We start from the raw sequence: 60,948 nt of genomic DNA, 5'->3' as shown, positions 1-60,948 counted from the left end.
TGTATAAGTATAATATATTGAATATATATTTCACTTGGCACCCTATGAACATTATGTTAAATGGTGCATCTGGTAAAGGGCATAGTTCTAAATGTGGGGACGAGAGGGAGTTGCTCGGATGGTAAGCATCCCTCACTTTCAACCCGAAAGTTGCGAGTTTGAGTCACCAAGGGAGCAAAAGGCGTGAGAGCTCTAGGGATGGTTAAAAAAAAATTAAAAAAATAGTTCTAAATGTGAGTATTGAGGGTTTGAACCCCTTGGCAACACTATTTTTTTTATCCTTTGCTTGTGCGAAGGGCTTTCAGCTCTTCCTCTTTTTTTACCTCTCTTTTTTTGTCTTTGCTTCGATTTCTCGCCCCCTCAATTAGTTCCTTTATTTGCTACTCCTTATTTAATTGATACGAATGTTGTGTGATATTCTATATTAATTACAGATCAATATTAAATTTTGAACGTCACATAAATATTAATAAAAACATGTTTAAATATTTTTTAGTTTTTTTTAAAAAAAAAGTTCTTAAAATGATGAATATTATTATGTAAGCTTTTGAATTTAAAGGTTCTTTCAATATTTAACGTCACACTAAGTGGATATAACTGGATTGAAGCTATAATTTTATTTTTATTTTCTCAACTATGTGGTATTAGATGATGATATAAATTTGAATTTTTAAGGTGAAAATCTCTTGTTTTCTCAAGGTTATAGAGAATAACGTCTCTTATTCATTAAAAAAAATTTATTAAAAAATAAACTATTTAGATGTATATCTTTAATATTAGAATATTTAAAAGAAAAAAAAATACTAAATACGTATATTTGATCAATTTATTTATTGAAATAAAAAAACTAAATAAACCAAATCATAACCTAAAATTGAAGAAACCGATCCATGTACCTATTTAGATGATATGGCACCCCTAACCTTCGAATTTTGGATCCGTCTCTGAATGGACAACTCATGCTCGCATGCACCAGGACTATATTTGCTATTTTATACAATTATTACTATGTCAAGTCTAATAAGAACCAGTCACGTGTTATAACTAGGGGTGTGCATTCGATTTTTCGGTTTGGATTTTCGATTTTTGGTTTTGTAAAAATGTAACCCAATCCGATCCAAAATAAATTTGGTTTGGTTTGGTTTTCCTCTATTCGGTTCGGCTTTTTTCGATTTGGTTATTCGGTTATGTCAATAATTAATAACATATATAACCAAAGTAATAATATTTAATCCCTTAAATATACTTTCTAATATAAATCATAAGTAAAACTTAAAACACAATACTTATAAGTATACCTATATAGATGTAATTCAAACATAAAATATAAACGTAATCATCATGAAAGGCAATAACCAAAAAGGGACAAAAGTGGTTAACTCCAACTTAATTCTAAGCCTAAACATTATATATATATATATATATATATATATAAAATATAAATAATTCATTTTTTTTTTCGGTTTTTCGGTTTTTATTTTTAAAATCCAAAACCAAACCAAAAAATCAAACAAAGTAATTTATTAATCCAAAACCAATCCGAAAAACCAAAAAACCAAAAAACCAATCCAAATAAAAATTTGGTTTGATTTGGTTTGGTTATTCGGTTTAATCCGAATAGTGCACACCCCTAGTTGTAACTTAAGCTCTCTAAATTTCCTTTTAATTTATTGTGTACTTCGTCTTTGATATGTATTTCTTGAACCATTTTTCTCAATAAAGTATTGACCTCAATTTTTTTATTTTTAAAAGATTATAATATTCTTTTCATGTCACGAAGCAGAGATCTACAATTGCACATATATATCAGCCTAAATAAGTTCTTATATTCATCTTATAGCTCTTCTTCTGATCCCTAGTTGTATTAGTAGTTTTTCCATACAAGTTTAGCATACAAGCACATAGCAAGAAAAAGATAATTGATTGATTGACCCTCATTGCAACATAAAAGGCATTTTTTGTTTGCTAATATCATCCACTTGATCATTTTTTTTTTTAAATAAGTGTATTTTTAATAGCCTAATACAAAATGAAACATCATTTAAAAGCTCACAAATGGTTACACATGATCTTTCATATACTTTTTTTAATAGAGAAGCACTCTATTTGCAACATTACATCCTCATAATATCCAAATCATTCAAAATTTGTACATCTCAAAATTCTCTCTGAGTTATAAAATAGTTATGCATGCATTATACGCATAATTTATCATTTCTGTTACATAAATCTCACCATACTTTGACAATAATAGTCTTGTTTTAGATAGAAATATATTGAATAATCATTCCCTTAGTAGCCTTTTGTCACGTCCTTAGTCTTTTACTAAGCGTACGTGCGATACTTGACAATTTGTTCACGTTTTTGTACCATTTGCTCACGATCTTGTACCATTTACTCACAATCTTGCTATGCTAATTCAGCCTAAAAATCGCTAAGAGAATGGAAGAAAGACCACAAGAGGATTCTTAGGAAGAATTATGTAGAGAACTTGTATTCATTTTTGCTTGGAGAATTTACTAACGGATGCCCCTTTATTTATACTACTAACTAGGGGTTAAAGTGTAAATAATAATTGTTACATAAGTCCATAGATATTTGCAAAATAGTCTTCTCTCTAGAATCTTCTACAATGTTAGAAAATTCCAAGGACCTTCTATACAAATCCTAAAACGCTAGGAACTTCTATAGGAACTTCTATGGGCAAGCCTTTCTCATATGTAAGTCATTCACATGGACAACTTCGTGACATGTGGCGCTTATATGGCATGATAACATGACGGGTCATCACACTTTGATAAACAAAATTCATCCTAGAGTGTTTTTGGTATTTATCGTAGCTTTCCCTTAATTTGTTCCTTTTCTGAGCTAAACTCCTCTATCATGTTTCTATATGCCATTAAGAGAAATCACTTTGCACAATTCACAATCATAAAATCGATTCTGCACAAAAAAATATATCTATATTCACTTTTATTCAGCACAAACAGTAACTGAGTTACCGTGAGAGCCGATGCACTATTGGCCCATAGACACCTTCCGTACAAAAACACAATTTATTGGACCACTTTCTCGAATAAAATAAAGATTTGAGGCCAACGAATTTGGACAAATAATAGAACATACGAATTCAATTGAATTTTTTCGGCATTAAAAAAAGGAAAGATTACATAAATGCACAACTTAAGATATCATAATCTCTAAGATTCCTTATCATTTAAAAAAAAATACAAAAATTCCCTCTTGAATACATTCTTATCCCCTATCAGATACATCTATATCCCCTCTCGGATACATTTCTCCCATTAAGTAATGTATCAGACGACCAAGAAATATATCCCAGAGCAATGAAAGATTCAGAATTTTTGTAATTGAAGAAACTTTCGGGATAAGATGTAATTAACCCCCAAATGTATGGAATTTGTGTAAGTTTCTCTTATAAAAAACTTTGTTTTCCAAGAAACAACTTGTGCTAACATATATGACGAAAAACAAAATAATATGTCATGAGATCAATGGTGTGCATCGGTTGATCGGCTCGATTCAGTTTTATGTATTATCGGTTCGATTTATTAATTTTCAATTTTTAATTACATCAAATCTATAATTTATTTTATTGATTTATCAGTTTTTGGTCGTTAACGGTTCGATTTTCGATTTACCCAATAAGAAAATGTTCATAAAATAAATATATGACTTCTCACTTCTTTAACAATTTAACCCGATACAGTGAAACAAGAAAATCGACTGCAAATGCTTTGATATAGTGAAACAAGAAAGAAAATGAAAAATTGCATAAAAAATACCAGATGTAGTAGGAAGACTATAATTACATGTTACAACCAAAAGTCTGAAATAGAAGTATATGAAGTATGAAGTGTGTAGATAGTAGTGTAAAGTATGGATACAATGTTAAGTCATGTTAAATTAGGACTTTAGGAGTAATATTTAATATTTATGAAGGGTAAAATAGTAAATCACTATCATCTTAATAGGTTATCAGCTTCCTCAATAGTAAAAACCGAACTCAATATTTTATTTTATTTTACAAAATCATTAAAAGTTCGTCAATCTAATAACACTTTTTTTCAATTTAATTTATTAATCGATTTGATTTTTGCATAACTCTAGGTTGATTTGTCTAAAAGAAAGGAAGAGAGTAGCATCACTTAGCATTTCCCTTTTGAGCACCACACTAGCTGTGGTCCAGTACCAGTACCATGTGGTCGCATAATAATAATAATAAAAGAATTACGTGTCTGACCGTCTCATCATGTTATTCTCTATACCTTACCTATGTCACGATTACAACTTCACATTTATTTTTCAGATCGTCAAACGTTAGTAGTAACAACTCTGCCCATTGTTTCCACATGACCATGGCGGTGGTTGATTCCATGGTCTTCCTTTTCCTGTTACCGGTGGCTCTGTTCTTTAACTCGGCAGCTTCACAGTCAACCGGATATACAAACCATACTGTTGGTGGTTCAGCTGGTTGGTTCTTTGACGTCAACACTCAAAAGGCTTCTGCTGATTACTCTGCTTGGGCTGCTAAACAGACCTTTAATCTTGGTGACACTTTGGGTGAGTTCTTTTTTTGATATTTTTGAGCACCCTTTTGGGTGTTTCTTGATCGATGGGTTTAGTCATATCTAGAGTTGATTTCTCCATTAATAGTTATTATATCATAAAGTCACTATCTTTGTTGAAGAAAACTGAAATCAAGAAACTTTAATTAACTGAGTTTTTGAGCAATTTTAGGGAGAAAAAGGGAAAGAAGGGTGATTTTTGTTTATTGAATCTGCTTGTGCATTTTGGGGGAGATAAACTTGTTTAACGAACTTATAATGACAGCTATTAGTAAAACAGTGACTGATCTGTATTAATGTCAAAGAATGTACATATTTATGTTCCGTTTGTATCATTGTCCAGTGGTACATTGCATTCGATGACTCAAGTTCTTGGATCCATCTTTGTATCTAAGGCAAGTTGTATAGATCTTAGTGAAGACTGGAGAGTCTTGAGAGATTAGAAGTTTCTTAATTTGTGTGGTTCGTGCCAATTAATTTGAGGTGTTTGATAAGTTCTTGTAGTTTTTTATTAGGTCTTACGTTCCGTGATCCTGAAATCCTAATGGCTTCTAAGCTGAAGAATGCTAAGCATATCTGTTGCTACATCTCTTCACATATCTCATGTTATAGGCTTCTCTGTTTGGTAGAGTAGAGCAGATCAGTGGTACACAATCTTTGTTGATGATAGATCTTGTACTTTATTCCTTGCATTTTTTGATTTCTCAGATCTCGAAAATTAGTACATAAATTTAAGACCACTGGCCTGGGAAGTTACAATATGCGTTGGATCATAGGTTCTGATGGAAGGAGGATGCAGATTTAAGTCGGAGAAAGATATCTTCGTGGAGTAAAATGATGGTTGAGATGTTTTGCTAGATTGCTCTTTCTTTCTGCATGTGGTAATAACATAAACAGATTTGGGTATTGTAGAGACTATAGAGAGTTCAATGTTCCCTTGACCACAAATTGTTGCATTGCCCAATTCTACTGATGGGTATAGTTAAATGAGCAAGAATTTTCAGAATATCACATTGAACTAACTGATATTCTTAACTAGAAAAATGAAACTAACTAAATTTTATTAGTATCCCGCCAACGTTCTGCCACCATAATCCCTCAAACAAATGCTGATTAAAGAAAGTTCGAAGATTATATGCAACTTGAGAAAAATGGACTCCTGGCTTGTTTTTGTTGCTAGAATCTTCATTTGATATTTTAAGATGAAGTTAATTGTAATGGGGTGATTTCTTATTTCAGTCACGTCATCTGATCCACTATCTCCAAATATGCTGTGAAAGATTAGATTCAAAGTAAGATGAAATATAAGACGTAGTAGTGAGTTGAAATGAAATGGAGTTTGGTACATAGTTAATGATTTGCTCACAGTTACTGCTATTCTGATTTGTTTTGTATTTATGTGTTCAGTATTCAATACAAACACCAACCAGACAGTTATTCAAACTTACAATGCAACCACATATAGGAACTGCACCGCGGATTATGCTTCAGATGATGACACATTTCAGTATCAAGGAGGCAGCAATGAATTTGGTAAAGCGATGACAATCACTGTTTCATTGACCCTCGAGGGCCAACAATACTATTTCTCTGAAGCTGATGATGGGAGTCAGTGCCTGAATGGCATGGCATTCGATATCAAAGTGAGGCATGGCATGGGACTTCCTCCGAGCCTCAACCAACCACCTCCTCCACCCTATGTGGAACCGCCATCCACAGTCGAAGATGCTGAGTCACCACCTATCACCGTGGTAACCAGCAGCCCTAACGGTGGTGTGAGGAGCAGTGCTAGACTCTTCTTGGCAGTTTTTGTACTTGTGATGTTGGTGTTGCATTTGGTCTAAGGTGGAAAACTATACTTCCTAGTTCCAAGACAGATTTGAAAGTTGGAGCTATCCATATATTTATTGCTTAGAAATGAGAGAAAGAAAGGAGTTAATTCAAATTATTACAGGTTTTTGTATTGTAGTAACATATTTATCTATCACATTTTTCATTCAATTGTCCTGTATTTACCACAGGCTGTTACATGGAGAAATCTATTGAGATAATTTTTTATCCAATTTTTGATTGATTGAGAGATGCTTGTTAGCCCCAAACAAGGATCCAAAATCCAAGTGGTAGGGATATCATACATACCACTAGTAAGACAAATGAATCTTTCAATCATTGAGGAACATCACCTATGATAAGTATCAAGCATTCAATTTGGTGACCCCAAAATATAGGGGGTATGCCTACAAAACCCAAAAGTTTTATTCTCTTAATATTCAAAAATTAAGATAGGATTAATTTAATTTCTTTTATAAATATCGTAAAGTTTTAAAATTAAAATCTTCATTATAATTGATAGATAAAATATATTTTAATATTTTTGTGAGGCACGTAAAAGAGAAAGTGAATAAATAAAATTGATGGAGAAAGTAAAACGGACAAAGAAGAAGAAAATGAGAAGTCAAGACAAATCTAAAAATTGATTGCAGAGAGAGACAAAGCAAAGAAAGAGGAAAGAATGCCCTGAGTAATACGGGTAGGTAGTAAATGTAGTGCTTAAAACGTTAAATCTTCATTTTCATTAAAGTACACAATGAATTGAGTTTGATACTAATCTTTTTCTTCTTTAAACTGAAAGATTTTGTGGAGGAAAGGGATGCGAAGCAACACCATTTTAGTGGAGACCCACTTCTGAGAGTGAAACAAACAGTGATCGTTTTCTTGTCGGAGAAGCAAAAAGTTTCAGTTTTGGTGCATACCAAGATATTTTCTTGAGGTGGGGTTTGCTTGTTTTGGAACAACTTTTTGATTCTTGAAAACTTTGTTATTAACTTTATCTTCTTTCTTTGGGGTTTCTGTTAGTTTTTCTGTTTGGGGAGTTGGGATTTTTTTTCTTTCTTCTGATAATTGAGGTGTCAATGTTATTAGGGAAATTGGGTTGAAGTGATCTGAAGTAAAAATGGGGTTGATTACTGGGATTCTGACGGGGATGATCTGCGGGATAGGGTTAATGGCAGTTTGGAAGCATATGACGAGGTACAGGAGCAACAAGAGAATTGCTAAGGTATTCTCGCCATTCTCCAGATTTGAATGTTTTTCAAGTTTGTCATAACTACAATTATCCGTCAATCCTAACATTTTAACAAACTAGTTGGGGTTGGCTATTTGAATCCTCAGTATCTAGTCTACTCTGGCTGGATCCATTTCATTCCAATACTCAATAGTTTGTCTTTTAAGTCAATTTTTTAGGGTTCTGTAACTCTAAATTTTCTGGCAAATAATGGACTTATGGTAAGTATCAACCCGAGAATGGAAATTTTTCCTTTGAGGTTCTCTTTGACAATTTACTTATTATTTTCAAGTTGAAGTTTTTTGTTTTCAGGTTGTTTCTCTTTGCCCTGTAGTGTACTTCATTGCGATAAACGAGTGAGGCCATAAGAGCAATTTTGGAAAGCACACTGAAAATGGTGATAATTTTGTGTCTGTTAAGGCGACTAAGTTGTAGTTTCTACTAATGATATGTTTGTTAGTGTGTTACTTTAGAAGATGTATAGCTATATGCTTAATAGTGGAATGTTTGTTAGTTTCTGCTATTGATGTGGATAAGGTGCTTCATGGTTGCTTCCTAAGTGGTAGTATTTGGCTGCTTGATGCTCGACTTTGCTTAGATGAGGTGGTAGCTGATATTGCTCCCTGTGGTACTGCTATAAGTAGTATAAAAGCTGGGCAATGTTGTTGCTAGTGCCAAGATTTACATCCTCATCATCATGCTTGCAAACAACATTCAAATTTCTGATATGCATTTGTACTTTCTGAAGGACTGGTATTCATTTCCTTGTTATATTTTACATCTTTTTACAGGCAGTAGATGTAAAAGTAATGGGCTGCCTCTGCAGGGATGATCTAAAGAAAGTTTGTGGTGATAACTTTCCTGAATGGATATCATTCCCGGTTTATGAACAGGTTGAATGGCTTTACTTGTTTCAGTTTCGCCCTTTATTTTATTGAATCTTGTTCTTATGACACTTAGTTCATTATTTTTCCCTTTTATTGCATTGACTCTTGTACTTGTGTCACTTAGCTCATTTACTCAAGCTGAATTGTTCACTGAATTGTGAATAATCTTCTTAACATCTCCGGAAGAAAAGCTCAAAGAATTAATGCCCTCATATATATATTTTCAAACAGAAAAATCTTCCTGTCTTTGAAGAGATGCATTTTGTTCAACTGGCCTTGTTAGCTTATCGTTATGATAGGAACAAAGATTCACTTAATTCCTTCTTCTTAAAGCTAAAAGGCAACTTTCTTCACTGTGATCTAGTTACAACTAATGTTTTTTCTCAAGGAATGAAGACACTGAAGATCAGTTTTACTTGCAACAACAACATACCCAATTTAATCCTACAAGTGGAGTGTATGACTCATATAGGAGATGTGTTATATTTAGACTGTTTTTTAAAGTATATTACCCTCAAATATGGAGTAACAATACAATCTAACAAAGAAATGGGTAATTTACAGAAAAAAATATGACTATATTTACAAGAAAAGGGATCAAAAGTGTGTTGATAAACAGTAATCTCCATATCTTATCAATGTCAGTTGTGAATCTTAGTGGTTATGCATTTCTGGTGTTTTCGCAAACTTTTTCTCCATGCAATTGAAAGAAATAAACTGATACAGTAATCACGTCATTGATAATTTGTCTCATTTTATATGTCATGGCAGGTCAAATGGTTGAACAAACAGTTGAGCAAATTGTGGCCATTCATTGCTGAAGTAAGCTTTTTACCCGTCTTTAGCTATCCTGAGCAATTTTCTGCTTTGTAAACTAGTTTTGGTGTAACTTAGTATAATTGAACTTTGTTTTTTTGTTTTGGTAACTGATAAATCCCTGAGGGTTGGTGGTGTACGGTCCGAAACTTGGTGGAAAATGGAACCAATCCCCTCTACCATTCTCTACTTAAATACCAGATTTCTTTTGGTGGCAAGGTTCGAACTCGTGACATGCACCTAACCCATATATCACTTTCTAGGCACTTGCTACTAGACCAAAGCCCTCGGGGGTTTATAATCAATCTTTGCTTTCTGAGAGTGTTTAAAATCTTCCGGATATTTGGTTCACAACCAATTACAAAAGAGATTATAATACATGAATAATTATCACTGTATCACGAAATTTGTATATATGTTGTGGAATTAAAAACATGGATTTGAACTAGATTATTTTGTCAATACTGCTTAATTTAAGCATCATTCGTTAGTCACTTTGAAAAATTATGCTCGGATAGTAATCTTACTCAATAAAGGATATCGGAGTAAATAACATTTCAATTTTTATGTGGCAAATGTAACTAAATTATGTGATTTAGTTTTCTTTTAATATATCAAAACTTAAATTGTGTAACACCAAAACCAAGAATTAGCTCTCATAATCAGTAGTTCAGTACCAATGTAGAAATATTAGTATTTAAACTCAAAATTATTAGAAGTTCTTACTTTATAATTCGATCATGAGTTTTATTCCTACTATGAAAAGCTGAAAAGTAAACCCAAGAAAAATATGTTGACTCTATAAAATAAGGGTGCTTTACTTTAAGAGTAATTTTGTCATTTTAGGTGGTCTTATCGGTTTTTGCTATTAATACATTCTTCTACCCATATAAAATAATAAATAACTTAATAAATTATGTATGCATTAATTTGTGCAAGAAATGCAAATGGTAATGTTGTATCAAGAAATGCAAATGGTAATTTTCTCCTATACGAGAAACCAAAACCCCGAAATTTCTTTTTTCTTTCTAATAAATATTATTCAATGTTCTAAAAGGTTGGACGATATGTGGGGCCTAAGATCCTAGATTTTTAAAATTTTCTATTTTATATATAATAAAAGATAATAAAACAATGGATTATGAAAATACATTAGAAGTTTTAGGAATCTAAATTGATTTAAATGTTTTTGGAAATTTTAACATAAGTATCTAAGCATACTACTAAAAGTAAAAGAAAATATTTTTTATTACTGAGAAATCCTTGAGAGCCTGTACATGGTTTGAAACTCAGTGTACCTCTGCCTATCTCCACTTAAATATTCCCTCCATACTATTTTATATAATATTGTGTTTGATTGAACACAAAAGTAAGAGTTTTGAGACTTGTAGTTTAAAACAAACTATAAAAACATTTCTGTGGCTAGAAATCATTCCATTTAAGTGTAAAACAAGAAGTTTAAAGTTAAATTGTTTCTAAATATAAAATTCTGTCTGTTTTTCTGGCAAACTAAAAAGGAAGTACGTCACATTAAATGAGATAAAAGGAGTACCAAGCTTCTAGTTCGTCAGAGGGTCGAACTCGTGACATGCGCCTAACACACATATCACGTGTTGCACTCTTACCATTGAGATGAAGCCCCAGGGCATACAAAAGTATAAAATATCACAGATACAAATTAAGTACAATGTCTTACCAACCTGAACATCATACTGGAAAATCATCACAATTTACGAAAGAGATGTTATCAAGCTATACATGTACCTCCTAGTAAGTAAATAAATCATGAAAGTTCTTTGATACTACTTTTCAAAGATTATTCCTTTTAAAGTTAAATTTTAGCTTAAGGTGCTCAAATATCATATAAATTAAAAAATGACTGAAGTACAATTGGCATTCTGCTGTTCCAACAAGTAATTGCATCAAGAAACAATTATTAGTACTACGGGAAGTTAATGCAAGTTGATAGGTCCTCAATCATCGAGTACACAAGAGTAATGCTTGAAGAGTACTAGTCAGATATATTTACTCGTCAACACTTGGTAGTTGGTAGTCAAACAAACAGGTTCCATCACCCGTCAACACAAAAGGATAACATTGTCATCAGACGGAAGAGAACTTTTTTGATATTTGGTGAGAAAAAAAGATAGGGTGGGGTGATCTTGCCTTTGAACGTCAATTACTATAATTAGTCATTACTAATGCATATAATATTTTACCTATCTTATAGTGTATTATCATGAGCTTCTACTTACAGATTTGTCCCCACCAATTAAAGATAACTTATAATATGATATTTGGAATGCTCAAAGAGTAACATTTTTTCCTGATTAAGGAATCAAGTTAGATAATCAGGAAAAAACATAGAAGGCAGAACTCTGAACTAAGCCCAAAGGCTAGGTTCCTTCCCAGTCCAATATTCGAAGCATGTTAGCATTTAATTTTAACTGGAAAGAGAAAACCTAGTTTAAAGAAAGAGACTTGCTTCTCGAGACCAAGAACAAGTGATGACGTGAATACCAACTATCTATTGTGATTTGTGATAAAAGATACCGATGAGGTTTACCGGTAATAGGTTCTCAATCAGAGAATATACGAAATCTGGACTCCAATTTAGGACCCGTTTGGCCTTAGATTTCCCAAATAAAATTTGGGATTTTTTTTGGCAAATAGTGTTTGTCCATACATTTTGCTAATATTTGGCAATTTTTTTTGGCAATTTTTTTTGGCAAATAACCCAAATGCCCAAATACTAGAAAAAACTAGTATTTGGGACAGATCTCATTATTTGGGAGCTTTTAAAAATTGAAATTCTGCACTAAACTTTTATCTTTTACAAAAACACCCTTTGTAGTAGTTGCTTGCGCTGTATTCCATAATTTTTACGTGAACACCAAATGAGTGATGGAATATTCAGTGAATATGAAAGTGATGATATGGCGCTGTTGCGGCTCAGGGTAACAAAGTCATGTGCTTTGTCTACTTAATGATGCATGTTGCACTCACTCCGAACTACCACATTGCTCCAGTGTCATGGACACTACTTGTTATTTGTTGCAACGACAATCCAACTTACTTGTTGTGAAGTCATGAATCTTGCTATGTTGACGTTTCTATCTTGCTATGTAATACAAACTTATGATTAGTTTTTAAAACTTATGGGTATAGATTATATTTCTTAAAAAAATAAAATATGTTTCTCAAATACTATGGCCAAACACATGGTGAGATTTCACCTAAATCTTCACCCAAATAATATTTGCCAAAAATGTTTGGGAATCTATGACCAAATGCTAGTTTAGGGCCCGTTTGGCCATGCGATATGAAATCATGAGATGAAATTGAAATTTTGTTTGGACATGCGATATGAAATTTTTGTGTTTTATATTTTCTCATAAACATAAGAATCCAATAAGTTGTAAAACTATTAAAATAACCCCAATTGTTTATTCATTCTTACCAAATAAACAAAAAATTATAAAATTGCATAATAAATTATTACAAAGCTATTGGTTCTCTACTTAAGTAACTGTTTCATCCAACTTTAATTCAATTAAAAAAATTGAACATGAATTGTAGTGTACTAGTTTTTAATATATTCCCCTACATAGTACAAACAATCTCTTCAAGTTGAACTTGCATTAATCGATCATATGACCGAGAAGACGAACCAACATTGTTACTTTGAGTCATTTGTTGGTCAATATCATTCACAACTATATTTTCATGCTCATAGACCATAAATATTTCATCACTCCTTTGGTATTCTCGCAAATAATTATGCAACACTGCACAAGTTATGACAATTTTCACTTGTGTGTCAATATCATAATGGTTCATATCTTGTTTCACTTGTGTGCAATTACACATTTTTAGTGCATTAATATCGTACTAAAATCAAACATATTGGAAGTAGTGATTATCAAACATACATCACCAATTTTGTCCTTTTTCATATTAAATTGCTTTAAACATTTTCATATGTAGCCGAAAGAGAAGGTTTTTTTATTATGAAAAAACAAAAAAGTATTACTCCCTCCATTCTTATTTATATTCACCAAATCAATTCCTACTTTATCATTTATATTCATCAAATTTAAAGTAATAATAAAATTTATATTGATGAGAATAATAAATTTTAAAAAGTAATGATGTGATTATATATTTTATTTATATATGAAATAAATGGTTAGTAAATATAAATGTGGGGCTGTTTTAACAAAATATAAACTTATGGATCAATTTTTGTATTTAAAAATCCCAAATCATGATATGGAATTCTCATATCATGATTTTTGGAGAATATGGGATTCCATCTCATGATATGGAATCAACATGAAATCGCATGTCCAAATGTTGATTCCATATCGTGATATGGTATCGCATGGCCAAACGCCTACTTAGAGTTGCAAATGCTCAAATTTCATATTTAAGATTGAAAAAGAGTAAATGAGGAGTCAAAGATTAGCTTAGGAATTTTGATGGTGAAGGCTTATTAAGAAATCATTTTGAGCAGTTTTGTTACTCCCTTCATTTCGTTTTATGTCTTATTTTGACGAGGCACGAAATTTAAGAACACAAAAAAGTTGTTTGAATCTTGTGATCTTAAACTAAAGAGGTGTATAACATACCAAAATTACCTTTTGAATCTTCTAGTCTTAAACATGCCACCAAAATTCGTTCTGCCTAATTCATAACGAATTAAGGGTTCTTGCATGTACATGGACTTCTTACCAACATATAAATGCCTTTGAAGATTCTCCAATGCTCGGAAGCTTCTTTCTGAGTAACGATTCTGCCTTGAAGTTAAAATTCATTAGGAAGATAGATTTAGATCACAATGGAGACTGATGATCTCCTCCCCCTCCCCCCCCCCCCTCGAAATTTGATACGGCAGAACTTTTGCTTTCTATATAGCTCTTAACCCCACTGCTCTGTGCAATGGAATTTAGTTTATACTGTTATATTTCTCATCTTGCATGACAGTTATTTCGCACGGAGAATAGTATGATAATGGTCATACTTTTTTAATGGTTACACTTGCATATCAAAAGGAAAAATATCTCGTATCTCATTTGTTGTGTGTGAACCATGTTTCTTTTCCAGCCTCTGTATTGTGTTAGCCAAGACCCGATCTCTTGAATATGTCACTATGCAGGCAGGAGAGGCTATTATAAAAGAATCTGTTGAACCTCTTTTAGAAGATTATCGACCTCCTGGAATTACTTCATTGAAGTTCAGCAAATTATCATTGGGAACTGTGGCACCTAAAATAGAAGGTAGCAACATCTAAATATCATCCATGTTAAAGTAATTTATAATTCATTCCAATCAAGTCAATTATTTTAAGTTGTATAACTGTTGATCAGCAAAAAGAGTACTGAATTAGAACTCATGCTATCCAGCTTTCTTTTAATCAAGCTGCCTTTGGAAAGAAAAGGCAGTCTGCTTAGTAGGAGTTTCCACGCTGCTTCTGGTTCTCCTCATTGTGCTAATTTTCTACTCTTGAGATTCATCTGAATCTTCATATCTATCAACTTGAATTAAGTTATGGTTTTGAATCTTCTGTAGTTCATCAATGATTCAATATTCATGCCAAAAGGTTTTTGTTGAATTAAGCCATATAGGATTGAGGTTTCACGTGATAGTCACCATGGTCATTTGAGCTTTCTTGCTGGTGTCAGTTTTGTGGTTGTTTAAAAAGTCAAAAATGCAGTATCCACTCGGGTTCCGTTCGTTGTCTGAAAAGGCAGTGGAATAGTGATTTCTTTTTAGTCCTACAATATTGTGAATGCTTATTTATCAAAAGAAATACTCTGAATGCCTGAAAGGATAAAAACAATCCACTGGGTGCACTGAAGATCTAGTTAGTTGCATTTTTCCTAATATTGGTGCTATTGGGTTAACGTCTTCTCAAAGTTTGTTCTGTTTTTAGGGTATGCTGCTCTGTTTATATTGAAAACTGAAGTGAAAAGAAGTGGGACCAATTTCCCCCTTTTTTTTTTTGTAACTCCTAAACTTCTATATCATATGGCTAAGAAAATCTTCCTTCGGGGTGGCCTAGTGGTTTGAGCTTGGGACTTCCATATTGGAGGTCTCAAGTTCGAAAACCCTTGCCAACGAAAGCAAAGGGTTTCCCTTCTGGGTCGAGCTCGTCACACCAGGCTTGCCTAGTGCGGGTTACCTCTCCTATGTGGTTTGCAAGCTATTGCGTAGGAGCGGGGGTTTTACCCTGTGCGCACCCAAAGGGTAGCGGCTGCGGGTTTCCCTTGTTATCAAAAAAAAAAAAAAAAAAAAAAAATCTTCCTGGTACTACTTGCTTCATGTTGCAATTGATGGCAACAAAAAATCTGCCAAGAGCTTATCTTGTCATGGTTATTGTCACCTTCCTAGCAAGATTGCCGTGGTCGTTATATGTCTGATATTCTTTAAGAGAGTGTCCATGGTGTCACACAGCATGTTTGTTACTTAATCAATGCAGGTATTCGTGTACAGAGCCTTAAAAAAGGTCAAATCACTATGGATATAGACCTCCGATGGGGTGGTGATCCCAATATTGTCTTAGGTGTGGAAGCTGCAATGGTTGCTTCTATACCCATTCAGGTGTGTGCTAAATACTTTCACCAGTCTATTTTGCTTGGACAATTCAATGTTGACTACCTGGTTATATAGAAAGAGAGTTGCACTGACCATTGCCAAATTGGTTGCAGTTGAAAAATCTTCAAGTTTTCACTGTTATTCGTGTTATCTTCCAACTAACTGAGGAAATCCCTTGCATCTCGGCTGTTGTTGTAGCATTACTCTCTGAGGTATAGCTGAGTTCTATATGTCAATTTGCTTTCCTTTATTCTTTTGTTTCATTTCTCCTTTATGTTGTGGCCTTCTCCAATATTTTAGCTACTTTTGCTTCTTGTTATTCGTGTTATCTTCTAACTAACCGAGGAATTCCCTTGCATCCCGGCTGTTATTGTAGTGTTACTTTCTGAAGTATGGCTAAGTTCTATATGTCAGTTTGCTTTCCTATATTCTTTTGTTTCATTTCTCCCTTGTGTTGTGGCCTTCTCCAATATTTTAGCTTCCTTGGCCTCTTGTTTACTCTAGGCGGGTGGATCCTGGCATGACCCAGGAAACGCCAAACCATCTAAAGATATCCTCCCATAATCTTGTGGCTAATTTGCAATGTATCAAAATAAGGTCCATGTTTTCATCTCGCCTCCTGACAAAGGAAATATCAACTCAGGCAAACAACATTTCGTATCCTAAGATTCTTCATCGTAAAAATTACCCTTCTAGTAGCTAACCACGCGAAGAAGCACACCTTCCTCTGCACCTTAGGAATCCATGCCGAATCATGTGAAAAACCATCCTTTTTCCTTACCAGAAGTTTCTCATAGAAGGACTAATCTTTACTGATAACTAATTGTTATTCCCCAACTCCCAACTCAAAACATCGGGTTTGGTTCACATTACTTTTGAAGTAAACCTAGCAATCTTTAAAGCTCGGACATCTCCCAATCCTGGAAGTTCCTCCTAAACCTCAAATCCCAAGAAGTCCCATCCCCTTGTATCCCTCTAACTTGCTGAATAGATACTTCCCTTTGGCAAGAAACTCAGTACAAAACCGGGAATTCATCCTTAAGCACGAAACTTTGCACCACTTTTGCCCCCCAAAACTAACTCTACTCTCATGCCCAACCTCGAAAGCAATGTTATCATTAAAAACATTCCACCCCTTCATTGTGTTCCTCCATACACCACACCGAAAGGCATAGTGATCAACTTTATTCTCCACCCCCTTCCATTTCATTATATTTATCCACAATCACCCCTCTCCAAAAAGCTTCTCCTCATTAAAAGCTTCCATTTCACGATATTCATATATATATGGAACAATGTGTATTTGTTGATTGAGACAAATGATATGGAGTAAGAGTTGTGATATTTGTCATGGAAAATTGTTTTTCGTTCACTAGGAGAGAAGTAATTTTTCTCTTTTTGATGGAAAAAATCAACACACACGACATACCCAGTGTGACTGAAACTGAATACTGGAAATGAGGAAATCATTTTCTGAAGAAAAAAAATGTCTTCTATCACCTATCTATTTCGTGCTACTGAAGCACCCAACTCCTTAAAATGACTACCATGTTCTCACGGTCACTTTTAAATTTCCATGCCCAAAGTGCTCAATTCAAACTATTTGGTAAAAATAATATAGGGCTAACGTTACTGGTCCTTCCACTCTAGGTAAATATAGTACTCTTACCTTTTGCGCATAATCTCCTTTAAAATTTAGTTCTCAAGTGAACTCTTAAAAGCATTATTTTTCTTTAGAATTTGATTATTTATATTTAAATTGAAATATAAGGAAATATTTTTGCAAATATGCTCTCATGAGTTGGCCTCCATTTCTAAGTACTCCCTCCGTCCCAATTTATGTGGTACTTTTTGAATTTCAAGATTCAAAAAAATCAATCTTTGACCTTAAATTTTTTATATATGTTTTAATTATTTTGAATTGCCAATTATTATTGACTTGTAGTACTTTTTACGTAGTTTACACATATATAAATTTTATTTCAATAAATTTGAAGATTCCACGCTCAAATTTCCAATCAAACTTGAACTGTTTGACTCTCGAAAAACGAAAAGTGCCACATAAATTGGGACAAAGGGAGTATTGAACTGGATGCTAAATACTTGGCGTCTAAAGTTTAGACATGAACTGTGATAAGAGAATGTCTTGCTTCCAGGGTCACATGAACATGCAAAAACTTCAGTGTTATCAGGAGCATTTAAGTATAGTCATGCATGATAAATCATCTTGGCGCTGACTTATCTTGGTTTACTTCTATATTCTTGTTCAATATAGTTTAAATCCCCCCTTTTATTTATTTTTTATGTTACTCCCATCATATCTGATCATAGAATGGTTTTCTTTTGTTCATCGTTATCTGACGATGCCTATTCTGCCCTAAATTAGATTATTGATCTGAAGATGCTTATGTCCTGATAGATGTTAGAATGAATGATTCCGTTTTTGTTCAATCAGCCAAAACCTAGAATTGACTATGTCTTGAAGGCGGTCGGTGGAAGTTTAACAGCTCTTCCTGGACTTTCAGATATGATTGATGTGAGTGTCAACATCTTCTCTAACAGTACTCTTTCTTATTTCTAGTGTTCCCATTTTTGAATGACAATGCTGTTTTTTCTCATTGGAAGGACACTGTAAACACAATAGTGACGGATATGCTAGAATGGCCGCACAGAATTGTTGTTCCGATTGGAGGCATACCTGTGGATACTAGGTATCTTCATTTCTACGAATATTCTAGTGACCAAGCACTTCACTTATCAGTTCCTTATCTTCTTAATCCTTGTAATGTGCTAATGGGAAAAGTAGATTTTGGGTTGCTTCAGTTTGCTACTTATATACTTGCGAAAAAAACAGAAAACAAGATTGTGCATCTACTAAAGGAATGATCTGCTTGAAATCAATTCATACTGCTGTTCCTTTCCTGTCTCAATGTGAATTCAGGTGTTTCAGTTCAGAATTCAGATACATGTGAGGAAACAAAGATCAAGTGGCTTTTGGTAATTGAACACCAAAGTACTGTGGTTTGTGATCCAGTAAAACATGCATATCTTAAATTTTGAGACTGTTTTAGGTAAAAGGTCTTGCAGTGGCTTATGATCGTAGATTCACATGTTGCAATGTATTTATTTGCTTCTTCATTTTGGCCTACTGCTGTTATTTTTAATCTCTATTTCAAGCGCTTCAGCAAATTTGTTGTTGGATGGGGAATATGGACACGAGGTGACATGTCTGCAGATATAGTAGTAGTTCTTTATCTTCTCTTCATGCTTATTTTTCATCATTTGTAACCAGTATTTCCCTCCATGCAGTGATTTGGAACTTAAGCCACAAGGGAAGCTCACAGTAACTATTGTCAAGGCTAATGGCTTGAAGAACCACGAAATGATAGGAAAATCCGATCCATATGCTGTTGTACACATACGCCCACTTTTCAAGGTTAAGACAAAAACCATTGACAACAACCTAAATCCTGTCTGGGATCAGACGTTTGAATTAATTGCAGAAGACAAGGAGACCCAATCCCTATTCGTCGAGGTTTGATTTCAACAATCACATTAGTTCCTGTGCTCTGCTCTGTCTTGAATATCTACGGATGCTGTACATCCTGCTGTTTTTAGTGGATATGTGCGATAGTTGAGCTTCACGTCATTTTGAGCAGGTCTTTGATAAAGACAATATCGGGCAAGACGAGCGAATGGGTGTCGCAAAATTGCCTCTGAATGAGCTTGTAGCTGACGCTGCCAAAGAAATTGAATTAAGATTACTGCCAAAACTTGATATGCTCAAAGTCAAAGATAAGAAGGATCGGGGAACTATCACAATAAAGGTACATCAGTGATTCAGATTCATTTGTTGAGGTTTCATTGTTGCTATGCCACTATCAATCAATCAACCAAACCTGAATCCTAAACTAGTTGGGGCAGATTACATGCAATCCGATAAATCAGTAGTTTACAGCATGCATCATAGTTCAATTAGTTTTCAGTTTACTGCAACCTTAATCCTTTTTGAGGTTTGGAACCGACTATGCTATGCTTAACATTCTTTAACTGTGTATGAAATTTTCTTAACTTATTATCTCTCTTTTAACAACCAGGGTTATAGGATGGTGTGTTCGCTTGTAAAGCTTATTCATTGTGGTGCAGGTGTTGTATCATGAGTTCAACAAGGAAGAGCAGTTAGCTGCTCTGGAGGCAGAGAAGGCGATCCTAGAAGAAAGGAAGAAGCTGAAAGCAGAAGGGGTCATCGGCAGCACAATGGATGCAGTTGGTTCAGGTGTCGGTATGGTGGGAAGTGGCATTGGAGCAGGCGTGGGGTTCGTTGGAACGGGACTAGGTGCCGGTGTAGGCATAGTTGGAAGTGGCTTTGGAGCTGTTGGCAGTGGTCTAAGCAAAGCTGGAAAATTTATGGGAAGGACATTCACTGGCAGTTCAAAGAAGAATGGTTCCTCTACTCCAGTAAACTCTGTTCAAGAAAATGGTGGTGCAAAGCCACTCAAAAGTGAATAGCTATGTGAACTAGACCTCTGCCTTTTTTTCATTTTTTGAGAAACCGTTTGAATAATGAAAAATTAAGTTGGTGTTGATAGAATGGTGATAAATTATGCCAATTTGTGAAATATTTTATGGTGTTGGATTTTATGTACATCTCAAGTTGATGTAATTATTTTCATGAAAATTAAGTCAAGGTGTTATATTTATTTGTTTTCTTTGCTAGCATTGAAATAGGTATGTCAGAAAATTGTCAGCCAAAGGTTTCAGCTTTCTCGTGAACTCATTATTCTCGCCGTGACCTTACTATAAATGGAAGTGCTTTCTTGAGGTTGAGGAGGATAGAATATATGCAGATTTTGTTCCACTTTGTCCTACATAAGAGACTGTTTTCTCGATAGATCTTCAATTCACGTATTTTCAAAAAGTATGAAAATCACAGTAGTGAAGAAGCAATCTCCCATGAAAGCTTAAAAATCCGACTACTCATTTTATAGGAAGAAAGCTTGTTGAGAATTCAATTGACTAATAAAAGTGTGCTCTCTCTTATAGCTTCAGAGTAGGCAAAAGTCTTGAGATCAAATCTCATCGCCACCTATATCAAAAAAGATTTTTCATGTGATTATGAGATGGTCAAACACTACAAAGTTGATACAGTTATTTATACAAAGAATAAATAAATGGTTTTTAAAGAAAATACATAGAAAAATGGTGTACCTTTTTATAAAAAGACTTATTATGCGTCTCGAAAAAACCAAGTGGATTGTCTACATCAGACAAAGCGTGCTTAATGCTGATTACTCTATGATTTAAAAACGAGAATTACAATTTATAAGTTCGAATTATTTTAAATATTAATGTAATCTAATTTAACATTAAAAAAAATAATTATAATTTCTTCGTACTACCTTTCTTTTACTTATTGATTTTGATATGTCTCTATTGAATATAATCTTTCTACTTTTATTTTTGGTAGGATTGCACTCGTACCATTCTCTTTAGATTTCATTAAATATATTATTATCATTGTAGCTTAAAAATTGACAATTATTTTGAAACGGAAAGAGTAAAATATTAATATGGTAGAGTGACATGATTGAGAATAATAATGTAAAAAAGGACCAAAGACACCAATGGGCTATGGGGTTGTGTCAGTTCACTATAAAGTCAAAGACCACATTCATAGCTTTAGCTACCTTCCAACCACAAACACAAATATAGTATACAAAACAACAAACGATTTGCTTATGATTCCTTCCTATAATACTATAAGCTTTTTCTTGTAGGCCATATTGCACATTAATTGATGTTATTTCAAAATATTTTATGTTAAATTTAAAAAATATAAAAAATAAAGTTGTGCTTGGAATTTGGACATGAAAATTTCAAGAAGTTTCTAAAAATTATTTTTTCATACTTCCATTTTCATATTTCCATATGGTTGAAACTGAAATAATGTAAAGAAAAATACGTAAATATATCATGTTTGTAATGAATATTTTAATTACTAGCATATTTTCGATAATGTAAAATATTTAATATGTCAAATTGCAAGATAATATGTCTAAGTTAAAAAATAACACTAAAATATGAATGCAACATGTATTTGACCTTTATAAAAAAGTAGTACAGTAACTAATAAAGTACAACCTCCTTTTCATGCTTTGGTAAACTCTGCTAGTACCTTTTTCCCCTTTTGTTCTACACTATCTAATTAAAAAGCATTAAACAAACAAAAGAGAAAAAAAAAAAAGGAAAAGAAAAGAATCTTAATGCTAGTAAATTAATAATTTCTGGTATTTAATAATCTGATAGGGTACTTTAATTTTTAAAGAAGGAACAAATGATGCTTACACTTTGCTTACACAGCTAACCTGAATTTGGTTTTCAACTTGCTTTCTAGAGTGTGGCTCCTTCAGTTTTTGCTTTCCCTTTTTAATCGGTGGCAGCGCTAGAATTTTCGTCAAATGTGTTCATACTTTAGGGACAAATAAAAAAATAAGTTTAACTTAAAAAGTGAAACTTAACTGAACTTATATTCTATTTTTTAACTTTTAAAAACGGAACTTAATTTTTAAAAAATATAATGCTTAATTATGGGCTCAAACCCAAGCCTCCGAGGCGAATTTGAATAACTTTAACCATTTGACTATCTTTCTTTACTATGTTAAGGGTGTCCAACAGATAGTATATATCCAAAATTATCGATATTTAACATATATACTCACAAAAAATTTCGACAAAGATTGTTCATCTGACCACTCTTAGCTAGGTGTAGCTACGCCTTGCCTTTTTTGCCCTCTAATTAATTTCTTTTGGTTCTTTTATGTGGGCTACGGAGAAAATAACCTATAATTAAACTGACTAAGAGTCCGTTTGGATTGACTTAAAAAAATAGCTTTTAAGTAAAAAATAAAGTCAAATTGAAATGACTTTTAAGTCAAAAAATAAAAAAGTAGGGGAAAACCTACTTTTGATTTTTGACTTATTTTAAGTCATTCTAAACTTATTTTATGTCATTTTTTACTTTGCCAAACTATTCCTAACTTATTTTTAATTCATTATTGACTTATTTAAAGTTATTTTTATATTTATCAAACACTTCCAAAAGTCAAAAAACTGACTTTAGATTTGGCCAACTTTTAAGTCAATCTAAACACCCTTTAAAAATTAACTTATAAATGTCTTTGTTTTGTTGTTGTGTTAAAAAGGTAAGCATGAAATATGCTTATTTGAATATACATTATATATATATTCGCCATATAAATATTCTACAATTTTATATGATTACAGGTCATTGATGCATCAATTAGATAGCTCGAAAATCATAAATAGTTTCATAAGAAGGAATCAACAAGACAACTATATCTATTTGTTATTATGAGTTAATATCTCAGATAGTCAATCAACTTTGAATAATTCACTTAAAAATTCACCTAACTTTGAATAGTTCACTTAAAAAGTCACTCAACTTTGAATAGTTCACTTAAAAAGTCACTCAAACTTTGAGTTATTCACTTGGAAAGTCACGCAACTTTGTTTTATAACCCAAAAGTCACTCAGCTATTGATATTTCACTTAAAAAGTCACTCAACTATTGATATTTCACTTAGAAAGTCATCTAACAAATTTAAATAATTTATTCAATAAACTTTATTGAAATCTAATTTTTATTTTAAACTAATTTTTTAACAAATAATAAAATGTCTATTTTAATTATCTTATTGACTCACTCCAATTATTTAACTTACAATTTTTTTAAAAAAAACGTACATCAACATAGATGAAATTGTATGAAGAAAGTTACAAGAAAGAATTGAACTGCTAAGAAGAGAAGAGAAGAGAAGAGAGGAAGAAGAAGAAAATTTTAGAGTAAACAGAATCTTGATATTCTCATTCTTTTTCAATGCCTTAAAAGAGGCTTATGAGTACAGTTTAAATAGACTTCACAAACGGACTTAATTCTAACTAACTATATCAATTAACTAACTAACTTTCAAGAAGTTAGTTAACCCTGTAACTAACTTTTAACTACTCACACTATTCTTGAGTCTTTAAGTTATTCCTTCAATACTCCCCCTCAAATTAGGTACTCTAAAAATGTTTTGAATACCTAACTTGGAACTCAAAACTTCATGCTGCATTCTGGACAGACTCTTGGTTAACACATCTGCAGGTTGTTCATTTGTAGGAATGTAATTAGTAGAAATCACTCCTTGCATAATCTTTTCTCTAATGAAATGACAGTCTATCTCAATGTGTTTAGTTCTCTCATGATAGATTGAGTTTGCAACTATTTGTATGGCAGCCTTACTGTCACTATACACTTTAACTGAAAGAGTAACTTCTACACCTAGTTCCTTCATTAGTCCAATTATCCATACCAACTCAACCATTGTTGAAGCCAAGCTTCTGTATTCAATTTCTGTTGAACTCTTGAAGACAGTAGTTTGCTTCTTAGACTTCCAGATGATAGGAGAGTCTCCAAGCTTAACTACATATCCTGTCACTGACTTCCTAGAGTTAGGACATGCAGCCCAATCTGCATCACAATAAGTTGATATCGCAATATTCTCATTGCTAGACAGTAAGACTCCCTGCCCTGGTTCTTTTTTCAGATATTTAACTATTCTAATATTTGCTTCCATATGAGACTGTTTAAGAGCTTGTAAATATTGACTCAGAGTCAGTACAAAAAAAGAGATATCAGGTCTGGTCATAGTGATGTATAGAAGTTTACCTATGAGTTTCTGATAGGACCCTTGATCAGCCATAAGTTTTGCTTGAGTTTTGAATACATGATCATCATATTCCTTTGATGTTAACTTTATATTTGCATCCATAGGAGTCATAGCAGGCTTTGCAGCCCCTAAACCAACTTCAGAAATTAACTCTAATGCATACTTCCTTTGATGCATTATAATACCTTCATTTGATCTAGCAAACTCAATACCAAGGAAATATTTTAACTCTCCTAAGTCCTTCATCTTGAATGCATGTTGTAAATACCCTTTGGTCTCATTGATCAGTTTTAGACTATCACTTGTGATGAGCATATCATCCACCTATACAAGAATAATTGTAATGCCTTCTGTACTCATTTTAGTAAACAATGAGTGATCATATTGACTCTGTTGAAATTTGAACTTAAGAAGTGCTTCAGTTAACTTAGCATTCCATTGTCTAGGAGCTTGTTTCAACCCATACAAGGATTTCTTAAGTCTGCACACTGTCTCCCCCTGACTTTGGAAACCTTATGGTAAATCCATGTAAATCTCATCAAATAGATCACCCTGTAAAAAAGCATTAAACACATCCATTTGATGGATATGCCACTGTCTTGTTGCTACAATATCAAACACTGACCTAACAGTTTTCATCTTCACTACTGGAGAGAAAGTTTCTTGGTAATCAATCATTTCTTTCTGATTGTACCCCTTGGCTACCAATCTAGCTTTTAAACCTTTCCACTTCACCATTAGTTTTGTACTTTATTTTATAAATCCACCTACACCCAATGGGTTTCTTACCCTCAGGCAAAGACACTACCTCCCAAATGTTGTTTTGTTGTAATGCACTAACCTCTTCCTTCATAGCTTCCACCCACGTAGGATTTGTAATGGCCTGATAATAACTTCTAGGTTATATGGATGCAGAAATAACTGCAACATAGGCTTGGTATTTTAGTGCCAAATGAGCATAGGTAACATACTTGGACATAAGATAGTCTACGGTTTTGTTCACACTTAATGACACAAAATCTTTTAGCCAGATATGAGGGTTTCTATCCCTTGCAGATTTCCTAGTAACCCTATAAAGTGCCACAGAAACTTCCACTTGTATAGCCTCTTCTAGCTGTGTGATTACCTTCATGGGTTGTATCTCCATGTGTCACAATAACTTCATCCATATCATTCATATTCAACTCACTAGCATATGGAACAAACAGTTTGTTACTTGACCTACTAGTATTGTTTTTGAAAGGAAAGACATCCTCCTTAAATATAACATCCTTGCTAACAACTAACTTCCTTGTTTCTAGATAATAAAGTATACCCTTTCTAAGTCATTGAATATCACATATGTACTGTCATTTTAGACCTTGGCTTTAGCTTATCCAGCTCTTGTACTACCTTAGCATAGCAGAGACACCCAATGACTCTTAAATGTGAGATACAAGACTCTTGTGGTAGAACACCTCATAGGGAGACTTGTTTTGTAAAACTGAACTAGGTAGCTTGTTGATTATATGTAATGCATCTAACACACACAGACCCCACAAGCTAATAGGTATCTCAGCTTGGAACCTTAAATCCCTTGTTACTTCTAGTAGATGTCTGTGTTTTCTCTCAGCTATCCCATTCTGCTGAGGAGTATATGCACAACTAATCTGATGAAATATGCCAAAACTATTGAACAATTATTTGCACACTGAGTTGACAAACTCAGTTCCATTATCTGACCTTATGACCTTAACACACCTACCAAACTGAGTTTTAGCATACATAATGAATTGTTTAATGACCAGACATACATCAGACTTCAACTTTAACAAGTATACCCAAGTTAACCTTGAAAAATCATCCACTATAGTGAGAAAAAACATGTTACCATCAAATGTAGGAACTTTGTAAGGACTCCAAACATCCATGTGTACAAGATCAAAGTATGCTGAAGTTTGTATACTACTTGTAGGAAATGAGTTTCTAACTTGTTTTGCATAAGGACAGACAGTACAATTATTCAATGTATTGGCTATACTATCAGTTTTTACAAATATAAGCTGGTACAAGGTCATACTATCAATCTTTACAAATATAAGCTGGTTCAAGGACTTTGTAGATGCATGTCCAAGCCTTTTGTGCCACAATTCCACAGTTGTAGCCTTCTCATGAGCATGATTTTCTTTTACAACAAGAACACATCACTGTTTTGAGACTGCTGCAACTTTGTACTTCCAGTAAGAATATACAGTCCATTCTCCTCTCTACCAATCTCCCTCACCCTTCCATTTGAGAGATCCTGAAAGAGGCAAAAATTAGGAAAGAAACTCACTGAGCATCCTAACTCTTTTGTGAGCTTTGACACAGACATTAAATTGAACTTGAACTGTGGTATATGCAATACATTAGTCAAAGATGTCCTTGTAGTAACAATACTAGATCCAGCATGAGTAACTTTAACAACAACTCCATTAGGTAAATAAACTCCTCGAGACACTATAACAGGTTTATTTAACAAGTTGACATCTACTACCATATGATTGGTAGCTCCAGTGTCTATTATCCATTTCTGTATGTTGTTAACTGAATAAGCAAACTAATTAATACCTGCTAGATTGGCTGAAGAGACTGAATTTGCAGAAGTAATGTTGTCACTTATATTCTTCAATAAGTTTACAATTTGACTATATTACTCATTGGTAAATGGATACAATTCTAGTTCAGACTCTCTGTTCTGTGAAGAAGACTTAGTCTTTTATGTCATTCTTTTCCTTTGTAATATGCCTTACTTCCTTCAAATACATTCTCAAATGTATCTCCCATTATTTCACACTGCTCAGATTCTTGAAAATGATCATCATCGCATTATGGGCCCTTGCACTTGAGTGATAACTACTATATCCTGCATGTACTCCTTTCTTTTTGAACCTGTTATAATCTAATTGATATCCCACTAACTTGTAACACACTTCTTTGGTGTGTCCTTTCATTCTAAAAAACTCACACTGTACATTGTAATTCTTCTTGTATCTGGTAGCACCATTCCTTATAAACATAGCCATATCAAAATTACTGCCACTTGATGCAAGATTTGCACTTAAAATTCCAGAATTTGCACCTATAGACCTTTGTCCTTCATCACTAATTATCAATCCATAAGCCTGATTGATTGATGGCATATGACTCATAAGCAAGATCTGACTTCTTGCTTGGTTATAAGAGTCATTAAGCCCTATGAGGAATTGAAACAATTTTAACTTCTGCAAATGAACTACAAACCCTTTGGATTGTTCACAGTTACAACTGGGACTTGGAACAAGAGCTTCAAATTCTTCCCACAGATTTTTCAGTCTAGAGAAATATGTAGAAACTGTAGCAGTACCTTGACTTAATGTAGCAATTTCCTTGTGCAGATTGAAAGTTCTTGAACCATCAACCTTGTTAAACCTCTCATCCTATACTTCTTGAGCATGCGAGGCATACATTATACCTCATAGTAGATTTTTTTCTACTGAATTCATCAACCAAGACAATACCATAACATTCACTATTTCCCAATGATTCCCCATCTGTTTTGGAAACACTTATTTCTTACAGGAACCATCAACTATCCCCAATTTATTCCTTCCAAGCAAAGCTACTCTCATTGATCTGTACCAAATTGAGTAATTTTCAACCCATGTTAACTGAAACAAAATTATTTGCGTGCCACTTACATCAGCCGGAGAAAGAAACAAGGGATGATTATAGGCAATTCCTGTCTTCTGACCAGATTCAATTATTTGTGGCTGTGTAGACTATTCTCCAACCACCACCATTGAAACTATAGAGGATTTTCAATTTCTTCCACCTGAACTGAATGATTCTTGATCTGTCGATCTGACTTGTGGATCAATCTTTTCAACCAGTGTAACTAGTTGTTTAAGCTCTGATACCATGAAAATGTATGAAGAAAGTTACAAGAAAGAACTGAACTGCTAAGAAGAGAAGAGAATAGAAGAGAAGATTGGAAGAAGAAGCAGATTTTAGAGTAAACAAAATCTTGTTATTCTCATTCCTTTTCAATGTCTTAAAAGAGGCTTATGAGTACGATTTAAATAGACTTCACAAACAAACTTAATTCTAACTAACCATATCAATTAACTAACTAACTTTTAAGAAGTTAGTTAACCCTGTAACTAACTTTTAACTACTCACACTATTCTTGAGTCTTTAAGTTATTCCTTCAATAGAATTGAACGAAAGTAATTAAGGAGTAATTAAAAAAACGCACAGTAGCACATATCAATCTTTTATTATTTTTTAAGAAAATAGTTTTAAAAAAATTGTATTCAACAAAATTTAATAAAATAATCGAAATGAGCATCTTTCTATAAAAAAAAAACAATTTAAAACAAAATTGTATTTAACAAAATGTAATGAAAAAATTATTTAAATTAGTTGGGTGACTTTCTAAGTAAAATATCAATAGTTGAGTGACTTTCTAAGTGAAATGACAATAGTTGAGTGACTTTCTAAGTAAACTATTCAAAATTAAGTGAACTATTCAAAGTTGGGTGACCATCTGAGATATTATCTCTTGTTATCGTAAAAGTGAAAGTATTATTTTTTATCGATTATTATTGATATTAGAAATTAGAGTAATATTTTGACCTCCATAGATAACATGGATGATATATGGTTGACATTAGTAATCGTAATATTTTGACCTCCATAAATAAATATATGGTTGATATTAGTAATACATTGACCTCCATAAATAGCATGGATGATATGAATGCTTGTATTTTATAAACCAAAAACAACGAAATAAAAAGGTACAAACAATTCTAATACTCTTCTCGTTTCATATTAGTGGATCATTTTATTAAAAATAATTATTTCGTATTAATTGTCTACCTTACTAAATTAAGAAAACATTAATTAATTTTTTTCTATTTACCCTTACAATTAATTTTTTTTAAAGTGTTTACATTTGTTTTGTAAAATTCTCAAAAAGTTTTTAAAGGGGTGAATTACTAATAAAATTATCTTCTTATTTATAATTTTTTAATATATGTGTAAAAAATAAAAATGAACAACTAATATTAAACGGGGAAGTAATAAAAAGAAAAAGAGAAACGACAAGATGTAGCTTAGCTGTTTGGACCATTTCTATTGTTTGTATCTCTTCTTGTTTTCTTGGTTAACGGTCACGTTTAATTATGGGTAATGTCTCATCTTCATTAATAAGCTGTCATTATAAGACAAAGTTTTCTTTATTTTTTACGACACCAAATAGACTTTAGAACATGCAAATAATAGAAAATTACAGTACCTATTGACTAATATTGTTAGTTGACAATCAATTTAGTGGGGATTTTTTCTCCTCTCAATTTTAGACTATGCTTTCGTGGATTTTATACTTTAAAAATTACATCACCTCAAGTAATTTCGAATATATTTTTGGTAAGATGTATTTTGTGATATATTTTTGGAACGTATCAAGTAACTTTTTGAAAAATTTAAAAATAATTAAATGATGACACATCAAATAGAACAAAAGGAGTAAATATTACCTTTTTCATTTCAATATGATTGTCTAATTTTAATTTTTCTAAAGGTTATTGTTGGTAAGATAAAAAAAACACTTCAAGTTCATTGAGTGACACAACAAGTCAAAGGGTTTAAAATAATGTGGTTAAACAACTATAAATGTCTAGATGAAACCTAACAAAAGGATCGAGTTGATAGATTAGGAACATGTAAAAGGGTCATTCAAATTATTTTCAATAGACGAGATAGTAATAGATTCAACCATTACTATAAAAGCTATTGAACATCAATGGTATCGAAATGCGCCTCTTTTTGAGGGTGATTAAAGTGTAGTTGAATATAGTTCGCGAAGTATTTGACTTACCAATAATCTCTTATTCCTGTCATCGAGAGACTTTAATAACTTTAGTATGCCAAAAAAAGAGAGTTGCTCCTAACATAAGAACCTATGGTTCCATTTTGTTGTTGTTGGAGGTATACATCCTTTTTTGGCATGAAACGATATAAGAGAAATAAATGTCCGATGTAATTTTAGTTTTTGGTTTATAGAGAAGTGAGAAAAGGTGTAAAGGAGATTGAGGAACCCTGAGACTTACGTCAGGGTTCCCGTGACTTTAGTTTTTGACTCAGCCAAAAAGTAAAACAGATCTATTTTATTTTTTTTGGTGTAGCATACGTAGTAGACACAGAGATGAGAAGATAAAGACTACACACAGTCACACAGTACTCACATTACACTCTCTTGTTTGTTCCTTCTTCTCCCATTAGTCCTTTTCCTTAAAACAAATCTTTCTCCATCAACACACAAATCAGTCCCAATTTCTTGTTTTTGTTCCTTCTTCCTCTCAACATTTCCCAACTCCTTTTCATTCTTTGTAATAACATAACTAATCTCTCTGCAAATATGGATCTCTAACGTAATTCCAAGATCCCCCCTTTTCTGCTAATTAAAATATGCATCTTTACTACGCTTCCTGATCAAGAAAATGCACACACCATTCCCCATTCTTGTTATTTCATAAATATGTCTGCAAAATTGTATCTTTAACTCTTTCAACTGTCAGCCACAATACTGTTTATCACCATTCTTCTTCTTTTTCTTCCATTATAACACATCCAAGATTACCCCTTTCTTCCCTCAAGAGATGCATACAGTAGATTCCACAACCCCACCAGTCACATAGTGTACTCCACACTCACACCAGTCCTTTTTCTGCAAATATGCATGGTTAACTCTTCCAAGACTACATTTTTACTCAAGAAATGCCTCCAGAAAATCCATTTTCACCTCCCCTAACACCTCTTCCTGTTTTTCCCACCACCTACCTCATACCCCCACCCCCACCACCCTCCTCCAACCATCACCATTCTCATTCTCCTCTCATCCCACCATTCATAGCTGCTGCTTTTGCCTTAACTTTCTTCATTGTTGCTGCTATCATTTACCGGAAAGTGTCACGCAACAGGACTGTTCCTGCAGATCTGAAGTCACCTCCACCACCTCACAAGTTTACCTACTCTGTCCTCCGCCGTGCTACGGGGTCATTTACAGCTGCTAATCGTCTTGGACAAGGTGGATTTGGGTCTGTTTACAAAGGTGTTCTTCCATCTGGACAGGAGGTAGCCGTGAAGCTCATGGATGCTTCCGGCTCCCTCCAGGGCGAGAGAGAGTTTCACAATGAACTCACTCTCGCCTCGAGGATAGACACTACGTCTTGCCATTACGTAGTGCCTATCCTCGGATTCTCCTCCGATGAACATAGTTATAAACACCACTGTTCTAGTCGGCGGAGGAGAAGATTAGTTCTTGTTTATGAGTATATGCATAATGGGAGTCTGCAAGATGCTTTGTTAGATCGAAAGTGTCCTGAGTTAATGCAATGGAGAAAGAGATTTGATATTATAAGTTCCATTGCAAAGGGTGTTGAGTATCTTCATTACTCGTGTGATCCTCCTATAGTACATGGGGATATCAAGCCCTCTAATATATTGTTGGATTACCATTTTGATGCAAAAATAGCTGACTTTGGCCTAGCACAGTCTTTGATTAAAGATGATCAAGTTGTTGAGTCTTTCATTGAAGATGAGGAGAAAGTTGAAAAGGGGGCAAAAGGAGAAGTTTTTGAGAATGTGGAGGAAAATGGGTCGATTCTTGAAGGAAATGAGAGTGTGGTCACAGATGAGGTTGTGATCAATGTGGATCAGTTGCCGGAGAGTTGTTGTGTGAGGGTGTTGGATGGGGAAGTGGGAGGGGTGTCACCTGAGGTGGGAGTTCCATCAGAGGGGATCGAAAAGACTAGTGTTTCTGAGGGTTTTTTCGACGGGGTTAGTGTGGATAGTGGAGTTTTGAAAGGGATTGGGAGGGGAACTAGTCAATCAGGTAGAGATTGGTGGTGGAAACAGGACAATGTGAATGGTGGATCAGATTCTGGTAGGATTAAGGACTATGTGATGGAATGGATTGGTAGTGAGATCAGAAAAGAGAGGCCTAAGAAGGATTGGATCGCAACCACGAGTGCAGCAGAAGACATTGCCAAAGGGGGGCAACAGAAGCAAAGAAAGAAGCTTGAATGGTGGGCATCTTTGGATGAGGAGAGAACGAAGAGAGAAAAGAAGAATAGGAAGCCAAGAGAATGGTGGAAGGAAGAGTTCTGTGAGGAGTTAGCCAAGAAAAAGAAGAAAAGGGATCTCAAAAGTGGAGAAATGTGGTGGCAAAGGGATGAAGAGGTAGCACCAGAAAGAAAGAGGAGGAAAAGCAAGGGAAGTAGGAGCAGCATTGATTGGTGGGTTGATAGTTTCAGTGGCGAGTTTCGGATGGGAAGACGAAGTAGTCAAGATTTTCCCAGTGGAGATATTCCCAAGAGTGGAGGTGTGAGTAGCACCCCTAGTATGAGAGGAACAGTTTGTTACATCGCTCCAGAGTATGGCGGTGGAGGGCAGCTCTCAGAGAAATGCGACGTGTACAGTTTTGGCGTTTTGTTATTGGTTTTGGTCTCAGGGAGAAGGCCACTCCAAGTTACAGCTTCTCCTATGTCAGAATTTGAGAGGGCTAATCTGGTTTCCTGGGCTAGGCAGCTTGCTCATTCAGGCAAGCTTTTGGATCTTGTTGATCCCAATATTCAGTTACTTGATAGAGAACAAGCATTGCTTTGCATCACTATTGCACTACTCTGTTTACAGAGATCACCTAACAAGCGCCCAACAATGAAAGAGATTGTTGGGATGCTTTGTGGGGACTCTGAGCCACCCCATTTGCCGTTTGAGTTTTCCCCTTCACCACCCTCCAATTTCCCTTTCGAGTCACGGAAAAAGGCCCGGTGAGTTCACGAGTGCTCGATTTACCATTTCACTGTTCAATGTAATCTTCATGTATTATTGTGTAGAAATTGTTAGAAGAAAAGCAAAATGTCATAATTTTCCCATCAGCTTTTTCTTTTGCATAATCATCTCTATATTTCCTGCACTTTGCAATTCTTGTGTTATGATGATGGAGTACATTAGTTATCTTTGGCTTTTGCTCCCACAATTAGCTGAATTGAAGGAATCCCAGGCTAAAAGTATCTGATATGACTCTTTGCTTCCACTTTCTAAAAGGTGAGTCCACCAGTAATTATAAAATTCAGTGCCCTTGAACTATTAAGGAGCTTGCTTTATTGCTTTCATAACTTACTTTTTTGGGTCCCAGAAGATATTTGACTCCTCCTTGTCTGTTGCCTTAAAAAAGTAGGATGAGTTTGTTTATAGTTTACTTATATTTCATTACAGATTAAACCCCTCTCATCCCATTGTCCTAGGGGTACTTACAAAGGAACCCATGGAATGCGTTAAACCTTTATTAGTTGCTATGTTTTCTTCAGTGTCATTTTTTCTTTTCATACCTACTTTGATTTGTTGTACTTGAGCTGAGGGTCTTCCCAAAGCAGCCTCTCTACCCCATTGAGGTAGGAGTAAGGTTTGCGTACACTCTACCCTCCCTAAAACCCCACTTGTCGGATTTCACTAGGTATGTTGTTGTATTCACTAATAATGTATTATCTAAGTAATTCTGTGACCATATACAATGTTACTAGTAAAATATATACTTATAACTGTTCATACTGCAAAATAAATGATATGCTTGGCAACAAGAATATATTGTGTTTCGTGAGAAAACAAAAGCAACAAGACGAGAGGTTAACAATGGCAAATGCCTGTTTGATGTTACAATAGTTGATATAATATATGACTGATGTTCTATTTTATGTGTTTACAGCTTATTGTTCATAGGAGTTCAGAGAACATGGATGGATACCTATATAATATAGCTGTTTAACATATAAGATCATCAACGTTTAAGAAACAAAAATGATAGACACCAAATTGGTTTCACATTTTTCACGTTCATAGGGGCTAATAACGTCAGTTCTCAATTACTGGAAATAGTTAGTGAAAGTTAAACAGTAATACAGTATTGTCAAAGATGAGGAGAAACTGAGTTCTATTCAGTACCCCGGAATTTGGTTATCCTTACAACCTACATTGTCATAATTTGTCTCTCGATATGTTTAATGAAATACATAAGCATCCTTTAGATGATAAGAGTCATGGAGATCATTTATATTGGACATGCTCTAATAGCCCGCGTATCATCATGATTCATGAGTATACTATCACCTTGTGCAGATAACTCACAGTTCATTTCGTTTCTCTGGTTAAATGTAGCAGAATTGTTTTGTGTGAGCCCTTGGGATATTTTTTCATTTATCATGTAACTTCGGTTTGATTTAAGATTGAATTAGTTCTTCATCGCTCTTGAAGTTGACATATGATAAACTTGAAAGGCACAGATGTAGACTTTGTAATGTTAGTTCTATCTGTATTTTTGTTTTCATCACATAATGTTTGTATGTTCATCAACAATTTGGATAAGAATTAAGATATTTGTGTTACTGTCTTTGTAGAGGTCACTGAAAGTTGTCTTGTTGTCAAAGAGGAGTAACTCAAATTTGATTCCAACACATGAACTGGTCTCATAACATGTCCCTCAAAAAAGCCTTTGACCCACAATGCTTTATGATAAACCAAACCAGACAAAACATATTGGTTGTCTTAGCAAATCATCATGATTTTGAAATTATCCTCTCCACATGATAGCCCTCTGGGATTCATCATTTAAAATGTTGGGTGTTATCTAGATATTTATGTGCATTGGATCTTTTTGATACTAGGTTACCGAAAATACGTATAAATAAATTATATAGTCAATCTCAACTAATTTGGAAACGAGTTATAATTGATTGATTGATTTACTAATGGTCAAGTGGTCACTGTTTGAATTGTCTCACGTTCAAATCTCAGTGGTCTGAAAACCCAAGTTGTCAAGCAATGCCAGGCGTTAAAGGATTGTGGAGAGAAAATCATTTATTGGGGGTGGATTTTTTCTTTTCTCTGCCTCATACTTTGAAATGGAAGGTGGTCAATTTTATTTGGTTGTATAGTTTTGGCATGACTTGTACGTAACTAGATTTTTAGGTGTGTTCGAGTCATCTTATATGCATTTCAAGTTTCAACTAACAATAATAATAACAAATTCAGTGCAATTCTTTGACTGTACGAGTATATAAATCTCAACTAATTCACTAATGATATAATATCTTTTAATTAATTTTAATTATGTATAAATAGTTCCATCATCTCTAGCCCCAAGCTACTTTCGCCCCGGTATTGACGCATTAAAACCCTAAATATTTTCTGTGTCGCGTCAATCCTCATAAGAAAAAGATTAGTGGAGTATATCTTTTTAATTCAAAGAAAAAGACTATTTTAAAGTCAATGTTCAAGATCCTACAGTAATGTAAAGATTTTTTTATATTATCAAGTCATTATCTAGACACATACTTTGTAAAATGGTTCATTCATGTTTGTTGTTAGGAGCAACAAGCAGCCCCTATAGTTTTCGTTACCAAGATATTTTTTTTTTCATTGCTCCCAGAAATTTTTGGGAAATCCACTCCCATGCTGCAAACAGTCAAATCTGAACTGAATCATGTCGCTCTTCTTTCTTTCCTCGCGAGCAGGAAGCTTAAGTTTGAGACGAAAAATGATTTAATTTGACCACTGTACATTGCTAACATATAAAAAAAAGGGAATAATCTAAATTTTTTACCTTTTGACTGTGGTATATGTATATGTAAATCCTAGATGTGAAAATATATGAAATTCATATTTTTAGTATAACTTCTACAGAATGAAATTTATAATTTTAAAAATAAGATATGTTTCTTATTACAATAGGTAAAAATAATTTTAGTAATATAAAAATTATTTATTATAACTGTGTTTATAAGCTTTTTAAACTCAAAGGGACGATTAAATATCTCCATCAATTTCTGCTCTCTCTAAACCACATCTACCATAAGTGGTTGCTATTATTTCGAAGTCATTGAACTTTAATTAGGTTCATACGTTATTTTCTTCTGATAGTGAACTACAATTTTTTTGGTGAAGTTGTATTCATAAAAACAAAGTTAGGGAGGTGATTTAAACTTATTAAATACTCGCTCTGTTCTTTATTACTTGTTCACTTTTGAAGTGACACACCTATTAAGAAAACAATAATTGATATATTGAATTTACAATTTTACCCCTACTAATTATGAAGTGGATGAATTAAAAACTTAAGATTTTCAAAAAGTTCTACATTTTTCAAAGTAATAAATTGAGGGTATAATAGAAAAAAAGAAGCTATAATTAGAGATAACTAAAAAATGAAAAGTAAACAAGTAATTAGGGACAGAAGAAATATTGTGGGTGTGGGGTGGGGACTGGGAAGTTAAGAATTAAATACTGCACTAAAAAGTCAACAAAAAAATAAAGGAGAGAGACCTAAATTAATTTAATTTTTATCCATTTTTAACAAAAAAAAAATTGCACGTTTTAATTTGAATACTCATCCATATCAGCCGCCCTAAGTATGTTTCTCAAATCTACTTCAGATGAGATAATCGAAATGTGCATGAACTAACCTAACTTCATAAATAAAAATATTATCCACCCTATAAGACACTTATGTACAATGCAATTTTAATGTGAGTCAATAAATCTTATAAATAATTTTACACGTCTTTAGATAAAACTTAATTCAAATCATACTTAATAGGAGTATATTTTTCAAGAAAGTTATATAGGAGTACCATTTAACTAAACATGATTTGTTAAGTATCCATCAAAAATTTGAGTGAGTAAAACATTTGCACTCTATAATTGGAACTTTTTTCTCAAAATGGTAAGATTAAGAATCTCATTTTCACTTATTCAAAATTTTAACATGCGAAGATACAATATTTTTGATAAGATAATATCCAAGTCTTTTTAGGAGACATCAATTCATTGAGATTTATGATATATGATTGAAAATGAGATTTATGAAATTTTGAAGTGGTATTTTGACATGTATTTTATTTGATAATTTTTTTAAAAAATAATTATGAGTGGAAGCCTTGAAAACAAAAGATTTGGTCTTGATTTAGTTTTCGAGATCTTAAAGACGTAAAAAAATAGATTAAATTTTAAAAATCTAATCAAATTTAGTGGTAAATTAAATAATAATTAAAGTATGATTCAAAATTTATGGTTAATGAATGAAGTATTGAAAATATCCCTAAACTCAATACAAATTATTAGTTTCATTTTTGAACTATTAACTGTCTTAAAAACACTCTCTTACTTGACTAATTAAACTTAAATATACCCTCGAGTCTTGCAATATGAATGAATTACATCCTTAAATTCTCGTTAAGTTTAGGGGTGGGGGGTTCAACACTTCTTTCGGGTTTTTTTTAATATTAAGAGTACATGTTTCTACAAGAATGTGCGATCACTTGTTATATCATGTGGTGGATCAATGATGTATCTAAATTTAATTAATCAAATAAAGAAGTATTTTAAAGAGGATTAACAAGTCAGGAATGAAACAAATAAATTGGGTAAAAATTTAGAGATATTTTTGATGCTTCACTCTTACTTAGCTAGCGTTTGGCCATAGATTTCTAAATATTCTTAGCAAATATTATTTGGGTGAAAATTTGGGTGAAATTTCACCATGTGTTTGGCCATAGTATTTGGAAAATATATTTCACTTTTTTAGAAAAATTTGATTTATACCCATAAATTTAAAAAACTATCAAAACTAACCATAAGTTTGTTTTACAAGTCAATTGAATTTTCATTGCAACAATAACAAATAGTGTCCATGACACTAGAACAATGTGGTAGTTTGGAGTGAGTGCAACAAGCAACATTCCATACATCGTGAAGTAGACAAATCACATGACTTTGTTACCCTGAGCCGATTGTTCATCATTTTCATCAACAACCATATCATCATTTAATATTCACTAAATATTTCATCACTACTTTGGTGTTCACGTGAAAAATTATGTAATATGACACAAACAACTACTATAGAGGGTGTTTTTGTAAAAGATAAAAATTTGGGGTAACATTTCAATTTTCACAAGATCCCAAATAATGAGATTTGGCCCAAATACTAGAAAAAACTAGTATTTGGGAATTTGGGATATTTGCCAAATAATGACAAATTGTATGGACAAACACGAAAATTTTTATTCTGGGCGAGGCACAAGTATGATGTGGCAGACAAGAGTTATGTGAGGCCCATTTATATTTTGCCAAGTGGATCCCTTTCAGAAAAAGGGGACACTCCCTTTTCTCTCTCTTCCTTTTAACGTTTTTGCCCTTCCTTACTTCTTTTACTTTTTTTTTTTCCTTTGGTTTTTTTTCTAAAACACTTGTTCCAAATTTTATACTTTCATACTTAAATAACTTTATTTATGAAAAATATGAAATTCAAAAAACTTTGCTTGGCTCATTTTATTTATTACATTTTATATTGTTTTTCCATCTCATATTAATTATTTATATTATTAAAATAGTTATATAAAATTATTTTTTAATTTACAAAGATATGATTAATTAAAAAATTTCTATTTTATTATAACAATTAATTATTTTTGAAAGTATAAATAAAATTTATAAAGTTACCAAAAAAAATTAAGGTATATATTTTATTTGTGTTTTCTTAAGAAATTTGTAAAAGAAAAAGTAGATCATTAATATGAAAAATAAAGAAGGTATAAATTTAATATGTTCTTTTATTTTTCTCTCAACAATTTCATAATCCAAAAACACTTCAATCCACAAATACTCTTCAATAAGTAACTAAAACGGAAAGAACATTTATGATCTTGAAAAACAATTACATAATTTTTGTCTTTTTATACTATTGTCATGAAATTCAAAAATGAAAAACATTCATAAACACCAATATAAATACATATTATTTCCGTCAATTTATACCATATTTTTATTCTTAAAAATCAAGATAGGTGAAATTTAATAAATATTTTGCTTATCAACTTTTCTTACATGTTCTTAAAAAAATTATAAATATAAATAATATTTTTAATAATTTATTCCTTAAAAGAATTTTTGCAATTTTACAAAATTTATTTATAATAAAAAAAATTAATTGTTAGGATTAAAAAAACTACTTATATCTTGATTTTATAAACTAAAAAATAAATTTCAAACAACTATTTTAATAAAATAATTAATATAGAATAGAAAAAATAATATTAAAATAATAAACTAAAAACCTATATAATGATTGTAAATTTAAATCAAAATTCAGTACGTAAAAAAAGAAAAACATAAACTAATTAGTTCAGTGGGTTGATTACATGAATTTTCACTAATTTTTTTTTTCAATTTCACTATCCTCAATTTTCTTGAGTTCATCCAAAAATAAGTAAATTTAATTTTTTCAACATATTACTTTAATTTCCCCTCAAATGAATAGTAATCGAGATATAAAATATATAATAGATACCGTGTGTGAGTTTCAAAGTTTTTTTATTAAAACAAAAAAAAAAATTACACTAAGAATTAACAAGCAAAAAAGAAAATGCAAGTAAGAAAGAAAAAATAAAAGAAAAGATTAAAATTAGAAAAGAAAAAGTAGGGAAATAAGTACATTATGGGTCCCACAATATACATGTGGGACCCATAATGTACTTATTTCCCTACTTTATGTGTGAAAAGATACAGGGCAAAAACGTTAAAAGGAAGAGAGAGAAAGAGGAGAAAGGAAGAGGGAGAAAGAGGAGTGTCCCCTTTTTCTGAAAGGGATCCACTTGGCAAAATATAAATGGGCCTCATACAACTCTTGTCTGCCACGTCATACTTGTGCCTCGCCCAGAATAAAATTTTTCGACAAACACTATTTACCAAATTTTTTTTCAAATATTATTTGGGAAATCTATGGCCAAACGGGCCCTTAATGTTTCCAACCATTTAATAAATTCATTTACCTAACTCAGCTGCTCATCTTAATTACCCCTTCTCTTTCCCCCTTTATAGCTGAAAGAGAAAATAAATAAATATACAATCTCAGTTTTAATCTCTTATACTATACTACCATGGCAGAGCAAAATATTATAGCAGAATCCACCATGGAAGATGCCTACAAGTTCCTCAAAATTACTCGAAATCCAGATGGATCTCTCACTAGAAACCCCCCAGTTCCTAATGTCCCTTCAACCCCAGAAATTGACCCCAATTCGTCAAATCAGCTAATTTCACTTTCAAAAGACTTACCTCTTAATCCGGCCGCCAACACCTTCATACGCCTTTATCGGCCTGTTTCTCCGCCGCCTAACGCCAAATTGCCGCTCATCATATACTTCCATGGTGGTGGATTTTTGCTATTGAGTGTGAGTTCTGTTATTTTTCATGAATCGTGTAATGCCATGTCAGCTCAGATCCCAGCGTTGATTGCTTCCGTTGAGTATCGTCTCGCCCCGGAGCATCGCCTTCCCGCCGCCTATGAGGACGCCGTCGATGCTATCAAATGGGCGAAAGATGAAGCTATTAACGGTGGTGATCCATGGTTGAAAGAGTTCGCTGATTTCTCTAAAGTTTTCTTAATGGGTAGTAGTTCCGGAGGAAATATCGTGTACCATGCAGGTATGAGTGATTGAAGTAAATTAGATGGATAAAAATAAATTGAGATCTAATAATTCACCTAAAACTTAACGTATCTGAATAAGCCTTAATCATTAAGATCTAGAACTATCATCACCGGTCATCACTACTGTTACCATCATCCCACCACCATCCTTGCTAACTACTATTGCTACCACACTTATCTCCATTCATCATTAGGATTATATCTGTTGTTTCCACCACCCCTATCTTTGTAGCTATCGTTATCTCCACCATCATTATCAACCAATATCATCAATATAGTCAATTTTTACTACTATCAAACCCAGCCATGGCAACTAGCACCGTCAGTTATCACTATACATTGTTCGGTCACCACTACTACTTCCATCACTTTTATTAGTCATTATCAATACTATGGTCAATTTCTACTATCAACCACCTCTATCATCATAATTAACACTACTGCCACCTACCACAAACACATCACTAACCATCACTCATTCTTCGGTTACCATCTTCAACATCATCAATTACTAACATCAAGTCATCAACCAATTTCATTATTACAACAACCAACACTACTACCAATCGCCACCATTATGATAGTTGCCACAACACCAATTACCTTTATCGTCACAACTATCATCATCATCATTACTAGCCACTAACAATAACTATTATCATCACCACCATCACTATATATAAATTATCTCCACTGTCACTATTTAATCAAATAATGATTATTATTTTTTAATTATTTAAATTGTATATTTATTGTATACATTCAGATTCATACGTTTAAATTTTAATAGAAACAAATAAGGCGTTAGAGTCACATTTTATGAATTAATTTTGTTACTTGTAAATGCAGGTCTACGTGCACTCGATATCGATCTCGACCCAATCAAGATCGTAGGGTTGATAATGAATCAGCCCTACTTTGGTGGGGTCAAGAGGTCGGAGTCGGAGCTCAAGTTTGTCAATGACAAGATTTTGCCTTTGCATGTGAATGATCTGATGTGGTTGCTTGCATTGCCTGAAGGTGTGGATCGCAATCACGAGTATTCTAATCCGTTGACTAATGAGGCGAAAGTGAAAGAGAAGATCAAACGGTTGCCAAGGTGTTTGATCAGAGGGTACGGAGGAGATCCACTTATTGATGGGCAAAAGGAATTTGCTAAAATGATAGAGTCACATGGGGTGCACGTGACTCCTCAGTTTCTTGAAACAGGATATCATGCTGTGGAGATATTTGATAAAAAATTTGCACAAGATTTGTATGATTCTATAAAGGATTTTGTCAAATCTATTTGTGATGAAAATGTGGGCAAATCAGCCATGTGATAATCACTTAAAATTTGAGTATATGTGTTTTTTCTCCTTTTTTTCCTAATAAGAAAGTCAGCTTGGTATGATATTTACATGGAATGAATTTGAAAATTATATGATCGATCTCAAATTATTAAGAATTGAAGTGTACCTATTGGTGTTGTTATATAAGAAAGTCACTGCAAGAACAATTCATTTCCCATGTTTATATATTAGAATATGTGTTGTAAAATGGATCTTCATATATATATATATATATATATATATATATATATATATATATATATATATATATATTGTGGTAACATATAAATACACACACATTATACAAGGTGTTGTAAATTAGGTTTTATATACTCCAATATATTTGGTGCTCACGTATATCCATGCAAATAGATATCCATATAATATTTTTGATGTCCAAGTATGTGTGTATATATATATATATATATACTCCTCTCTTCTTGTAACAAAGTAAGAAGCAAAAGATAAGAGTAAGTGAAAAGAAAAGCATAAAAAAAACCCTATAAATATTAGTACTATTACTTTGTGTCTCTCTCTTTTTCTCTTTTTTTTTCTTGTCATTTTAATTATATTACACATACTTTATTTTATAACCATATATAGTTTAAGGTTATCTTTTATTTTTCCAAAGATGTATACTGTATAGTACACATATATGTTGCACACTGGTGTTTCCTGCATTTGTCATGTCTCTATTTCCCCCCCAAAAATTTCAAACATCGCAATGTGTGAATTTGATTGGTTATGTAAATGCTCTAAAGATACAATAATCATATATAACTCTCGGTATTTAGGGTTATAATTCGGATACTATCAAAGATTGTCGTAAAGTAATAAATATTTTTTAATTTTGAGATTGTATGAAGTCATCTTTAATAAAAAGCAAAAATAATTTTTTTGATATAAATACTAATTAGTCAAATCTTAAAGTGGATACTCGACACCAAAGGAGAAACTTAAGAAAAAAAAACTCATGAATCATTATTGTAATATTCAGTTGTTAACACATAAAATTATTTCTCATTTCGTTCAAGAGTCTATTTTTGTTTCTTTCTTTTCTTCTTCTTTAAGTTTTTATAGTCATAGTCTCATAGAATTCACTTTGAAACTAGAATATCTGACGAAAAGTGTATATGATATCTTTTTTAAAAAACATGATCACTTGCATACAAAGAAAAGGTTAACCAATGATAAATTAATTATTATTTATTTAATTAAAAAAATTAAATTTTCCATGACAAAAATGTAACTTATTTTGTACTAATAAGAAATTTATTTTGAGTTAATTACATGATCAATTAACTTTTTTTTTTTTTTTTGGTAAAACATACCCTATGTTTTGTATTTTTAGTATTCTTAGAAAATAAATAATGATAACTATTTTTCTAACTTTGATACGGAAAGAAAATAAATATTCTTTTTAATAGAATTTTTTTTCCATATGTTATTTTAATTTTCCCACATCATTTAGGTTTCGGTAAACATCCTGGTATTTTATACTTACTTTACTTATGTTATAGAAGACTCTTTTTAGTTTGCAGATATTTATATAAGTTTATATCAATAATTAAAAAGTTAACCATCTTTTTATTTTGTTTTTTCGAGAAATCCAATGAACAGACGGAATAGGTAAAGATTTGTAGTATTTCTTAGATCGAGAAAAAAACTGTAATTAGACTTCTCTGCTAAGTTTCTGCTGTGTTTGGATTCTCCGGCAAACATTAGTATCTAACCATGACCGGCGGTGGAGGCGACGCCGCATCGCCGCCGCTATCCTCACAGTCAACGCCATCCAACGGTGGGGAATTCCTTCTTCAATTGCTTCAGAATCATCCACATCAACTTCACTCTCGGCCGCAACCGCTGCCGCCGCCGCTGCGGCCGGAGTTGCAGACTCTGCCGCATGATCCAGCAGTTGCAGCAGTAGGTCCTAGTATGCCCTACCCGCCATTGTTCCATACTCCTACAAACCCTTCTGTTTTGCCCTATTCTCACTCTCCTCCTCTGTTTGTACCTCATAATTTCTTCATTCGAGGGTTTCTCCAAAACCCTAATTCTAGCCATACCATTAACCCCAATTTCTCATCTCCGCCTGCCCCAACTGGGTTCAGTCAATTTCAGCATGCGAGTCCACTTGGATTTGGATCAGTCGGAGAAAACATGGGCAATTTGGGGATTTTCGGTGCCAATTCTAAGGCGAGTAATTCAAATAATGAGTTTGATCATAATCTGATTTTTGGATCTTTACGTAGAGATATTCAAGGTAATGTGAGTATGCTGAATGACCGCTTCAGTGATGATTTAGCTTGTAAAGTTGGTAACTTTGAACAGAAAAACCAAGAATCAAGTTTAGCGAATGTTAGGATGTTGAATGGTGTGGAGGGTAAGCTTGAGAATGTCATTGGTTCAGGTCGGAAACAGTTGGGCAATTTAAGGGGTCTTGAGCAACAGAATAGAGGTGGAGGTGGAGGTGAGAGTGAGAGTAGTGGTTTGGGGCAGGGAAGACAGTTTCATAGTGGGACTGTAAGAGGGGCTGTGCCACCACCAGGTTTTTCAAGCAAGCCAAGGAGCAGGGATTTTGAGCATAATGTCGATAATGAGAAGAACAATTTTGTTGAGTTGAACCATAGGGGTATTGGCTTGAATCATAAGTATGAAAGGGAAAGTAAACATCTTACCAGGAATGGTAAGAATTATGCTATCGGTTCAGATGATCAAAGGGTTTTTCGTCAGCTGGATTCACCTGTCCCACCAGAAGGAAGTAAACTTCACTCTGTTTTGGCTTCTGATGTTGAGGATTCCACGTTGGAATTACATGGTGAGGATGCTGAGAGTGGGGAAGAAACTGTCTCTGGGATGAGGAATGTTCTAGGTAGGAGTTCTGCTCAAGGCCAAAGCGATCTGGATGAATTGGGAGAACATGTTATCAGTTCTCTTGGACTTGAGGATGAACCAGAAGAAAGAAGTGATAAAAAGAAACATCATGCCTCTCGTGATAAGGTATTCACTGCCCACATATGTTCCAGATTATATGGGCTTGATTTGGTGTGATGAATGTATAATATTAGTTAGCTTTAATGCGTGTCTTTGTGCTCTTGTGTATGTTAAAAAGTTCCATTGCCCAAATTAAGATTTAAGGTTACTTTTTCAGTGTTTGTACTTTGTAAAAGGAACTTGTTTGTTTAACCTTTTCTCATTTATGCTACAATGTCTCAACTATTTGGTGATATCAATTCTTGTAATCATAATAAATCTTATTTTCCAATGCAATTTCTCGGAATTGTATTAACTAATCCTCATTTTTTAGGGGTCCTAGAGATACTAATCAACATGTTATCTGGCTTTGACAGCATATATTTGTGAGACAGATAAACCCTTGACTGTGAGCAACTGTATGCACCGACTAGCTGAATTTCTAACGCATTGCATTTGAAGGTGTATGTTAAATGCTACTAAAACAACCTCTTTATTTTCTGGTTTCACTACTTTGGATCAAAGTACTTTGAGAGTGAATCAGATTTGACTTAGAAATTCAGATTGATTTTGGATGACATTTTCCTTGTGACATGGATCAGTGTGTCAAACTAACTTGACTTAAATTAGAGTTTGAGGATGATTCGTACACCAGTTGCATGGAGCTTAAATTTGAAATGAAGCACATTTGTTTGAATTGTGAATTTTTTTACTTTGCGGGTAACATTGAGGGGTATTTTCAGTGTATAAGAATACATGCTTTAATGAGGACAATTTTTTTTTTGAAACTGGTAACTTTAGTCTATAAATCCACATGTATACCACAACAAAAGTGTAGCTCCCCTTCAAAAGTGTTACAACTTACAGGGAAAGGCAGTCTTAATCTAAACTGCTGCCTATAAACAATCTAGCACATCAAAGATGTCTTCTGTCCTAGCTAATATATCTTCTTTACACCAAAAATAAAGAAGAGCTAAGCAATTCATTTTGATCTTCTGTAAGCTGTTCTTTACATTCTCATAATTCCTATTGTTCTCTCTTTCCAAATTGTCCACCAAATGCATGCTGGGGCAAGTTTCCATCTCTTCTCCTTATCTGAAGCATTGCCATCTCTATTCCAGCTGCTTAGAACTCCTTTAATGCTCCCTGGTTTCACCCATCTTATCCCCTTTTGACAAATGAACATTCTCCATAACTGTTCTGTCCATGTACAGTGCAAAAAAAGATGGTTAATTGTTTCTACATGCTCTCCACATAAAGTACATCTGGAGGCCAACTGATAGCCTCTTTTGTTTAAATTTCATGAGTCAAAACTGTTTCTTTTGTCAACAACCACATGAAGCAGTTTATTTTGTAGGGTGCCTTTGGTTTCCAGATCATTTTCCATGGCCAATCTGTCTCCTGTCCTGCATTCTTGTTGAGTTCCTTATAAATAGAATTTACTGAGAATTGACCTTTGGTGTCATTCTTCCAAATCAGCAAGTCCTTTTCAGTGAGGTTGCTGAATGAAGCTACTGAATCTTGAAATCTGCCACTTTGTCCATCTCCCAGTCATGAAGGTTCCTCCTTAGGAACAAATTCCATCCTTGTCCAGTGGATAGCTAGAAATTGATCAATTATATAAAAAGGATGTTTGCGTTTTCACCCTCTACTTCTTTTCCAAGCGGATTAAACATCATAATTTTTTTAATTTTTTTTTAAAAAGTCCAACTGTCAAAGTATACTTTCCTTGTTTGTAATCATTACTCTGTTCTGAGAGGAAGACCTACTTGATTGAAAGACAAAAGCTCGAGTGGATGAAAAGTTTGTGGTCCTAGTACATACCCTTCTCTGGTAGATTGGACTGTCTGGATGTGTCTTGGTACATTCTCTAAGAACTTTGTAATCGTGTTCTAATTCTCTAGCATATTGTGTTTTATTGGTGTCTCTGGTGCAATGTTCCAAAAAGTTGAGCAATGTATGGTTGGGGTGAAGAGGAGCGGAGGTAAAATTGAGGAGTATGTGTCATTTGACTCATTTCCCTTGTTTGTTAATGAAGGCAAACAAGTAAGGTGTTAACAAGGTTGTCTCATCTATCAATATCTATGCTATATTAAAAGTGGGAACCTCAAAAGTTAAAAAGCTGAAGGGCATACCCTTTTCATTAAATACCCCAATTATTAAACTAATATATAGTAATTAGCTTATTTTGATTTTTAATGAGGGTTAATTAGAGAACTTGTGAATCGTCACGTCTCTGGAAAAGTTTGGTCAAATGAATATCAGTTACTCATCTATGCTTCAATTCCAAATATTTATGCCTTGTCTAGAACTTGGCTAATCATTTTTGAAGGACCTTCGGAATGGGATAATCATCAGGATCAAGTAAAAACTCTGGTTTTCTCGTCATGGTGATAAATCATTACCTTGCGTGCTCATTTTTTCTTCCCTCAACAAACATACAGAAGCCACAGCAACCATTGTCGAATTCCACAATTAAATAAGCATTGTCTATTATATCAGGCACCTTAATATCGAAAAGAGAAGTAGTTAAAAACTATGTTACTCGGACTCTCCAAAAATGATGTTGCGCCCGTGTCGGATTCTTAAAAAATGCATTACTTTTGAAGGATCCGACACACACCGTTGATATTTTAGAAGAGTCCAAGCAACATAGGTTTGAAACATGTTACATAGGCCTATTTATTAATATAGGCAAGCAAGTGTTGACTCATTTCCCTTGTTTGTTAATAAAAGTAAAAGTGAGGAGTATGTGTCATTTGACTCATTTCCCTTGTTTGTTAATTAAGGCAAAAAAGGAGCTGTGGAAAGTTTCCCGTCATGCCAAGATCTTTCAATAAACTTAACTTGGATGCAAAGAAAGAAGTATAATGATTTTACTTTCTTCCAACTGCCCCAAACAATTGGAAGTTAATCACTATATCTCTTTGTTTTTTAGAATGGTTACAAGTAAATCACTAATATCTCACGAGGTTCCAAATAAATCAGTTAGGAGTCGTATAAAAATAATACTAAATAGAGTGTATTAGTAATAGTAATGCTTGCATTAACAATGCTTGATTAGTTATGTTTGCGTTAGTTATACATAGATTATTTCTTATGCATTGTTTGGTTTGGTGTATTAAAAATAACATGCATTGTATTAAAATATTTGTTTACAAAAATATCCCCCACAATTATGGTGAAAAAGATGTAAAAGGAGTTTTGAGGGGTAATTGGGTCTTTAACCATGTTAATGCATGCATTAAATCTCTTTGCATTATTAATATCTAGAAATCCATGGTATTAGTAAAACACTCCTCAATACACAATAGAGTGTATAATTAATGCAAACATTCGTTATACATAGCACAGAAAAGTTTACCAAACAAGATACTACTAATACATAAAACTAATGTATGCATTATTTTTGCTAATACACTCTACGAAACGCCCCCTTAATCTCTCTATCCTTTCTCCCGACTTTTCTCCTATCCTTCTTGAAACCAAACATACTGTTACTGACTCACTTTTGTGCTACTTTCATCAGGACTACCGATCAGACAAGAGAGGAGCATATATACTTGGCCAGAGGATGAGGATGTTGAAAAGACAGATTGCATGTCGGAGTGACGTTAATAGGATGAATGGTGCTTTCCTAGCAACATTTGAGTCCTTAATTCCTCCGGAGGAAGAAAGGACAAAGCAGAATCAGTTATTAGCACTGCTGGATGGAATTGTTAGCAAGGAATGGCCTGATGCTCGGCTCTATGTTTATGGATCATGTGCCAATTCTTTTGGATTCTCGAAAAGCGATATTGATATTTGCCTTGCAATTGAGGATGCAAATATTGACAAATCAGAGGTATTGTTGAAGTTGGCTGACATGTTGCAGTCAGGCAATCTCCAGAATGTGCAGGTATTTTGAAAAATTTAGCTACTCATCTTTTAATACAATAATATTCATATATGTACCATATATATCCAGAGTATACATGATGACGTGTCTGACACTGGCCAAGCTGGCCTCTAAGAGGGTCTTGGAGCGCACTAGGGTCGGTCTCAGCCAAAGGAGAGCGGGGACCAATCCAGGACTGGCCAGGAGGGGTCTGGTCCAAGGCCGTTTTTAATCTAATAAGTAATTTATGTCCTTGCATATTTCCTGTAGAAAATAAAAGGAATTGGCACGACTATTTAAAAAAAATTCCCTAAGCCCTATAGACCTTGGAAACAATACAACAACAACAATGACATACCCACTATAATCCCACTAGTGGGGTTTAGGGAGGGTAGGATCAAGGATGTACGCAGACCTTACCTCTACCTTTGTGAGGTAGAGAGGTTGTTTCCGATAGATCTTGGAGACAATAAAGGAAATAATTGATACATATGTATACTCACACATATCTATTAAAGGAATACCACAAATTGTCGAATAACTTATAGATGAAAACTTCTAGTTTGATAGAATGACTATTTTAGCTTAAAAGATAAAATACACGAACAGAGCAGAAATCATATGGAGGAGTCTTATAGCTGATTGCAACTACTTTATGATTTGAGAGTGATTGAACTTATAGGTCGAAAATTAATAAACAATTCATTTATTGAGTTGTTTAGATCTTTGCTTGAATTAATACTTTCTTGATTCTATTAACTAACTAATGCTTTGTCTGTTTTTCTTTTTGACGAGTCTAAAACTAAATTTTATTACCCTTTAATATCCCATGAAAGGCACTTTTGACTTCACAACATTTACTTTCATTAATATTATGAATGTCAATTTACGAAAACATGGATTTCACATTTTCCGCCTAATTGTGAGCAAATTTCAAATTTACCTAACAGGATCAAAATCAATAATATGTGGAGGTCAATTTAAAAGATTAAATATTTAATATCAGATCCGACCTGTATTTTGGGCCCCAATGTAATTCAAGTTAACGCACGGGCGGTCCCCAGTGGCGTAGGCAGAAAATTCGTGAAGGGTGTCCAAAGTAAAGCCAACATAGAAAAAAAATGTGGCCATGGGGAATTGAACCTCAGTGGCAAACACACTTTTGCACATTATTTCCACTAAGCTACCACTCTATATACAACAAAGTATTTCTTTTTTTAGTTAATTAACCGCTTTAAAGCAGACCACATTAAACAAAATAAACAGAATGTAGATGCGGTGATTCGAACTTGGGTATTGTGTACGTATTGGGCACACTTTTGCCACTGAACTACGACTCGTTCTTGTTGTTGAGGGTGTCCAAAATGCTTAATATATCAATATAAAGTAAGATTTGGCCTATACATAATGTAATTTTCCGGCGAAGGGTGTCCAATTGGACACTCTGGAGCAACAGTAGCTCCCCACTTGGCGGTCCCTGGCCCTCCCCTTAGTGAGCTGGATTAAGTCTACTTGTCATGTTCGATCCAGAGTGGAGAATCTTATATGCTTCTGATTTTTTATAAGGTCCTTAAGTTATGTGGCAAATTGTTTTTCCTATGGTGCTTCCTTCGGATTTGATTCTGTTCTAGTATGGTCTCTAACTCAAGTTTCCTTGCAGGCGCTTACACGTGCCAGGGTGCCGATAGTCAAGCTTATGGATCCAGAAACTGGGATATCTTGCGATATATGTGTGAATAATGTTTTGGCTGTTGTTAACACGAAGCTGCTTCGAGATTATGCACAAATAGATGTACGATTAAGACAGTTGGCATTTATTGTTAAACACTGGGCTAAGTCTAGAGGGGTGAACGAAACTTACCAGGGGACATTATCTAGCTATGCGTAAGCCTACATTTCGCTATTTCCTTTTCCCTTCTCTTTTTCCTATTCAATTCACGCCTTACCAGGTGACATTATCTAGCTATGCATAAGCATACATTTTCATGCTATTTCTTTTTTGCTTCTCCTTCTCTTATTCGGTAGGCTGACTTTTATTTTCTGCTTCCAGGTATGTGTTAATGTGCATTCACTTTCTACAGCAGCGAAGACCTGCCATCCTTCCATGTCTACAGGTGTGTTTTCTTTAGCTCTGATGTTATGATGTATGCATTGTTGTATGTGAAACTTGTAAGGTGTCACACTACCTGAACCGTTTGATTGGTAAATCATCACTGCAAGGGGAGTGTGCAAAATGTCTGCTGGTTGGTTGAGTGTGGACGGCTTTTTTCATCACTTGTAATTTATTCCTCTAGTCAATGACTGTGAATTCTTAGTTGTTTGATTGAGTTCGAATTGGTTTGGTCAGTCTGTTCTAGTCACATGTACTTTTTTTCATCACGTGCCTCTTCAGTTAAGCATGTATCGTTTTCTGTAAGGAACCAAACTGTTGGTTTCAACATGGTGATTTTAGATTGTGGAAGAACAAAAATTAAAAAGTTCATCATACCTATAGTCTTAGTCCTTTTTTTTTCTCTGTTGGGGGTTTCAGTTGTTCAGTGTCTCTTGCTCTATGTGGAGAGTAAGCTTGAAATTTATCTTCTTTGGGATCTTTAATAATATTTTTCTTCTTAACCAGATGATAGTTTGGGAAAAATCCTGAATTACAGTTGCATTTAATTTCATATTTAGACTTTGGTGTGGCTGTTGACGACACATCTTCGCAGAGGCAGACCCACATGTACCTGGCAACTTCTAAAAATTTTCGCATATATATATATATATATATATATATATATACTCCCTCCGTCCCAATTTATGTGAGGTATTTTGACTCGGCACGAAGTTTAAGAAAGAAAGGAAGACTTTTAAAACTTGTGGTCCAAAATGAATGATAGAAATTTGTGTGGCTGTAAATCATTTCATTAAGGGTAAAATAAACATTTTATAGTTAAATTGTTACTTAATATAGAAATGTGTCATTCTTTTTGGGACTGACCAAAAAGGAAAGTAAGTCATATAAATTGGGACAGAGGGAGTATATATATACACGATAGTATATTTAATTGTGCACCCTTATAATCAAAAGCTGTCTGGGAGCACTGGTCGAAGTCTCCACTTTAAAGTGCCACAATGTGGGTTCGAATCTCGCGAAAGTTAGTATTTTTTGGCCTTTAAAATCAGATTTTTCTTAAAAATTAACCTTTTTAAAAATTGTCTTTATTAACCACTCGTTTTTGCCACCTCATCTGGTCCCACCCTTAACCTTACCCTTGAGTCACTCTTAGTGGTACCCCCTATCTTCAAATCCTAGGTTTGCCTCTGCATCTTCGGATTAATAATCACATCTTCGTCTTAGAGCTAGAGCTATGTAGAGTGTGAAAGACGGTCTATTTTTTTTTTTTAATTAAATAACGATTCAATCATATCATTTTTTTATGGAGAATTGTTTCACCTTAGGTGCTTGCCACCTTCTGCCCTTTGTTTTTTTCTCCTTTGTTAGTTTGTTAGAGTGGAGGGATAGTTTCCATGTAGAGATTTTGATATGCTAATGAACTAGTTGCCTGTTGGATTGTGAAACTGCATTTTCTATTTTCCCTTCTCTTCAATCTTCAGTGTATGATTGTTCAGCGTGGATGCTCATTAAATGCAGACATGCATGTGATACCATCTGAACCTGTATCAGCATTCTGTACTAGTTTAATTTAATCTCACATAAATGATGTAAATCTTGCAATTTGGTCTCATTCTGTACTTCATTATAAAGGATCGGATAGAAAGTATGATTAAGAACAAATATAAGTGATTTGTGCACATGGGTTGAACGAAAAGAAAGAGGTTCCCCAATATGCTTTAGCATGAAACTTGCTGTTCTCCTTTTTTTCCCCATCTAATAATCAAGTATAGTTCATTACTAACATCAGTTAATCAATTCCTCATCGAAAAAAGGAAATCAATTTCTTAATGTGGCACAACACTGTTTTGGAATATTTACCCCTTACATGTGCTATTCCTCGGCCTTGCGAACTGATTTGGACAGTGTCACCTGGCCTTTGATGTATACGAAAATACTTTTCTGCTGCTGTAGTCATGAGGAAACAATTTTTTCCTTTTTGGGTTGAGGTGGTATTCAGGAAATATATAGTTGAAAGGGCATTTCTACGTTCTACTTTGTATGAAGATAGTTATCCTTTCTTCACATTCTTTTTCCCTGTCCTCTTATCAGGGTATGGAAGCAACCTACTCTGTTACTGTTGGCAACATTGAATGTGCTTACTTTGATAAAGTGGAAAAGCTTTATGGTTTTGGATCTCACAATGGTGAAAGTCTTGCTCGGTTGGTGTGGGCATTCTTCAGCTACTGGGCATATTATCATGATTATGCAAATGATGTTATTTCCGTTCGTTCAGGAAGTACAGTGAGGTAAGGCATTGTAACTACTACTGATGTTCTTGTTGATTATATGTTTTTTACCATTTCTCTGAGCGAATTTTCTCCATGTTTGATTATGTACAGCAAGCGAGCCAAAGACTGGACTAGGAGGATTGGGAATGACAGGCATCTGATATGCATAGAGGATCCATTTGAGGTTTCTCATGATCTTGGTCGGGTGGTAGACAAGTTCAGCATAAGAGTATTGAGGGAAGAATTCGAACGAGCTGCTGAAATAATACAGTATGACCCGAACCCGTGTGTGAAACTCTTTGAACCCTATATACCTAGCTGATTTGGCCTTTTGTTCAAGAAAAACAACCAATAATTATAGGAATGTCCGTCGTGCTGTAAATTTGTTATATGTCCCTTCTGGTTTTGGCTTTCACCTCTTAAGTGTATTTAGGCGCTTTTGATCTTCATCTAGCATCTAGGTGTTTTTGATGTAAAGAACTATCTCCTTGAATTCTATGGTTTGTATTCTATTTATTTTGCATATTGTTAAGGCATTGTTGTTCTTTATGGGTTAATCAGCTATCGTTGGACTTGGTTGGGTGATATCAAGACACAGAAACGTATTAGTGAAAGACAGTACTAGAAAAGGAAAAATAGTAAAAATGGCTGCTTTGAAGCTGTTTATTTGGATTTGAGCCACGTATGACATAGCGCGTGTGTGAACCATTTGGGGGTTCAATATTCATAAGTTCGATTAAATTTGAATTTGTGTCGGAAAATCCCATATTATGAGGTAAAGCACAAAGGTGAATCATACCTATGGGGACTCAAACTTGAGTTGGTTAAGGAAGAAGAAATATTTATCACTCCACCACAATCTTTATTACCGAAGAAAAACCTTATTTTTACTTTCTAATATATATATATATATATATATATATATATATATATATATATATATATATATTATTCCTTTGTCCCAATATGTGTAGCATTGTTAAATTTTTTAAGTCAAATGACTTTGCTTGTTGTCTCAACTTTTTACTTATCTATTAAATAGTTAAATAAAATTGTAAATTATTTTGATTTATAGTAAATGTTAGATACTCATATCATAAATATTAGAATAGATAAGTTATTTTTTTTCTTCAATTTATAGTGTTTTATTAGTTCTTCATTTTTTGTATTCTATATGATTTTCAACACTCTTTTAACATCTTGATTATTCAAATTCATGCTATAAAATCATTAAAAGGTGTAGCCCTCCTCTTCAAAAGAGCATGAGCAAAGTGAAAACTAGTCTTGAGATTCCTTCACACAAAGGAGAATATTTTTCATGGAAATTGTTTTTTTTAAAAACATTTTCTTAGATTCAAGTTGATTTCTACTTATTTTTTAGGTGCGGAGAATACAATAAACATAAGAGTAGGAAGGGGTGGGAGGCATTGGATAGGTGCGGAGAATATAATAAACATAGAATATCACTTATAAAATTTGTTTTTCTTATTTCTATTAAAAAAAGTCATATTCCTTATTTTTAAAGAACATGTTTCTCTATATAAAATATTTTTCAAAACTTTTATCCAATCAAATATGAGAAAATAAGAAAATATTTCCCTCCATACCAAATACACTCTTAATCAGAATTCTCGAGTTTTGAGCCTGAGAATGAGAAATAAAAAACTAGTCCAAGAATTTGGTTACACGCGCAGCCTGGCCTGGGAACTTACCGGTGGTTTTTATTCAAAGCTCTATTGTTAATTAGCTTTAATTGTATTAATCATACTTTGCCAATTATACAAGTACTATATTTAAGATAACTATTAAATCACTCCACTTGGAATTTAATTTATGGCTGCTTTTACTTCCAAAATCAACCAACCAATTGCTTCCAACTTACAAGCAATATTTTAAATATTATTATTCTTATTATGTATTATACTTATTGGGATACTATCTAGTATATTCATTTTATTTCATTATTATTAAAATTAATATTCAGATGGTGGAGAACAAAAGAACGTGAGTGAAAATGAACAAAAAAGCTAACGTTGCCAATTTAGACCAGCTACTTTCCTCTCAATCTTGTCTATTCATAATTACAAATTCTAATTATTTGGATTAAATTTAAACCTTATCATATATTGCAAAGAGCGATAATTTTTTTTTTGACATTTAACTAACATTAGATAAGATGGACGATGGAATCAAGAATTAAACTTTATCGATGTAAAACTAATGATAGTAACGATTTTAGTATCTTTCGTTACCATTGATTTCTCTTTTCTAGTATCTTTTGTTTAATTTTTTCCGGACATTTTCACTTTTTATTTGTTAAAGAAATTGGATTGATATACGGTTATGTTAAAACTTGAAGCTATATTAATTGGTTTTTATGAATACTATACTAGATAATGTTTAGTGTTTATTAGGTGTAGCCATTGTCACTTTTTATAATTAACCTTCCTTTTTATTTTTTGGAATTATTGGTACATGTCTATTCTTTCAACTTGAATTGATCGATTATGGGTCCAAATTTCGATAAAAGGAAAAAAATATTAGGTGATTTGTTTCTATTTGTTTTAGTTTCGATAGATAGAGTTATTTAGTATTGTTGGTGATAGAAAGTAACAAGTATAATATATGCTATAGAAATAATCAAAATGCGCAGAAGCTAATTCGGTTTTTTATTTTTTATTTTAAAAAGATCAATTATTCCATGATTTGGTGCATGTTTACTGGCTTTGGAAGGCTAGCTACGCAACCCCCTACAAAAGTTCAAAAATAAATCAGCTTTTAAAAAAAAGAAAGACATAAACATCAAGAAAATGATTTTTTTTTTAAAAAGAAAGAGAGAAAAAACAGACCCTAAGTTTGGGATATGTTCAAAATGGTTTTTTAAATATATGATTGATCAATTTTGATTCTTTAAATTTGTCACAGTTATCATATGTTTGATCTAAATGAAATAATTTAACCTTATCTGATCGCCAGATTTAACAATACATATTATAAGGAAAGATTTAACACATAAACTTATATTTATAGTCGTAGTTTTTACAATTTCTATAATTTTCGCTGAGCAAGATGCAAATTTTGTAAGAAGGAATTATCTATTTTTGATGTTTGGTGCAATTTTTGGATTGTACTTTTAAAGAATTGATAAGACTTTACGGTGTTTCTGATTTTTTGTTCTCTCCCATAACATAAAATATCCACATTTTTTAAAATATTGAAGCAAAACATAAGTGCTCATTTTTATAAATTTAGAAGACCAATGTATTTAAGGCTATCATTTTAAACCTAGCCATAAAGATAATGAATCAAATTTGTCATTTTATCTTCATCATTACAAAAATTATTTTTATTTTGCTTTTAAAAAAAATAAATTAATTGTTTTTCGTTGAATTGTGTGTTCCTATTAAATTTTTTTCATGAGACTTTAATTCCTTATTGACAGTCGTACAATTATTATATATATATATATATATGTGTGTGTTTGACAGAGAAAATAAATAAATCATAGGAACATATAATGCAGTTTCCAAAAATCATAACGTGGAGATTCTTACCATGTGAATTTGTGAGTAAATTGTGCCAAGGTCTTTGGAACAAGTATCAATTGATTGATTTTAATCTACAGCTCAATGGTCAAAACAAACAATTTAAAATTGGATCGGAATATTTAGTATAATTTCTTATATATGTAAAAAAAAGTTCGACCAAGAATAATTTTTGGACGAAATAATATTTCAAAAATCAATTCAATATTGTAAATGGTTATGTCACTGCTTTTAATATTCTTATGTCATAATATTTCAGTTACTATAAAAGTATAAATATTCTTATGTCATAATATTTTGATGACAATAACGTATATATTAATAAGAAGAAAATGAAAAGCTAAAATTAATTAAATTTAATTATAGTTTTCTTTAAAAAAAAAGGGTAAAGTGGCTGTGTGCACCACCTTTCATTGTAAACATCTTCTGGCACAAGCATGCCACTGTCTCCCCTTTTTAATGATTTATTATATTTATATTATTATTATTATTATTATTATTATTATTATTATTTCTGTGATGTAATAAATAATTGAATAATCATAATAATAATAATAATATTCGTGTGTCAGTCATTTGTTATCTCAAAGCTCACTATTTGTTCACCCAATGCCACTAAATGCAGCTTCAGATATAAAATATTTTTTTCTAAAATAAAAAATGGTGTATTCTTTATAATAAAATATTTTGTAGTGGTAAAATTTTAATAGGAGTAATATCTATATTCATCAAAGAATAAAAATGATTTTATTTTGAGGATGAAAAGGAAAAGAGTTGACTTTTGCCTGAGAAATTTCAACAACAGCTAATGATTCCAATGAATCCTTTTTCATTATTGGTGTTTGAATTTATGAGTGTTTAACGGTGAGATTTTGGTGAAATTTATACTAAATCATATAGGAGTAGTAATTAATTTGAGAAAAAAAACTCCAAATACTGCATTATTTTCAAACTAATCCTATTTCTTTTTTATGTATGGACCACTAATAATTCACAATTTGTAAAGTGTATACTCATCGTTCAACCTCAATCTCTACTTTTTCTTTTAATAGAGAAAAAATTAAATTTTGAATCAGTCTTGAATAATGTTAGTAAGTAAGAGTCCCCATTAAATTTATACGCAGTTTTTATGTTGATTGTTGGCTATAAGCCTATAAATTATAATTAAGCGTTAACGATGATAATTTCTTTAAATTTTGAATTTGTCTCTATTTTATTGTTGCGATTTATTTAATTAAATTGTGTGTATATATATCTAATAGCGGACTGGTTTGGATCTTTTCTCAACTAATTTAGTGGCAATCAAATACTCCTCCTTTCATGTTACTCATCCATGTAGGTCTAACACATTTTTTAACAATTTTTTTAATTAATGATGTATTTTACTAAACTAATTTTGTTAATTATATTTTGAAATTATAAATTTGACTAGTACTATTTTATATAGTCATTGAATATTAAGACCAATAGAGAAAAAATTAATTAAACTCTCTTGATTTGTTAAACTAGACAAGTAAAAAAGAAATATCTATTATTGATACAAAATCAAATAAAATAAAACGATGAGAGTATATATATTAATCACTTATTATTTAGTAGTCAAGTGACATGATTATTTTATTTTTTTTAAAAAGTAAAATTTAAAATTTATAGTTTAAAATAGGTCATCGATATTTGTTTGGCTATAAATCATTTCATTAAGGTTAAAATTATTATTTTAATTAAATTATTAATAAATATTTAATATATCATTTTTTTAGAAGGACTAAAAAAATCAGTTATACAAATTGAGACAAAAGAAATATGTAATAATATCTCGATAACTTATTGAGTTATTGTACTTCATTAGAAAAAGATAGCAAATATTTACATTGGCGAAACTAGAATTTTAAGTTTATGAGTTTTGAATTTTGTAACGATAATTTCAAGTGTTAATCACTTGGTTCTAAACATAATATTTAGGTAGGGAAGCTAAAAGTTCGGGTATGGATTCAGTAATTTTTATTTAAATAATGTATTTGTAATACTCTTAAACTATGTGAAAGGAACAAAAATGTCTCCCGTTTATAGTTTGGCTCAAAAATGCCTTAGCCGTAAAAACTTTGGTCCAAAAATTCCCCTATAGTTACTAAATGAGTCAAAAATGTCATTTTTCGAATAGATATATTATTATTTTTCTTTTTAAACACATCTTCTTCCTAATTAAAATATAATTGAAGAACCATGTTCTTGTTTTCTTTCTTTTAAAGCACTTTAACAAATAAAAATGTAAGAATTTTTTTTTTCTTCTTAATCTCATTTTATCAATTAAAATAGAATAACTTCATGTACCCTTTCGACAAATATATAAGATCACAATATAACCATCATTAATTTATATTTATATAACGATAAAAAATAATTATAATAAAAGAAGAAATATATTCATTTTTTATTTTATGAATTGAAGTAAGATAAACATTTGCTAATTTTAAAAAATATCATTACCAAAAAAATATGTTAAAAAGAATATAACAATATTATTTAAAAAATGAATATTTTGACCTATTAAATAACAATAGAGACATTTTTTTGATCAAACTACAAACGGAGGACCTTTTATTCCTTTTGCATAGAAGAGTATTTTTTGAACCTTTTTTATCTTATTTTTATATACACTATCTCACTCTAATTTTCGCCAAACATTCCAAAGGCTTATCCTCTTACTCTAATCAATGACAGAAGCTAAAAGTGAGTTGCCGGAGGTAATAGTGGTGGGGCGGCCAACGATTTTTAAATTCTACGATGAAGAGTTATCGAAAAAATTTAGAATGTTGAAATCATGGGAATCTTCACTTTCATTGGAGAATTATATTTGTAAACATGCTCAATCTGTAAAAGCAATGCTTTGCTCTCCTAAATATATCGGCAGCCAGATTTCTTCCTCCGTGTTCCGCCTCTTACCGTCACTCCGACTTATCGTCACCACCAGCACTGGGCTTGACCATATTGATCTGGTTGAGTGTCGCCGCCGCGGAATCTCCATTGCTAGCGCCTCAACTCTTTTCTCTGAAGATGTTGCTGATTTTGCTGTTGGATTGTTGATTGATGTTGTTAGAAGGATTTCTGCTGCAGATCGGTTTGTTAAGAATGGACTTTGGCCTCTTCAGGGCCAATTCCCACTCGGCTCAAAGGTACGAATGCCATGGTTTTTCGGATCTGATTTTACTTGTTTTTCATTAGAAATCAGATTATGATTTGTGAATACTTGTCCTCTTTTAATGTTTAGAGTTCAATTTACTCATGATATCTCAGCCTCAGAATTTAGGGGTGGTTGGTTAGACCTTTCCTCATCCTAATAGTGTCACAGTTGAGGAAAAGTTTGGAGATTTAAGATCTCTATTTTCAAAATTAAACATAATAACATTTACAATGTAGTCGTTTACACACTTTTGTTTATAGAGATTGATAGAATAGATTCATTCACTACCAGTCAACGGACCAGGTCCCTTGACTCAACAAGAATGATGTCTCAGAAAGAATAATAACAAAAACACAACACAAGTAGCTTACGTGGAAGCTTTCTTGCTCAAGGGAGTAAAATCACGATCTGTCACACAAAATTTTCA

General features: G+C 32.9%; 6 protein-coding genes across 6 annotated transcripts in view; all 6 read left to right on the top strand.

Annotated features, from left to right (window-relative positions):
• The first annotated feature begins 4,314 nt into the window (after nt 1-4,314).
• LOC125815977 (cucumber peeling cupredoxin-like) lies at nt 4,315-6,607 on the top strand. The gene is made up of 2 exons (XM_049495554.1): nt 4,315-4,584; nt 5,997-6,607. The coding sequence occupies exons 1-2, from the start codon at nt 4,374-4,376 to the stop codon at nt 6,431-6,433; spliced, it is 648 nt and encodes a 215-aa protein (XP_049351511.1). The 5' UTR covers nt 4,315-4,373; the 3' UTR covers nt 6,434-6,607.
• Nucleotides 6,608-7,102: 495 nt separating this feature from the next.
• LOC125815965 (calcium-dependent lipid-binding protein-like) lies at nt 7,103-20,653 on the top strand. The gene is made up of 12 exons (XM_049495544.1): nt 7,103-7,359; nt 7,512-7,647; nt 8,445-8,546; nt 9,312-9,362; nt 14,515-14,635; nt 15,838-15,959; nt 16,067-16,165; nt 18,409-18,489; nt 18,579-18,664; nt 19,263-19,488; nt 19,613-19,780; nt 20,100-20,653. The coding sequence occupies exons 2-12, from the start codon at nt 7,543-7,545 to the stop codon at nt 20,460-20,462; spliced, it is 1,524 nt and encodes a 507-aa protein (XP_049351501.1). The 5' UTR covers nt 7,103-7,359; nt 7,512-7,542; the 3' UTR covers nt 20,463-20,653.
• A 10,746-nt stretch (nt 20,654-31,399) lies between these two features.
• On the top strand, nt 31,400-33,621 carry LOC125815964 (receptor-like serine/threonine-protein kinase At2g45590). The gene has a single exon (XM_049495543.1). It carries the CDS (start codon nt 31,466-31,468, stop codon nt 33,521-33,523), a length of 2,058 nt encoding a protein of 685 aa, XP_049351500.1. The 5' UTR covers nt 31,400-31,465; the 3' UTR covers nt 33,524-33,621.
• Nucleotides 33,622-40,645: 7,024 nt separating this feature from the next.
• LOC125815972 (probable carboxylesterase 8) lies at nt 40,646-42,566 on the top strand. The gene is made up of 2 exons (XM_049495549.1): nt 40,646-41,227; nt 42,081-42,566. Exons 1-2 carry the CDS (start codon nt 40,681-40,683, stop codon nt 42,551-42,553), a joined length of 1,020 nt encoding a protein of 339 aa, XP_049351506.1. The 5' UTR covers nt 40,646-40,680; the 3' UTR covers nt 42,554-42,566.
• Nucleotides 42,567-44,162: 1,596 nt separating this feature from the next.
• LOC125815962 (UTP:RNA uridylyltransferase 1) lies at nt 44,163-54,327 on the top strand. The gene is made up of 6 exons (XM_049495541.1): nt 44,163-45,562; nt 49,065-49,433; nt 51,073-51,296; nt 51,463-51,526; nt 53,617-53,813; nt 53,907-54,327. Exons 1-6 carry the CDS (start codon nt 44,297-44,299, stop codon nt 54,115-54,117), a joined length of 2,331 nt encoding a protein of 776 aa, XP_049351498.1. The 5' UTR covers nt 44,163-44,296; the 3' UTR covers nt 54,118-54,327.
• A 5,718-nt stretch (nt 54,328-60,045) lies between these two features.
• The window catches only part of LOC125815973 (glyoxylate/hydroxypyruvate reductase HPR3), a 9,110-nt gene continuing 8,207 nt past the window's right edge, over nt 60,046-60,948 (top strand). The window contains exon 1 of the mRNA XM_049495550.1: nt 60,046-60,513. Coding sequence (XP_049351507.1) covers nt 60,055-60,513 — 459 coding nt within the window. The 5' untranslated portion in view covers nt 60,046-60,054. The remainder of the gene's footprint in view (nt 60,514-60,948) is intronic.

Source organism: Solanum verrucosum, unplaced genomic scaffold, assembly GCF_900185275.1.
Source record: "Solanum verrucosum unplaced genomic scaffold, falcon-dt-bn FXZP01000261.1, whole genome shotgun sequence".
Lineage (NCBI taxonomy): Eukaryota > Viridiplantae > Streptophyta > Magnoliopsida > Solanales > Solanaceae > Solanum > Solanum verrucosum.
This window is presented reverse-complemented; position numbering and strand designations above follow the sequence as displayed.

Excerpts from the sequence above, each read along its gene's own strand:
- LOC125815977 (XM_049495554.1), top strand. The coding sequence starts at position 4,374 with ATGACCATGGCGGTGGTTGATTCCATGGTCTTCCTTTTCCTGTTACCG. Across the intron at positions 4,585-5,996 it reads TAATCTTGGTGACACTTTGG|TATTCAATACAAACACCAAC; the intron begins GTGAGTTCTTTT and ends TTATGTGTTCAG.
- LOC125815964 (XM_049495543.1), top strand. The coding sequence starts at position 31,466 with ATGCCTCCAGAAAATCCATTTTCACCTCCCCTAACACCTCTTCCTGTT.
- LOC125815972 (XM_049495549.1), top strand. The coding sequence starts at position 40,681 with ATGGCAGAGCAAAATATTATAGCAGAATCCACCATGGAAGATGCCTAC. Across the intron at positions 41,228-42,080 it reads AAATATCGTGTACCATGCAG|GTCTACGTGCACTCGATATC; the intron begins GTATGAGTGATT and ends TTGTAAATGCAG.
- LOC125815962 (XM_049495541.1), top strand. The coding sequence starts at position 44,297 with ATGACCGGCGGTGGAGGCGACGCCGCATCGCCGCCGCTATCCTCACAG. Across the intron at positions 49,434-51,072 it reads GCAATCTCCAGAATGTGCAG|GCGCTTACACGTGCCAGGGT; the intron begins GTATTTTGAAAA and ends GTTTCCTTGCAG. Across the intron at positions 51,297-51,462 it reads GGGACATTATCTAGCTATGC|GTATGTGTTAATGTGCATTC; the intron begins GTAAGCCTACAT and ends TTCTGCTTCCAG.
- LOC125815965 (XM_049495544.1), top strand. The coding sequence starts at position 7,543 with ATGGGGTTGATTACTGGGATTCTGACGGGGATGATCTGCGGGATAGGG. Across the intron at positions 15,960-16,066 it reads TTGCTTCTATACCCATTCAG|TTGAAAAATCTTCAAGTTTT; the intron begins GTGTGTGCTAAA and ends AATTGGTTGCAG. Across the intron at positions 18,490-18,578 it reads GACTTTCAGATATGATTGAT|GACACTGTAAACACAATAGT; the intron begins GTGAGTGTCAAC and ends TCTCATTGGAAG.